The 58,635-nt window shown below is 54.2% G+C and overlaps 17 protein-coding genes across 17 annotated transcripts; 9 read left to right on the top strand and 8 right to left on the bottom strand.

Annotated features, from left to right (window-relative positions):
- Positions 1–9,374: 9,374 nt before the first annotated feature.
- On the bottom strand, positions 9,375–10,521 carry TRIREDRAFT_21176 (uncharacterized protein). The gene is made up of 3 exons (XM_006960913.1): positions 10,355–10,521; positions 10,161–10,297; positions 9,375–10,086 (listed from the first exon to the last, which is right to left on the bottom strand). Exons 1-3 carry the CDS (start codon positions 10,382–10,384, stop codon positions 9,585–9,587), a joined length of 669 nt encoding a protein of 222 aa, XP_006960975.1. The 5' UTR covers positions 10,385–10,521; the 3' UTR covers positions 9,375–9,584.
- An 849-nt stretch (positions 10,522–11,370) lies between these two features.
- Positions 11,371–12,329, top strand: TRIREDRAFT_54393 (uncharacterized protein; the record flags this gene model as incomplete). Its single annotated transcript, XM_006961534.1, has 2 exons — positions 11,371–11,566; positions 11,638–12,329. The coding sequence occupies 2 exons, from the start codon at positions 11,371–11,373 to the stop codon at positions 12,327–12,329; spliced, it is 888 nt and encodes a 295-aa protein (XP_006961596.1).
- A 6,521-nt stretch (positions 12,330–18,850) lies between these two features.
- Positions 18,851–20,167, top strand: TRIREDRAFT_102582 (uncharacterized protein; the record flags this gene model as incomplete). Its single annotated transcript, XM_006961533.1, has 1 exon — positions 18,851–20,167. One exon carries the CDS (start codon positions 18,851–18,853, stop codon positions 20,165–20,167), a length of 1,317 nt encoding a protein of 438 aa, XP_006961595.1.
- Positions 20,168–21,944: 1,777 nt separating this feature from the next.
- TRIREDRAFT_102581 (uncharacterized protein) lies at positions 21,945–23,524 on the top strand (the record flags this gene model as incomplete). The annotated part of the gene is made up of 6 exons (XM_006961532.1): positions 21,945–21,962; positions 22,094–22,141; positions 22,361–22,435; positions 22,506–22,811; positions 22,873–23,325; positions 23,399–23,524. The coding sequence occupies 6 exons, from the start codon at positions 21,945–21,947 to the stop codon at positions 23,522–23,524; spliced, it is 1,026 nt and encodes a 341-aa protein (XP_006961594.1).
- A 767-nt stretch (positions 23,525–24,291) lies between these two features.
- On the bottom strand, positions 24,292–26,108 carry TRIREDRAFT_21174 (uncharacterized protein; the record flags this gene model as incomplete). Its single annotated transcript, XM_006960912.1, has 2 exons — positions 25,975–26,108; positions 24,292–25,761 (listed from the first exon to the last, which is right to left on the bottom strand). The coding sequence occupies exons 1-2, from the start codon at positions 26,047–26,049 to the stop codon at positions 24,292–24,294; spliced, it is 1,545 nt and encodes a 514-aa protein (XP_006960974.1). The 5' UTR covers positions 26,050–26,108.
- A 574-nt stretch (positions 26,109–26,682) lies between these two features.
- On the top strand, positions 26,683–29,487 carry TRIREDRAFT_102579 (uncharacterized protein; the record flags this gene model as incomplete). Its single annotated transcript, XM_006961531.1, has 5 exons — positions 26,683–26,814; positions 27,248–27,414; positions 27,480–27,481; positions 27,625–29,225; positions 29,314–29,487. 5 exons carry the CDS (start codon positions 26,683–26,685, stop codon positions 29,485–29,487), a joined length of 2,076 nt encoding a protein of 691 aa, XP_006961593.1.
- Positions 29,488–30,154: 667 nt separating this feature from the next.
- On the bottom strand, positions 30,155–30,802 carry TRIREDRAFT_1777 (uncharacterized protein; the record flags this gene model as incomplete). Its single annotated transcript, XM_006960858.1, has 2 exons — positions 30,155–30,405; positions 30,541–30,802. The coding sequence occupies 2 exons, from the start codon at positions 30,800–30,802 to the stop codon at positions 30,155–30,157; spliced, it is 513 nt and encodes a 170-aa protein (XP_006960920.1).
- A 1,393-nt stretch (positions 30,803–32,195) lies between these two features.
- On the top strand, positions 32,196–33,516 carry TRIREDRAFT_43802 (golgi membrane protein rer1). The gene is made up of 4 exons (XM_006961003.1): positions 32,196–32,489; positions 32,552–32,669; positions 32,778–33,077; positions 33,138–33,516. The coding sequence occupies exons 1-4, from the start codon at positions 32,421–32,423 to the stop codon at positions 33,221–33,223; spliced, it is 573 nt and encodes a 190-aa protein (XP_006961065.1). The 5' UTR covers positions 32,196–32,420; the 3' UTR covers positions 33,224–33,516.
- A 558-nt stretch (positions 33,517–34,074) lies between these two features.
- TRIREDRAFT_53437 (RNA polymerase II-associated protein) lies at positions 34,075–35,657 on the top strand (the record flags this gene model as incomplete). The annotated part of the gene is made up of 2 exons (XM_006961530.1): positions 34,075–34,348; positions 34,438–35,657. 2 exons carry the CDS (start codon positions 34,075–34,077, stop codon positions 35,655–35,657), a joined length of 1,494 nt encoding a protein of 497 aa, XP_006961592.1.
- A 374-nt stretch (positions 35,658–36,031) lies between these two features.
- TRIREDRAFT_73722 (uncharacterized protein) lies at positions 36,032–37,801 on the bottom strand (the record flags this gene model as incomplete). Its single annotated transcript, XM_006961129.1, has 2 exons — positions 36,210–37,801; positions 36,032–36,098 (listed from the first exon to the last, which is right to left on the bottom strand). The coding sequence occupies exons 1-2, from the start codon at positions 37,745–37,747 to the stop codon at positions 36,032–36,034; spliced, it is 1,605 nt and encodes a 534-aa protein (XP_006961191.1). The 5' UTR covers positions 37,748–37,801.
- Positions 37,802–38,435: 634 nt separating this feature from the next.
- On the bottom strand, positions 38,436–39,720 carry rps22 (ribosomal protein S22, S8 family). The gene is made up of 4 exons (XM_006961128.1): positions 39,708–39,720; positions 39,190–39,379; positions 38,892–38,961; positions 38,436–38,828 (listed from the first exon to the last, which is right to left on the bottom strand). Exons 2-4 carry the CDS (start codon positions 39,320–39,322, stop codon positions 38,639–38,641), a joined length of 393 nt encoding a protein of 130 aa, XP_006961190.1. The 5' UTR covers positions 39,323–39,379; positions 39,708–39,720; the 3' UTR covers positions 38,436–38,638.
- Positions 39,721–39,980: 260 nt separating this feature from the next.
- Positions 39,981–40,971, top strand: rps12 (ribosomal protein S12). The gene is made up of 3 exons (XM_006960911.1): positions 39,981–40,050; positions 40,282–40,597; positions 40,677–40,971. Exons 1-3 carry the CDS (start codon positions 40,048–40,050, stop codon positions 40,799–40,801), a joined length of 444 nt encoding a protein of 147 aa, XP_006960973.1. The 5' UTR covers positions 39,981–40,047; the 3' UTR covers positions 40,802–40,971.
- A 97-nt stretch (positions 40,972–41,068) lies between these two features.
- Positions 41,069–41,657, bottom strand: TRIREDRAFT_102572 (uncharacterized protein; the record flags this gene model as incomplete). Its single annotated transcript, XM_006961127.1, has 3 exons — positions 41,069–41,235; positions 41,303–41,405; positions 41,538–41,657. The coding sequence occupies 3 exons, from the start codon at positions 41,655–41,657 to the stop codon at positions 41,069–41,071; spliced, it is 390 nt and encodes a 129-aa protein (XP_006961189.1).
- Positions 41,658–41,869: 212 nt separating this feature from the next.
- Positions 41,870–43,576, bottom strand: TRIREDRAFT_119624 (uncharacterized protein; the record flags this gene model as incomplete). The annotated part of the gene is made up of 3 exons (XM_006961126.1): positions 43,207–43,576; positions 42,638–43,154; positions 41,870–42,218 (listed from the first exon to the last, which is right to left on the bottom strand). Exons 1-3 carry the CDS (start codon positions 43,295–43,297, stop codon positions 41,870–41,872), a joined length of 957 nt encoding a protein of 318 aa, XP_006961188.1. The 5' UTR covers positions 43,298–43,576.
- Positions 43,577–44,187: 611 nt separating this feature from the next.
- TRIREDRAFT_119623 (uncharacterized protein) lies at positions 44,188–46,654 on the top strand (the record flags this gene model as incomplete). The annotated part of the gene is made up of 3 exons (XM_006961529.1): positions 44,188–44,303; positions 44,361–44,535; positions 44,613–46,654. 3 exons carry the CDS (start codon positions 44,188–44,190, stop codon positions 46,557–46,559), a joined length of 2,238 nt encoding a protein of 745 aa, XP_006961591.1. The 3' UTR covers positions 46,560–46,654.
- Positions 46,655–47,218: 564 nt separating this feature from the next.
- mkk1 (map kinase) lies at positions 47,219–48,825 on the bottom strand (the record flags this gene model as incomplete). Its single annotated transcript, XM_006960910.1, has 3 exons — positions 47,219–47,369; positions 47,440–48,101; positions 48,163–48,825. The coding sequence occupies 3 exons, from the start codon at positions 48,823–48,825 to the stop codon at positions 47,219–47,221; spliced, it is 1,476 nt and encodes a 491-aa protein (XP_006960972.1).
- A 3,366-nt stretch (positions 48,826–52,191) lies between these two features.
- Positions 52,192–53,874, top strand: TRIREDRAFT_53972 (uncharacterized protein; the record flags this gene model as incomplete). Its single annotated transcript, XM_006961528.1, has 1 exon — positions 52,192–53,874. The coding sequence occupies one exon, from the start codon at positions 52,192–52,194 to the stop codon at positions 53,872–53,874; it is 1,683 nt and encodes a 560-aa protein (XP_006961590.1).
- Between the last annotated feature and the right edge of the window lie 4,761 nt (positions 53,875–58,635).

The following is a 58,635-nucleotide window of genomic DNA, read 5'->3' as shown; positions in this document are numbered from 1 at the left end:
TTGTACAAGTACTAGGCCGGGCGGTCGTGCATGCAGGATCGGAGGAGGCCTGGAGGAGAAAAACTGAGGTGCTGGTTCGACAATGGCTGCAGGTCGGTGCTAGTGCAGAGTAAGAGCGAAGGCGGGTCAAGTTGTGAGCATGATGCGCCAGACCTGGAACCTCTGGACGACCGCCGATGGCTGCTATCGGGTGCTATCAAGTGCTACCAAGAGCTACCCAGGGGAGCTACTCCAGCACTAGGACTGATCAGGTACCGCCTGCGAAGCTTGGATGCAACGCCGCTCAACGGGCTAAACAGGATTGAACTGGGCGAGCGGGCGGGAAGGGATGGAAAAGAAAGAGAGAGTGGGAAAAAGAAAGCAAACGAAGGAAAAAGGGTAGGGTAACAGAAGAGGCAGAGACACGGAGAGGTGTGTGAGAGGGGAAAGAGAGAAGAAAGAGAGGGGGAAAAGCAAAAAGGAAGAGAAAAGTGAGCGGCAGAGAGAGAGAGGAAAACCGAACAAAGTGAGCAAAAAGAAAGGCCACGCTGAGAGCAGGCGAGATTGACGCGATTGGAGATGAGGCCTGCCAGTGAGAGGTTCCAGCTACCTAGGTAAGGTACTTGCAGGCCGTACCTGGAGGTACCGAGAAAAGGGGGGGCCTGACAATTTCCAAGCTGTCGTTTTCCCTCTCTTAGCTCAGAATCCAAGTCATGCTGGTTCTTCTGCCATCTTCATGCCAACCACGACCCCGGACCGCTGGGCTGGTGAGACCGGTTCCTGGCGTTGCAGAGGACCTGGGTCCGGACCCATACCAAGGTAATCAACCACGATGGCCTCCAATTGCTTGGTACGAGGTGGTACTGCTACCTGGCAAAGTATGGAGTATCCGGAGTGTTAGTAAGTAAGGTAAGGTAAGGTAACTGGAGGCATTACAGCCAGACAGGCATTGCCGCGGGATATTACGGTAACTGCCAGGCAGGTCGTAAGGTACCTAGTAGTAGGGACCTGGGGCACTGGATACCTGTAACCCCTGGGGCAGCTCAATTGACGGTGCTAGAGGCCTGTGGTACATAGCCTGCAGTGACTTCGAGTTGCTGTAAGTTGGCCATCTCAAGCATTGGCTTTGGTCAAGCTTGGTTCCTGTGGATGCTGCCCTCCAACAACCCCAACTCGACTTCAGTTGCATCCATCCTTCAACCAACTCGCCGTTACGACGGGAGTACCATTACTGACACCTTGCCTTGCCTCCCAGTGTCGCATCTGATCCCAGGCCAGCGGTTCTTCCGCAGGGGAAATTAGGTAGTGGCAGCAACAGCTGCCAAGTACATCATGTACCTGTGCCTTGGCTAGCGCTGCTGCAGGTGACGGCTCCAACGATAACATGCAGATAGAGGTACCTGCATGTACGAGCTGCAGAACCATGCGGCTTGCCCTGTCTGTTCTGTCTGCTGGCATCGGATTGGCTGATGAGTTCTTCTTGAGTGGGACCGGGAGCTCATCACAGGCCAACATGCCCAAAAGGTTCCTACATAAGGTACATCTGTGCCTGTGCGAATACCTCGTGCAGAATACCTGGTAGGTAAGGTACATACTAGTACCAGTGCCCTGTGCCTTCAATGTCCTCCAAGTCTCCAAGTCCAAGTTCAAGACGTTGATTGTTAGCATGCTTCACCAACGACAGCCGAGGACAAACATCGTCTTTTGCATCGGACATTAGCGCAGGCACAGGGTTCCTCTCTCTCCCGTTTCGTTTCCTTTCTTTTGTCTTCTCGAGCCCGCATCCTCAATTTTCATTACCTCGTCCCCTCTCGGCAGAAATTGAAGAGCATCGGGTCCTGCAGATCCCGGGCCAAGCCCGGTCCGCGCGAGATTAAACAGACATGCACCTCCGCACGACAGACAGCTCACAGAAGGGGAAGAAACAAAGAATAATCACCTTACTGTATTGCCAGATGTGGCCAGTCAAATCGAGAGCAACAGCCATGACTAGGTAGCAGCACGTTGGTGAGCACAGACTTGCGGCACAGACACGCTCGCCGAGAGATGCTGAATCGAACAGCACCACACTGCCTGCCTATTGGACTTCCCTGCGCTTGGGCACGATGCTACCGAGCCATAGGTAGGCTGGTGATGTAGGTAGGTACATAGGTAGCGCAATGTCCATGGGCAAAGAAAGGTGTGTATGGCCTGATGGCCTGCCTTGCTGTGCATGAACGGAGGCTGCAGAGAAGGGAAAGGAACGACGTCCATCCGATCCCAGACCAGAGACTTGCAGATGGCCCTGCCGCTCGCCTTGGCCGGCTCCTGCTCCGCCGCTGGGACCCTTGCTGGAGAATTCAATGCAAGCCCCTGTCGTCGTGTCCATAACCGGCCAAGGGGCCTGCGTGGTGGTGGAGAGCGCCGTTTGTCTCCCCAATCCTCATGGGCACAAACGCTGTCGGGTGGGCATCTCGTCAGGGCCTGCCCGAACCTGGCGCCAGTGCTTTCTGCTTGCTTTTGGTGTGGCTTTCTCCTCCTTGCATGAAGAAAGTGGCGCTGTGCTGCCGCCAACCAGCTTTCTTGACTCTCAGCCACGGAGGCTCTTTTTGCTTCTAGACGCGAGACGAGAAGGCTAGCCACAGCCAGATCACAGGCACTAAGACTGCAACGTATTCCTGCATCCTACAGTATAGATAGTTTGATGCACATAGTTGTACTACTAGCAGCTTTATTGATTGTTAGTAGTAGCGCCTCGGTATCCTGCAGATAGCAATATCCACGATAGCATCACCTGTGACAACTTTCCACATTGGTTTCGATAGGACGTGCCTCGAAGTACCAGGTGCCGATACGCTTACAAGTATCTACTGGAGGCTCTCTCCCAGTTGGAGTAGCAGCGCAGATGCGACGCTGCCAATGATACAACGCTGATGCATGTCGATGGATGCTATTGGCATCAGCTCATAGGTATGTTGGTACACAAGTGCAGAGAGGTGCCCGGGTGGGTTTTCCTTTCTTCTTCCCATTAGGTAGACAATACTCCCCTTCTCACAGCTGCCTTTGTTCTTCTGGAAATATTGATCAAAGAATTGAATCACGGTGATCGCTCAAGCCCGTCTGCTGTAAGTTTGCTTGGAATTGTCCATTCTTTGGCACTTCCGTCATCAAACGTCACGGGACTTTGGGCTGCCTCGTCCTTCGTACCTGCCCGACTTCTGTGGCTATCCGTCGACGTAACATCGCCATTTTTTCTCCTCTCGTCCGCTCTCCGCTTCCTACGCCTACCTAGAGGTAATAATACTCACCTTTCCATCCTTCGTTTGCCGCGCTCGCGAACATCGAAATCTGGTTGCCTTAATGCCGCCATTGCAGAGGAAAGGCGATCGCAGGCATCACTTGGCGCAAGACTCCGACTCCACGATGAACCCTCCCGAAGCCTTACGGAAGGCCTTCCGGCATAGCTTCAAACCTGCGTCTCAAACCACTCGACTAGCATGACATTAGCCTCGCGTGGCGGCCGGTGGATATGGCCTGCTTCGGTGGCCTATGGGAGGACGGGGGGGGTTGGGTGCTCGACGGGCAATTTGGCTGCGCATGCACTCGCCTTCATAGGATCCCTAGGCCAGTGATGATACTTCGTACCTGCATGGGCAGAGCAGAGCAGGATGCATTACAGGCCACTGACGCGGTCCGCGTTTGCAAAGCAACCAACGGTCTCGGGGCCGACAGCCTAGCCATGACATGGGTTGACACCACCACCCAAGGAGCACTTGTCATGACGACGTTGATCTCCGGCTCCCAAATAAGCAGCTGCCATGTTTTTGCTCCGAAGTGGTAGCAATGGCTTGCCCCATCACCACAGTCTCACCAAGGTAAGCAATCGCCAACTTCTGTCTTCTGTTGATGCGTGTAGGTATGGAACAAGTGCTTTGCAGTGAACAGATACGAGCATGTTGCCATGGGCAGTAATACAAGTATGTGGTACAGGTAAGCAGGAGACATCATCACACTCATCCGCGGGGGCAGACAGGGGTTTCTCTTTTAGCCAGCAGGTAAAAGATGCTCTACTTGGATTAACCTCCTTCCCGGCCCAGGTCTCGGGCAAAGTCCTGGAGTCGAGCCCATGGGTCCAGAAGCTCGGAGCTGCATCTCTCACATGTCCGATCGCTAACATATGCGCCTTCTTTTTCCCAGCCAGCGAGATGCAAAGGGACGTGTCTTACTCCCAATCGAGTATCTCGTAGTTGCCAAACACACAAAGTACGCAGTACAGTAGCCGGCCGATTCGCTAGCTTTGGCTCGACTTCAACGGGTCGGTTGAAGGGCATCGAGCATGACGAGTCATGACTGATAAGGGCGCTGTCATGAACTTGGCGTACGCGATTGCTGATGACCAGGTCTTTTTTCTTTGCGGATGCGATCAAGATGCGATCAGTACGTGATCCCTGAAGGGGCTCCAGTGAGAATCGAGGGCACACTTGGTAGCCGAGCCGAATACCAAAGGGTCCGGTCATCAAACCGGTATATGCAGCTTACATGCGCGCGGCGGGGAGTGGTCGCACATGTACGACGGATGCCATCATATCTCCTGATATAGCACAGGTTTCTTTGGTTCGCGGGGGTTCATCCCAAGTTGCGAGCCCATGATGATGGGCAGCCAGGGTTAGGCAATGTCCGCTCCGTCTCCATCCTCCACAATGCCCATGCATTCGACCTGCGCGAAGAGACAAAAGGAGCGTAGGCAATCTGCGACTCCATCCCACTGTTTCTCCCGCCGCCCTGGGCCTAATACCTTGCCTACCAATTTTATGAGATACTACTACGTGGTGACTGGAAAGCTGGGCAGCGCACAAGGTCGGGGCTTGTGTCTCAGTCATCCACTTGATCCCGGCCGAAACTGCAGCCATGGCAGTAGTGTTGGGCTTCGACATGCCACTTGCAAGCCATGGCCCAAGAGTCTAGAAACGTGATGAAGTCGAGAAGCGTTTGGGCGAAGCTGAACACGGCATAGCATCACAGGCGGCGCTCCATGGCGTCGTGGAGTCGCTGAGCTACATATGGCATAACCACGCAAAGGACAAGGACGCTACGCCACATGCATGTCCCCCCCGCCTTGAGAGTCCAGCCAGTGGCATCATATCGGGGCTTGGGGGCCGTGAGTTCCTTCGGATGTCTGCCACCAGCATCAGCAGCTTCGCAGGCGAAATAGTACGGATCGATTCACACGAAGAAGAGCGCAGGGTAGCCTAGGATGCTTCTGCGGCGCGTCCTCGCCGGCACAACGCATGTATCGTCTGCTCGAGTGTCAGCTTCGGTTCTGTCCTCCTACTGACTCTGCGGGGTACCAGCAGTATGGACTACTACTTTGCTCTCAGTCTAATATATTTCGAGACAAATCTCAGCCGCTATTGCTACGCTTCTGCGACTTGCTGCTTCTGGCAGACAAGGACAGCTCCAGCACAAACCGATAAACATCCGCCAAGGCAATACACAAGCAGTACGTGTACATACTGAGCAAGTTGCAGCTGCGGTGGAGAGGCTGTCAAGAGCCCAGGGATGGATCTGAATCACGGGGGCTGGCGTCATTCCCAAGCAACTTGATCAGTCAGTCCACGGCACTTGCCACATGGCTTTTTGTTTTGTGTCTTTTCTCCCCCTTCTCCTACCTCCTGTCCCCTGCTCCGTTTTCCTCTTCTTGAATCACCATGCGGCCGGCGGAACATGGGAGGAAACGAGCCGGAGTGAATGGGTCAACCGACCCTTGCCCGTTCGATGACACGCAATTCGCCAACGAGGTGAAGCAGGTCGCATTGGCCGTGGGACCAGGGGAACTGGGCATGGGGTCGCTTGTCGAGCTGCCTTTCTGCAAGGCACCTGTCTGCCGTTTACGACGTGCAGAGATTGACATTCCGGCATGCCTGCCTTGGAAGCTTGGAACATACGAGTACAATACATACAGTAATAGCCCCCCCGTGCATGTCTGGACCGAGATACATACTACCACCTCGTATGTGCCGACCCGAGCAGCAGGAAGCAAATCCGACAAGTCGGACGAGATGGCCCCTGTGTTTCATTGTCGTTGGCCGACTTCCACGGCACTCCAGCGACTGCCAGGATGCAACAGTGATATTACTCGTGATTACTACTACTTGGTAGTTTGGCTTCCATGGATGCCACGGTCTGGAGCTGCAAGGCAGTGCGATCTCAACCCCCCCCCCCGGCTTGATTGCCCTCACCAGCGAGCGTATTGATTCCCCTGGGAGGTCAAGAACTTGCCATCCCCCATTCCCTAGAATAGCCAGCGCTGTGTTTCACTTACGGGCAAAGCTGAGCAGCCCAATCACATCCATACAGTCTGATGTTTCATGCATGCGAAATGCCATGCAGCAAAGGCATCTCTTCACTCCACTGCTTGTCACCCCCCCCGTCTCTAGGGTAGTCACCATCACATGCGGCCTTGTTGCCATCTACGATATTACTCCTGGTATATCGGCTACGGGATGCTGGCTTTTGACGAGACGCATACGCCAAACGAGGCGGCAATGGCCCTGGAAGCAAGCGGCCTCGACTACCCTCTACAGAGAGTGCTCCGAGAGAGACGCTGCATACTGTACATGCCAACAAAACCCACCAACGCGCACCCAGCGACTGCCGCTGCTAACACTGTGGCATCGGCTTCAACGCCTTTAACGGCCGACGGCATATGGCTTGGGTGGATTTCGCAACTGCCGCACGGGGCAATACTACTAGGCAATACTACTATATTCTGCGTTGGTCTGCTGCCCTGTCCATCAAGCCCTCCCTCCATCCCCCACTTGATCTCATGGCAGCAGGACGATGTGTCACCTGGGCAGCGAACATGACTCGTCACGACAGGAGGCAAAGTTCGACTCAGCTGCTGTCGGCGTAGGACAAGGGAACCAAGACGTGGACTGGGGGTCCGTTTGGGCGAGCCCTTTCTCCCAGGACAAGGTTGTGCAGCAAGCCTCAAGCCGCGCCACACCCGCGTATCCCGTCCGGGCTCCAGCTTTTTTTCCGGGCCACTAGAAGCACATATGTACATAGTAGTAGTAGTCTGTTTTACTTTGGTTCAAGCCTCTCCCCCCCTTGGCTGATGAGCGAAGCAGGCCAAGAGACGAGGCTCGGTCATGGAGGATGAGGCCGAGACGCCTCAAGGACTGCATCCATCCGGCTGCTTGTCCCCGGTCTGCTCTGGGAACACAAATGTTTGCACTTTCTGAAGGAACAGCGAGGCACATACTACGCTCCTGAGCTGAAGCCACAGCCAGCCACTCTGCCGCAAAGACGCCTCATCATGATCATGATCCCCTGCATGGTCAGAGTTGATGACAGGTCACTACCTATCATAGGGACGACCATTTGCTGAGAGCCTTCATCTGTGTCACTGGAGCATGTCCGAGATGAAGATCGGACAACTCTAGCGCCCCACGACGGTACATAGAGATGGGCTTCTGGCAGTCAAGCGTCTCGCCGCGCAGCTTATTACATGCAACAGCCCTTTTGCTTGTGTGTGCACTGCTATTACGACTACCGCTTGACGTCGACCGGCTGCAAACGACTCCGAGCCGGTATTTGCCACAAGCCCTACTGGCGTTTCTCTCCGGAGTGCTAAATGTACGGCAAGGCTTCCCGACTGCCGATTCAGTAATACTAATATCACATATGACCAGACAGCAGAGTGTGTCAACGGCCATCAGTGGCAACATGTATGTATGTATAATGACAGAGCCGAGCCGGCCAATTGCCGCCCAAGCAATGAAACGATTTCTTTTTTTTTATTCTTTCTTCTTTTTGGGGCAAGCCAAGTGGTTGAGCTGACTGGTCACAAAACTTGGTTTGCCCCCCCCCCTCGTACCGGCACTGCCACCCGGATCCTCCTCCTCCACGATCCGAATTGTTGGTTCTCAACCTTGTTTGCCTATTGGCCTCTTTCGTCTTGTCTCTTGGCTTACATGCAGTACTCGTACTAGTACTATCTATGCCCTGCAAGTGCCGACATCGCGCCTGCGAGTAAGGTATGTATGTTACGCACCCCTAGGGGGTTTGGAGTTTGCGGGTTAAGCTGCGTGACGGCAGGACTTGCTGCCTGCGGATGCAGTCGTGGGCACAAGCCTGCCATGGGATTGCCGCTCTTGGTTATGTCAGGTCGAGAAATCGATTGAATGAAAGACCGGGAGTGATGTGAGTGATTGTATTGTAGGAGCTCGATGACTAGAAAAGGAGTCAAGAACGTTTCATCCACAAGGAACCGGCATGTTTCCCTCCAGGTTTCGCCATGCTGCCCCTATTTCTTCACAGTGATGTAACGAGTGCACAGCAGAACAGATGCCCCCTTCGTCAGCGGAAGGAAGACAAGGAACTTTTAGAGTAGGATCCAGGCAAGCCATTCATGCGAGTGGTATTACCCCAAATAGAATGGAGGACTCGAGAAGAAGTCCGCCGGGTTTGCGGTGCACATACAGAGAGTTCAATGTCACATATTGCCAACCCCTCCCTGTGAGGCTTTTGCCGGCATGTTTTTTTTCCATCTGCTCATCTGAGGGGTCATAATTGGCTAGGAGTGGGATGCGGGCTGCATCACAAGTGCCTGCGATGCTGCGGCAATCCTTTTCGTGTGACTGTGACCTTGATTCTCTGAAAAAGGAAGAAAAAAAAAGGATTTGGAGGAAAAGAGGAGAAGAAAAGGAATGAAGAGGGATTGGAAGAGGAGTGAGGGGGGTCATCGGGGTTAAGGAAGGGGAGGTTTCTTTTGTGATGTGGCAGCGAGGGGAATGGAAGAGTGAGCCGGGAGTTTGTTGTAGTTTTATTAGAGGAGGGTTTTGGTAGCCTTGTCTGTATGTGATGGCTTTGAAGACGTTGATTGGGGAGAGGAGGGGGGGGGGGGGGGGGGGGGGGGGGGCATCTGAGAGAATATGTCGTTTTGGGTTGTTTTTCTGTGGTTTTCTCCTTGTTGGGTATTTGCATGAGGCTTGAGGACGTATGCCATCATACAATATGGGCAGGTGGTTCGTTTGGAGCATGTAATACTCTGGGGAAACTGCAACAAGGGCCTCTATGAATGTTGAAAGATATTGTCTTTGTCAACATAGCTTGGAGGGTCCCCTCCAGATGCATGTATGGGCTGTTAGGAGACACTCTTACTGGAAGTAAACTTCTTGACTGCCTCTAATCCTCGTCTGCGAAAAGTAAGCGGATGAACAAGTTAAAGATGAGGAACGTGACTGAAGCAGAGTAGGTTGGAGCCAAAAGATGTTGTTGTAGGATTCTACCCGTCCTTGCGATGTAATTATACACACAAAAACTCCCTGGCCGTCTATAGGTAGCACTCTGTAGGACCGTCCGCTTGTTGGTTTGCTGAGCAGATCTCACTCTTGAGTTGACAGTTTCCCCCATGGTCCCATTCTTGAACCCCAGCCTCCCTTGCAACCATCTTCAGTCATCTACAAGTTCTCCCCATGATATCCCGTGTACCATACACTTCTCGACAAAGACTCTTCTTACATCTCTCGGCTAGAAGAAGATGAGATGCAAATATTAGATAAGACGATACGGGGTATCACCATATGCAGTTGATGTAGCTAGCGCCCACCACAGCCGAACCCTCACTTCCTCTTGAGAAACCCAGATCCCGACGTCACGGCAGCCCTATTCCGCTTCAAGAGCAACTCCTTGGACGCCTTCGAATGCTTCTTCACCTTGGGCGCCAGCCTCTGGTCCATCTTCTTCTCGACGCGGTACACCGTAGACTTGACCACCTCGTCCTTGGGCCCCGCGTCCAGACGCGTCAGCCTCTTCTCGACGCCAGACACCTTGCGCCTCTTGGGCCCTGCAGCAGCAGCAGCAGCAGCGCCGTCCTCGCCGTCTTCCTCGTCATCCTCGCTTGAGGAGTCTGTGAGGAATTCTGCGGGCAGGACGGCGGGGATGCTGGACCTGTCTGCGCGGTTCCGTGCTCTGCTGGTGGAGGGCTCGGCTGGCTTGGCTAAGGGCTGCTGCTTTCCTTCGCCCTGGGATGTAAGGTGTTCTTCTGCCTTTTTGCGCTCCTCGGCTTGTTTCTTGAGAAGCTCGGCCAGCTGCTGGCGCTTTCGCTTTTGTGCAGCGGCTTGTCTGTTGAACAATCAGCATATATGTAATTTGATAGCATCGAAAAGAAGGTTTTAAAAACCCAAGAACAAACGTACTCTTGGACTGCCTTTTGAGCGGCTTGAGTAGACTTCTTGATCTCTTCAGCCGCCTTGGCGGTAGATACTGCTTCGGGAGCCTCATCATCACTGTCCTCCTCCTCCTCTTCTTCTTCTTCTTCCTCCTCCTCTTCCACCTGGACCTGTTTTCCAGCAGTAGTTGACGCGGCTTCGTCCTCAACGGGCGCCTTCACTTCCTCCTCATCGTCGTCGCCAAAGACCATGAGAGTGCCCTTGGCCGGCTCGGACCTTGATTCCTCTGCGACCTCTTTGGGGGCGTTTGCCTTGGATCCCCTCTTCTTCTTCTTTGAGGGGCTCGGCTGTGTGTTTGGTTGCTCCTGTGTGGTATTTGGCTGGTCTTCTGGGGCAGTTTCCTGCAGGGCCTTTCTTCGCCTTGTTTGGACAACCATGTTTGCGGGTGAGATGTTGGCTTGTGTGTGAAAATTCTCCGGCTGGATTTTGTGTCTTGTCTGGTCCGACACGTTTGGTTATGGTTGACCGGGAAATTTTGTGGGAAAGCAGCGCCTCAATCCGTCCTCTGATTGAACAAACTTATGGACAGATGATTCAATTTTATTGACTTTCGCTTGGAGATGCTGTAGAAGATTGTCTTTTTTTTTTTGTTGCTCCGGTGCTGTCAGTTTCACCGCGCTGGTGCAAAAGGTTGGAGGTTCAGAAAAATTTCAATGGGTCTGGGGGGTGAGCGCGTCTGATTGGCTGTGCGCTTGAGCGAATACGTCGTATTAAACCGACTTCACACTTTGTCGTGCTTCATGACTGTTGCAATACTATTGATGCTTCATCTCATCTCATCTTCAAGATAATTGCTGCAATCTTGGTCTCTGCAGTGCAATTGGTATTCTGAGCGCATATTATACTTGATTATACTCATCTTGTCTCATTGAAATCTTTTGTTTGTTCCTCCAGCAACCGCAAAAGAACAGAACAGTCTGTTCCTGAGCTATTCATTCTCCTTACTCGCCTCAATATCACGACTCCCTTGATGCGCGCTGAATAAGAGTTACGATTCTTTTCTGCAGAAGCTTCTTGATACGTCCCCAGTATGTCAGCTTGTCGCTGCTGCAAGGCCATTGGGCCCCTCATCTCATCAGCACGCTCATTGAGACTCGCCTCTACAACCATTCCCATCCAGCGACATGTCGCGAACCCTAGCAGCCAGGGGCAGCTCCGCCATTATGCAATCCCAAGGATGAAACGAGTAGGACCGTCACCCCTCGAGGTGTACAAGCTATCAGAGATCCCGCTGTCGTCGTTCGAGGCCGCCATCAGCAGGAATGGAGACGCCTTTCAGCGGCAAACGCCTGCCGAGTATTACCGGTGCGCCGAAAAGTTCCACGAGGCCATCAGTCGAGGCACAGATCCATGGTCCGTCTCATTGACAGGCAGTACGCATCGTCTCCCATCTTCAATTCAGCTCTTCGACCTTTGCGTGTTTTACTGATTCCATGCCATTAAGAGGACGGCTTCCCCCTCGAGGTGATCCACGAGACGGCCTGCATCATGCGGCTCATCCGTGGCCCTCGCAGCGCAGACGCATTCGCAACCGCGCTCTGGGCATCCGCCTCGGAAGCCGGCTACCGGCCGTCCACGCTGTCCCTCGCACGGCACCTCGCCCGGTCAGGGGCCTACGGACGGGTCCCCCAGCTGCGGAGAGTCGAGGCCCGCTTCAAGCAGCTCGTCGCGACGGCCAGAGACGCCGACGCTCTTACGGTGGAGGGCGAGCTGCAGTATGAGCAGGGCCACTACGAGGCTGCCATCAGAGCGCTGCAGCGGGCGCTCCAGGTAGGAGGGGGGCCAGCAGCAGCAAGCTTCGAGTGGAAGCCCTACTGCGAGCTGTGCATGGGCAAGGCGCTCGCCAAGCTGGGCAGGCATGACGAGGCAAGGGCAACCTTGGAGGCCCTGTCCGAGGCTGGGCTCGTCGAGGCGGATGTTGAGCTCGGCAATTTGCTGCGCGTAAGCGACAGGGATGCCGCGGAGAGACATCTCTTTGCTGCGGCTTCCAAAGGCAGGGCTGACATGTTCAGCGTGCTGTCGGAAATTGCCCTGGACAAGGCTGCCGAGGCGGGACAGGACAAGGCGTCGAGGCAAGAGTCTCTGCGATGGGCCAAGGAGTGGTCAAAGTTGGGCGACCCGCGCACGGAATACTAGATGGGCGAGGTGTGGGCTTGCTCCTACTGCATTGACGTTTTGAGTATGATGAGATGATTCATGCCGTCGGTATTGAACCAAGCTGGGCTTGCGTGCCTGTGATTTGAGATGTGTTCTAAAGACCCAAGGTAGGGCGCACATTCACTTGAGCAAAAGGGGTCCATGTGTTTGGTCTCATGAGTATTACGACGGCCGAATCGAAGCGGGATCCGGCGTGCTGGTAATACAACCATGGCACGAAGCGACGGGAAGCTTGAAACGATCTAGGGAGCGTGCAGGGACTCTTTGTTTCTTTAGGGAAATAACAGCGGTATCCGTTTAGCCGAGGGGCCATGCGTACCACAAGGTTTACACTGAGAGCAATGGACGTCGCGGGCTGAGGTTGTGGTCTTGAGCTCTTTCGACAAATCTGAAGTGTTACTACTATGTATAAGATTGGGAGGATAGGGGGATTGGTTTGGGGGGGGAATGCTTGCGCACAGTTCCACATACGAGCTGCGAATGAATGCACAGACGGATGTTCGTGATCCGTGCAGAAGCTGCAGGAGAGCATATGATCATCTGGATGGGAGATGGAGAGTGCCTTGGCCGGCCATCAGGGTTCCATTCGTCTACATCAATGCCCCAAGGCTGTGCATATTGTGCAAGGTGAAGATCCATCAACTGAGAGGCAGTGTGTACATGTCATCACCAACGGAGGCAATGCCAAAGATGATGACGATGTTGCTGTAGACATTGCCGTTGAGAGCCTAGCAGCTCAGATTATGTACTCGAGTTTAGAACGGCTGCCTTTTGAAAACATTCGACGTCGGTACCCAGACAGCCAACTGTTGGCTTCAACTGATCGGTCCAGATCTCAGATCTACTGAAAAGGTCGAGCGAGATGCCAACAACTAGCTTCGTTGAGAGAGAAAAGTTGACAAGCTGCCAAGCTGCCATGACGATGAAGGTGTTCAGCGCATCGTGTCCCCTTCTAGAAGCTTGAACCAGGGCACGGACTTTGTAGCTGGCATGCATCCTGGTGAAAAAAAAAAAAAAACGACGCCGTACATGAATAAAAATGCACAGCGAAGCACAGCACTGGCACTGCTTCCATGCCACTAGGAGTACATGTAGTATGTCAAAAAGACGCGATGTGTGCGTATGGTTGAACTTGGTGGGAGCTTGGAGCAGCTGGGTTGGAACAAAGAAAACACTGACGGACCGGCTGAGAGCATTCCAGACGTGGTCTCACGTGGTTCGTCACGGCCCTCGTGGCGATTTGAGCCACCATCTTGGATCTTTGAACATGTTCAGCTCGATTCTCTGATTCTACATGCCAGTCGGGCGAGTCGAAGTTGGGATACGAAGTAGTATCACATTCGTGTGGTCCAACTCCATGACAATCACCTTTGAGAACCAACATCAAGACACGACACGACACAACTTAGAACCCTCAAACTCCTACTCGTTTTTTCTCCATATCTCGGTCCATGATTTCCACAATCCAGGCACCGCCAAGCAACGCCGACTGCCAACAAGCTTTCAATGGCTTCGCGGAACCCCCCCCTTGCCAACCTCTAGTATGTACATGCCAGCTGAACTGCCCCCAATCGCCCGCTACGATGCCTCATCCAACCTCATTGGCTCTGGAACGCTGATCAAGGCGGAATCGCGAGAAGCTTGTTTGGATATGCTGACGTCACGTCCATGCGCAAGATTGGCAATACATACGATACCATGATGATGATGATGCTGCTGCTGCAGATTTAAAAATAGACAGCTGATCACTTTTAGAGTTCCAAGTCTCCGCGTCGCGTCGTACGAAGATTGCGGAGGTGCAGAAGCGTGTGTAATTAACTACTACCTACCTACCTTGGGAACGACGCGGCTGTGATACACACGCGTAGGTACCTAGTAGTAGGTATGAAAGATGAGGTTTATGCGCAAATACTAGGTACAAGATACCTACGATGCTTCGTGTCCCCGTGATATAGCGCGTGTCATACAGAGGAGTACAGCATGGACGGAGGAAGTACATAGGTAGGGATCGTAATATTTGCTGACTCTCACAAGGCCATGTCGGAATCCTTTTGCTGCTGTCCTTCGGTGTTTTCTTCTGGTGGGGTTCTCTTCAGGTACCTGCAGATACGGAGTACTAACTCGTAAATACAGAGGGCACGGAGTAAGCTGAGCTTCAAGGGGGGAGTTTCTCGGCTTCCTCAGGCTTCAGCGGCTCCACTTGGGATGCAAGAGATTGACAAGCATCCAATGCAAAACAAAGACTGTTATCCCCCTTTGCCTGAAGAGGCAGTATTTTTGAAATCGCCGGTCCGACGCCTGGTGGGCGTTGCGATTTCCGCTGCGGGCCGCGCTTGGGGCTGGACGTTGGAGATTGATGCAGCATCCGCCCGAGGTAACGAGAAGGAGAGCATGTTGGTGTGATTGATTGAAGGCACTTGGAGAGCAGGCAACGATTATATTCTATGTATTCACATTCGATACTTGGACATGGAAACAACAGGCAGCAAGGTGGGAGCTCTTCTCACATGCAAAACACCAGCATCAGTGCATCGACAATACTACAAGCAGATTCCTATCCTGGAAGAGCGGCCAGGCGGAACCAAACGGCTCGGAAGGATCGCGTGCAGATGTGCCAATGCAGGTACGGTGTGTGTCTGCCATGATAGTACTCGTATTACCTCGGATACCGATTGACCAGTTTCTCTCTCTCTCTCTTTCTCTCCTCTTGCCTCTCCCTTTTCTTCAACGCAATCCACTTCACCGTCCAATGTCGCACATGCTTCCCCACGTGGTCGTGGAATTCCAGACGAGATTTGCCTACCCCCCAGAGACGAACGGTGGATGTTGGGCATACTATGTATGTGGTGAGACCCTATGTGTTCACAGTAGAGTGGGCGAGATTTGCGTCAAAAGGGGGCGATGCAAGCGAGCGAGAGATGCTCTCTCCACATGAAAGAGGCGATGCAGGGCGTTGGGGGCGCTGCAAGTCATTGAATGGTTGAATGGATAGATACCTACTGTATCACGAAGAAGGATATTAATGAAGATACATGTATCTACCTACCTATTGCCGCGGACTCGGCATCTTCCAGAGCGCAGCAGGCACATGCAATGATTACTGGAGCCATTATTCACGGTTACTAGGTACTTGATGCTTGGTAAGCGCCTTATTCCGTGTGTGCCTCAATTCTGAGGTACCCAACTACCAGTTGGTGACTGAAACCAGGGGAGAAACATTGAAGATGTTGAAACGGCAAAACGGCAGTCTTTTTTGTCTTTGGCTGGTCAGGGTTTGTTCTCACGCCCCCCTCCTTCCAACAACGTGGTTAAAAGGGGGCAGCTGGCAGCCGAGCAACGGTCTCTGGGTACCTGGCGAGCCAAAGACACGGGTTCAGAAATCTGAGATGAGATGAAGAAAATCGATGATGTGTAAGGTACCTTGTCTTACTGCAACGGATTTAGCAGGTGGATGTACCTAGGTACCTAACCGTCGGATACCTACGTGTACACAGGTTTGTAAGGAACCCCATCGCTGAAGCATGGGTGGGACAGAGGCACATGATTCATCCATCCATGGAGTCTGGGCGAGAAAAAGAAGGAGAAAAAAAAAAGAAATAAAACTGTTTCTGGGCTGTTAACAATGTCTGTGCTTTTCGACGGGTCAGTGAGTGAGTGAGTGAGTGAGTGAGTATTGCCTGGAGGGTAGCATTGAGCGAGTGGGTTTGCCCGAATGAGGTTGTAGGTTAATAGCACCATTCGCCAGCCAAAAGCATGTGAGATGCATGGGTAATAAAGGCACAGATGTGTGTACCTTAAGAAGCAAAAGAGACGAGAAGAGGTGCGAACAAAGTTCCGTGCTACTGCTTATTGCCCTGTTCGGGTTCTTATGGAATCACCGATCAGATGATGACGGATATACTTTGACCAGATAATATGAGTATCGTATGAGTGCCCCTGATAGAGTGATGCTTTTTTTCTTCGAGTTCGTCCTGTCTGTCATTGATGACCAACAAAGCCCTAACGATAGGTGTCTTAGGGCGGAGTCATCAAAGAAGCAGCCGGACAAGGGCAGAAAAACACCACGATCAAGTGGATATACCTATGTAGAACTCCAACCGAGACCTCGGCAGCAGAAAAAACAAACAGTGTGCGCAATTATGGAGATGCCTCGCTTTCTCATTCTTCTCTCTCTGCTTCTTCCACAGCCAATCCATTCATCGTCTCGTCACCACCCTTTTGCCGGTGCCTGTCAATCCCGTGCTGCTTACCAGACTTGTACAAGTACCTTAGTAGAAGCACCGTTTTAGCTCAGTTCTGCCCGATTTCAATGGATCCGTGACCCATTCTTCCAGGGGAGTTTCCACGACGCCGGGATCAGAACTTCACGTTTTTTTATTATGGGTACTTTACACGAAGTGTTGCTTGCTTGCTTGCTGGCTTCTAACATGGAAACGCACCGGCCATCGTTGTCGTCGTCCCAGCGCCGTGGGCCCCTCTTTTTCACCGCCCCCTGGTTCCTGACAAGACTGACTTGCGCGGCTTCGTTTTCCCAGAGAAAAAAAGGACTGGACGTCCCATGACTGGCTCATGCTGGGGCGGTTTCGTGCCCCTGGTCGTTTTGGCAGGATGGGCTTCTATTTTGCTTCTTTCTTGTTCTTTTCTTCACTGTATACAAACACATGACTGTACAACCTTGTATGCCTTCTTCGTGCACCTTACAGTTCATGTAATACGAATTATCCCTTTGATGTGCCGCGTATGATGGGAGTTGCCTCTTTACCTACACATGTAGGTTGACGAAAAACGGGCTTCAGCTGCCAAGGGGCATGTATTGATACATCATGTAAGATCAGACAGATTCAGCTTCACAGACTTTCAAACTCTTTCGGCACATGAATAAAGTTCCAGGCATCTTCTCCTTTGGGCATGCTCGTCCGAATTGGAGCTTTTGCTCCATATGAAGCAGCCATCTCGGCGAGCAACGAGAGAAAGAAAGCATATTCAGCTTCTATCAGCACCGTTTCATGCAATAGACTTTTGATCTAAAAAGGCACAAAGTCCATGTCATTCGTGGAACTTGACCAGCAAACCTTGCGGCTGAGATGAAAAAAAAAAAAAAAAAAAAAAAAAAAAAACAAATGTTTGCCCCCCTAAAGGGCAACAAGACTGTCATGATGTCTCCCGGCTGCTCCGCCTGTGTTGGTTCTGCCTGTGCCTGTGCCTGTGCTTGTTTATACAGTAAGTAATACATCCTTTGCAGAGGATAAACAAACAAGCTTGGGGCTGAAGGGCCAAGGTTTGCCCAGACCCCTGTCACGATGCAAGGTTGCCCTTCCCAAGATGCGCCGTCCCCTGTTCCCTGCATCCACCTGGCCGCGACGAAGGAAAAAAAAAAAAGGGAAAAAATAAAATAAAAAAAATCTCACTCTTTTTTTTTCTTCTGTATCCTTTTGGCCCTGCCGTGGGCTCCGTAACACTGTCCTCGTAGTGTACTTTTTCTTCTTCATCAGCCCGCTTTGTTCCAAACATGACAAAGTACCTTACCCTTGCTCCGTGCACACGCCCCGGATGCCCTTCCGCGCATGATGGAGCAGCGGAACAAAAAAGAAGAAGCCTTACAGTACGTATGCCAGGGATCCCTCCCCTCTCTCTCACTCACACACCTCACCTCACCTACTACTAGTACACGTATATACAAAGTCATAATAATACACACCCCCTCGAGCGCACTCGCTGTTATTCCCCGACAGCATGACACTTCTTCGTCCCAGACTTCTTTTTAGTGTAACTATCCCCCCTCCCCTCCCCATCTCGCCAGGCACTGCCTTTGGTCTTCTTCCTCTTTTCTTCTTCCTTTCTTTTTTTTCCTTTTCTTCATTCAGGTCACCAACCCTCCTGTTGTGCAGTCTCTCCTTATCCCCCCCCCTTGCCTCCCCTCTTATGCGGGATGCCTGTTTTCAAGCCACTGTAGCACAACGCTCCTCATTCTCCTTCTTCCTCCCATCGAATCAATGAAATCGTCACTTGGCTTCCTGCCGTCTTTCGTTTGCCGTGGCTGCTGTCACCCTCATCAATCATTACGACCGCTGCTGTCACATATCGGAAAAGATCGCGAGCCCCGGATTCCCACCATCCAAGTACCGGGCCTAGCAAGGAAAACACACTAGAGCACCGACACCCCTAACCACTACAAGCAGCATCACCTCACTCGCTCTTCACGAAGCGCATTGATCGCGATTCTTCTGTTGGCTGCCATCGAGAAGAGGAGAAAAAAAAAGTCTTTTTTTTTTATACCATAGCGTCTTGATTAAATTCCTCATCGAGGTCGTCGGTTGGACCGTGTCACTCTTAGGCGGCGGGCTAATCGATCTTTCTGTGGTTGGCTCGGGGTATCTCTGTGTTTCAGTTCCCTCCTCGATCGATAGGACTGGAATTCTTCCAAAAGCAATCCTTCTCTTCTTCTCTCGAATTCCCTCGTTTGGATCAAATCACGAAACTCTCATTCGGGAAGCAAAAATATGCCTCGGATATTTTCTCTGGCGCTGGGAGCGCTTGCTCTGGTCACGACGACGGCGACGCTGTGCACCCAAATCGCAGTCAGCGTCCGCATCTCCCACTCTTCCCCCGGCAGAGGATCCTCGACTGCCGCTGCAGTGTTCGAAGCTGCTCTTCTCATCCTCATCGGATGGCTCATCGCTGCCGATACTATCCCTTCGTTCCCGGGTCAGTCGAGATTGTGGAGGGGGGTCGTCTCCGGTCTCGAAGTCACGGCTTGTATAATTGCGACTGCGACCTCGCTCGCTGCTCTGGTGTACTTGGCGAGAGCGGACGGAGGCGAGAACAAGCACCTCCTCGTTGCGTCTTCCGTCACACTCGGACTGGCCGTTTCCACCCAGCTGGTATACTCCATATACCAGGTCCTACCCATCTCGTCTGATGCTGGTGGCGTCTCTTGGCCGGGCCGCAAGGACGAGGAGACCGGACGGTCACGCAAGATCAACCTCAAGGCCATCAGGTATAGCCAGACGATGCCCATTGTGGATGAGCCCAGCCCCATGGCAAAGCTCCACACTCGAAGCCGCCCGACTTCCGTCGACAACAAGTCAGTCGCCGAGACTGTTGCCTCGTCCGTCACGTACGTGGCCCAATCCATCCGGTCCGTCTCGAGCAGGCCAAAGACGACGCGCTCCTCAAGGGAAAAGGAGAGGAGCCGCTCCATGTCCGTCGACTCGACCGCCAACCGAAGCACCGTGGCTGATGATGCCTTTGACTCCTGGGACACGTCCGCGGTCGACGCTCACAACCGGGAGGCCGTGCTGGAGATTTCGACGCCGACGCAAAGCAAGCCTCGCGGGCTCGAGACGATCCCCGCCAGCCCCGTGCCCAGCCGCAGTCCCTCGCCAGCGTCCTTTGCCGACCTCGAGCCCCCGCGGATCCAAACCCGACGCCGGAGCCGAAGCTACAGCCCGGTATCCATCACGCGCGAGCTCCGCGACCTACCGACCCCAGGCAGCTCAGGCAGCGAGGCTCACATCCACCCCCTGTTCCGATCCGACTCCCCTGACCCGCACCCCTTTGCGACGCCTGGCACCATCGTCATGGCGGCTCCGGAGACGGCGCGGGTCCTCGTCCATCGACCGAGCAGCCTGTCGCTCAACCGTCTGAGGAGCGACAGCATGCCCAGCTCGCCCATGGGCTTTCCCAGGAACGACTTTGAATCCAGGTCGCTGAGGGGGAACCGGTCAGAGTTGGATCTCAGCAGCCAGCAGGGGTTTCCCTTTCCCGACAGGGGAATGGCCCCTCCTGCGCCTGAATGGCTGCGGAGGGAGCTGTGATAGGGATATTTTAACGACTTGACGTATTCGATTTTCTTCTTTCTCTTCTTCTTCTTCTTTTTGTGTCTTTGGCTTCTGACGAGAACCGCACGCTTTATATCAAATTCTCTCAGAGGGTGCCAGGAGAGCGGACCAAATGGGAAATACCTACTTATTGCAAGTTAGAAAGGGGACATGGGACGGACATGGCGATGATACCATTTGTTGTTGGATTGGGCCAAAGATTTTTAGATGAGCGTTGGCGTTGTATGACTTGTTACCTTTTGTTTCTTCCCCGCACATATATCGATCCAGGTATATACGTCACACCTCGAATCTTTATATTCGTTGGTTCGCAATATTTATTTAGCAAATGGAAGCAAGAAATTCACAGACCCTGAGGATCAAAGCTGAATAGAGTGAATAGCTACTACATTTACCTTGCCCTGACACAATGATCATACTAGAGTATGTCCGCGATTAAAGGGAACCTACCAAAGTACATGTAGACAGCGACTTTCGTCTGGCGCTTAGATGACAAATGAGGGGAGTGGCTAGCCAGCACCCCATGTTGAGGGTATCACCACTCATCTAGCTATCAGAAATAGTTGCCACTTTTTACTGCTATTGTAATAGGTAGGTAGTCATCATATATCATATAAAGAAATATTTATGCCATCACCCTAGAGCAGCCTATTACTCTGGTTAAATGCAGGTAGACTTGGAACGTTGAATAGGTAGGTAGGTACATACATGGAGCCAATGAAGTGCTGGCTACCTACCTAGCCACTCCCCAACTGAGGCTCAAATGGCGCTAGAAGACTGTCCATCTGCTGATCCGGGCATTCAAAGGCTGCAGGCAGTCGCCCAGTTTCCCCAATCGCAAGCAACTGCCAGCCTTGACGTATCGATGGCCTCTGATTGCGCTTATCGTGATATCACCAGGCAGCAGGCAGTCGCGGCGCATGTCGTCAGCGAGGCTGGGGCCGCATCTGCTGGGGAATTGCGATGTGCTTGTGAGACAGGAATTACCTACTGCGGTGTACCTTAGCTATTGAATGAGGCAGATACAGCGAGAAATGGTGGAATTGGGTAGATGCAAACAATTATTGCCCTCCATGTAATACCATGGATATTCAGCAGCAATCACCAGGTTGAGGCAAAGGTACTTGCTCATTAAGTCACTTGCGCAAACATCACCACCGTGCACATGCCAGACATGGACCGCCAAAAAACAATCTGCACGCAATGGCGGCGGTACCAGCGGCACCACCCAGGCCCAAGTACCGCAACCGAATCACATCACAGGGCTCTTTCAGGGCATCTGATCCCTGGCATCTCATTCGCCCGTGGACCCTCTTGCACCAGACCTCTTGCGCCTCTCGCAGTTGCCTTTTGCCGCTCTGCCACTTGTATCCAAACCCCACCTCTAGGCTGGAGGTAAGGTAAGTACTAAGGTACCTCTTCGCAAGTACCCTTTCTTCCCATTGCTGTGCAAAACCGCAGCCTGAATCACTTCCACCAGCCCGCGCCACTTCCTCCAATTCGAACCCTTCGCCTCGCCCTCCGCCATAGCTTCAATCTCGGCCTTCCATCACCAACTCTCGCCAGGGCATCGCGTCTGCTGCTGTTTCCGCTATAGAATCGGCTGTACTGCGGCGCACTTCTCCTACCGGCTCCCGCTGCTCGACTCTTTGCGCATCGACTCCCGCTTCGCAGCCGCCCGTCTGGCAACGACAACAGCTGGGCATCCCGCTCGACCTCTGAATCCCGGCCGCAACCAGCACAGCTGCCCATCATGAAGGTCACGTTCCGAGTACGTTGTGACGCTTGGCCCCGGAAGGATATGCGCAGAGATTTGTTACAGCTTTGCCATCCACCTGGAGTCTTTCTGTTCTCCTCGTCATCGGTGCTTTTGATGGCTGACGTATACCTCCCTTCCATCAGGACCTTAAGCAACAAAAGTTCGTCCTCGACGTTGAGCCTACGGACAAGGTACGACTGCCTGCCCTGTTGCCTCTCAGAAGGCCAACCCCCTATACGCTCTTTGGCTGCTAACAAGTGCCTGCTTGAACAGATCTCCGCCGTCAAGGAGAAAATCTCTGCCGAGAAGGGCTGGGATCCTAAGAGCCAGAAGCTGATCTACTCAGGTTTGACAAAGCTCGCCTTTGCTCCGTCGCACTGCACACCTGGTTCTGACTTGGCATAGGCAAGATCTTGAAAGATGACGATACCGTCCAGTCCTACAACATCGAGGAGAAGGGTTTCGTTGTGTGCATGGTGAACAAGGTACGTTCAACTATTAAAAGAACCTCGGCTGCGATGCTTCATCGTCTGATTCTAACCTTTTGCCACGTAGCCCAAGCCTGCTCCTGCTGCTGCTGCTGCCGCCGCACCGCCGCCCGCTACTCCTGCGCCGCCAGCGGCCGCCAGCACACCCGCCGCTCCCCCTGCGCCCGCCCAGTCTGCTACCCAAGCCGCCGCTCCTCCCGCAACCCCGACTCCTAACCGCTCGACGGGGACGCCCTCGGGCCTGGCTATGGGCTCTGAGCGGGCCGAGGCCATCGCAAACATGGAGGCCATGGGCTTTGAGAGGACCCAAATCGAGGCGGCCATGCGCGCTGCCTTTAACAACCCGGACCGAGCCGTCGAGTATCTTCTTACTGTAGGTAGCAGTACCCAGTATCTTTAGGATGGAACTATCACAGCTGACTGGGGACTTCAAGGGTATCCCGGAGAGCATCCAGCAGGAGCAGCAACAGCAGCGGGCTAACCCACCGCAGGCCGCCCCTGCAGCTGCTGCCCCTACCGGTGATGACGACGGAAGCGTTAATCTCTTTGACCTCGCTGCCCAGCGAAGAGGCGCTCCCGCCTCGGGCGGCTCACCGGCCGCGGCCACTGCTGCTGCTGCTGCCCAAGGTGACTTGGGTAACCTCGACTTCCTGCGCCACAATGCCCAGTTCCAGCAGCTTCGCCAGGTGGTCCAACAGCAGCCCCAGATGCTCGAGCCCATCCTGCAACAGCTTGGTGCTGGCAACCCCCAGCTTGCTCAGCTGATTGCGTCAAATCCGGACCAGTTCCTCCAGCTGCTTGGCGAGGATGCCGACGATGACGTCCCGTTGCCTCCCGGTGCCCAGGCCATTTCCGTCACAGAAGAGGAGCGCGATGCGATTGAGCGGGTTGGTGTTTTTCCTGCCTCAGACCCTTGATTGGGTCAGTCATGATGAGCTTAGCTAACTGTTTTTGTTCCAGTTATGTCGACTCGGCTTTGATCGTGACCAGGCCATCCAGGCCTACTTTGCATGCGACAAGAACGAAGAGCTCGCAGCCAACTTCCTTTTCGATCAGCCCGAGGACGACGAGCCACCGACGAACTAGGCGCAGAATCCGAGAGGATGAGTGATGTGGTCAGATATGATAATGAGTAGGAAAATACGTGGGAGGACGAATCGGACACTATCAGTACGACTTGACACAATGGGGCGTAGGAGAACTGGATGGCAAACCGCCACACTCATGTTGCTCATGGAAGAAACAAGTCTCGTCTACAGGTTAGCCGGCCAGACGAAGAAAGTGCCGGCTTGGAGGGCTTGGAGATGGATGGGGAACTGGGTAGTTCGAGACCGCTCTAAACAGGAACTGATGGAAGGTAATGGGATGGATCTTGGCAAAGAACGAAAATGTCCTCGAAGCCAAAAGACTCTTGTGTGTCTTGAGCCTCTTACTATTCGGTGGTCCTCTCAGCGCATAGTAAGACTGGTATAGGTTGGACCGGAACGCAGAAACAGGAAAACAAAAAAAGTAGTTTGTCTTGTTTGCTCCTTTGTCAATAAGAAACATGTAGTATGTGATTGATTCTGCATTTGACATGCTCGGAGAGAAGTAACATGAGAGCGAGAGAGAGAGAGAAAAAGTACCCATTAAGCAATCGCAAAGCCCGCCTGTCCTGAATAGATGAACCCTTCCGTCCCTGAAGAGTTTGCCCGAGCTTTCTCTGAGTGTCTCTGTTAACGCCGATTCTATGCTAACGGTCCAGAAGTGCAAAAGTAAGAAAAGAGATGAGCCATATCGGTGTTGCCCACGGAAGAAATTGACGCGGAAGAGGAAAAAGAAAAGGGGGGCAAATAAGAGAAGGAAAGTTTTGCCTAAGCCTCCCCAGCAAGAATCGGCTCGCCATTGAGCCCATACTGCACGGCCTGCTTGCCCTTCTTCTTGCCCTTCTTGCCCTTCTTGCCGTTGCCAGCGGCGTCCTCGTCGGCAAACAGCTCCTCGCGCTTCTTACGCATGACCTCGGCCTGCTCGTCGGCGATGCGCTTCTGCTCGGCCTCAAAGTCCTCCTGGATCTTGCGCTGCTCGGCCTCGATGCTCTCGACGGACTCGAACTCGATGCCGGTGAAGGCCTTGTACTCGTCAATGTCGATGCGCACCGTCTTCTCGCCGATGAGCGCCGCGTTGATGAGGTGCGGGCAGTGGCGCTCCTCGCGGTTGTACTTGAGCTTGACGTGCCGGCGCTGCTTGTTGGGGAACATCTTGGAGATCATCTCGAACTCGGTGCCGAACATGCGCAGGCCGCGGTAGAAGAGCTCCGTCTCCTCCTCGGTCCAGATGTTGGGGCCCTTGAGCTTGGACGTGTTCATGAAGGAGCTGCTGGTGATGAGGCGCGTGAAGTCGTTTTCTTCGACCGTTTCCATGTCGCCCCTTGTTGCGGCCGCGCGCGCGTGCCTGTCCATGACGAGCGAGCTCTGGTCGATGATGATCTGGCCGTCGACGATGCGGAACTGCGGCCCGGAGGCGGGCGCTGGCGTATTGGATGATGGCAGGGCCGTTCCTGCTGCTGCTGCTGTTGTAGTTGTTGGTGTAGCGCTTTTGCTCTTGACGGACGGGTCGTCTGGCGATGCTTCTGGGGCTTCGGATCCGTCGCGGCTGCCCTCGCCCATGAGCTTCTTCAGCTTGGACTTTATCCTGGATTGTCGCTCTCGCTCTCGCAGCTCGTCGTGGCGGCTGAATTTCTTGCCAATGTGCAAGTCCTTTGTCAGGTCGGTCATTTTGAGGTTCTGCAGATCGACGACCTGGCTTTCTGCGTCATCTGGTGTTACTGAGCGAGCTCTCCTCGCTCGTGTCCGCGGCGTTGCTGTCCCATCCTGGGTAGGCGACTTGCGCTTTTGCCTGGGCTTCGGGGCCGTCGATCCATCTTCGTTCGCTGGTGTTTTGCGCTGCCGCTTCTTCGGCGGCGCTTCAGCATCCGCGTCTGCTGATTCGGGCGCTTTCCTCCTACTCCTCGTCTTGGGGCCCGGGGGCGGTGCTGGTGTGGTGGCTTCAGTTGACTCTGCCGCCTCGGGGACATTCTCCTGGGTTTCTTGGGGAGCGCGTGGGGGGTCTCGCAGTTCCGGCGCAATGTTGTCATCTGCGATGACGGGAAGTGGCTCTCGGGGCTTGGGGGCGCTTGGCTGTTCCAAGGTTTGGGGACTTGTCGTTGTCGCGGCTTCTGCCTCTTTGCTTGGTTGTGTAGTTGAGGGTGGTGGAGCGCTTTGCTGTGTAGTTGAGAGCTCTGGAGCTCTTGGTTGCTGTTCGTTAGCCGGGATGGCTTGTTCTTGAGGTTTCAGGCCAGAGACATCCTGCGCGGGCGGTTCAGATGCGGCAATCGAGTCGGCTTTGGCAGTGCTGGACGGCTCTGGAGAGGCGACATTCTCAGGCTCGCTGGTGCCGGCGATATTGCTGGAGCCTTCCCTGGTCTCGGTCTCAACGCTCGGGCGCTCTACCGCTGCGATCGATGCTGCTGCCTCTGTCTCGGCGACATCTTTGTCGACCTGCACGTCGGTAGCGGGGACCGCGGGGCGAGGGCGAGCAGACGGGATCTTTGGCTTGAAGGCGAGGCCGCCCTTTTTCTTGAACATGGAGCTCATTGCTGGAAAATTCTCTGGATTTGCGGCGACAGAATCACGAGGCGCTCCGTTTGGGGGAGGTTCAGCGCTCAATCCATCTGACGGCGCAAGAACCTTGAAGTTGGTCCGGAGAAGTTGCGGCGCACAAGGACGGAAGCGTTGACGGGCGAGATGCTCCAAAAGCCGGCCAATGGAACTTTTTTTTCCTCCATGCACGAGAGACTGATTGCGCCTCGGATAAGGCCAGAAAAAGACACTGCAGAAGTGCAGGTGGGGTGCAGCCGCAGCGCCGCCGACGTTTTGCCGGGACATGCAGCCGATAAGCAGAAAACTCGGCCAGGCTAAGGACGGCGCTAGTCCGCATACAGGTGCGTGGACGTGCCTCTTCTGCTTTGCGGCAACTTCGAAATTTCAACCTCCTGGCGGCCTTTTTGACTCTTGCATCGCCCTTCCGCCCTCCCCCTCGCTGTCGCGCCGCCTCTGCACGAGCTTCTGCGCGCTTCCCGTCAGCCAGAGGATGTCGCTCGCCTAGCGCTGCGCTGCTTCATGATCCCTCAGCCGCACCATCGTCCTCGACACTCACTGGCGTGACGCGTTCTCATGCCTGTTGCAACGACCCCCTCTGCCTCACCTCGTCCATCCACGCTCGCCAAGATGGAGGACAGGAAACGACCCGCCATCAGCGGCGGTGAAGACCTGGCGCCTCCTCCCTCCAAGAGAGTTGCCATCAATGGCTCCAAGGCCAAAGACGAGAACGCGGAGATGAAGGAAGACTACTGGGTCGAGGTAGGTCGCATGCTTTTCCCCCCCTCCCCTCCCCTCCTCTCCACCCCCCGTTCCCGTCCAACCCGCGAGATTGCCTTGACGCGGATTGCATCCCGTCAACTGTCCCCGGGCCTTCCCTGCCCACCCTGCACACCAACCTGCTCGCCCTCGCCCTGTCAGCTGCCGCTCTCGTTGGGGGGTGTCGTTGCTGGATGATCGTGCTCACCAAGCCAGTGATGTTGCTCGTTACCCAGCGAGGGCAGTCAGTCGGCTTCTTTTGCTTTTTTTTGAGGAGGGAAAATCCACAAGATGAAGGGTACTCCGACACATCCGCTCTCTCTGCCTCAACATCACCTCACCGCGCGCTTCGTCTACCGTGACTCCACAACCCGTCATCACTACACACCGACTACCGCAATGCGTGGCGCTGACTAGCTGAAAAAAAAAAATCCAGGCATTTACGAAAGGAGCAATCTACCGGCAGATGCAAGAATACAGTCGCAAGGCTGCGACGGCCGAAGCGCGACTAGAAGAATTACACAAACGATCCGTCCATCACGACGACCATATCCGGATCGTCGACGCTTGGTGGCGACAGGTATGCACTTTTGCGACAATGTTGTTTGCTGCCTCCATTTGTTCCCGTCACGTCAAGCACGCAGCATCTAACCAATTCGCCATTGCAGATGTTAGAAGAACTCGAATTACTAGTGGAATCAGCAGTATCTACAACCGAGTCACGCGGTAGGTTTCCCTCGAATGGCAATGCGACGACTGTGATTGCAAACTCTAATATTCAAACCCAAGAGCTGCAATACTCCTATGTCTCAGGCATTGCCTTCAAGGATCTACAGCATTTCCAGAGCCATCTGCAGGAAATGGGAAAGTCAATCAAAACGAAGGCAGAGTCCCTGATCAACCGACTCGCTGCACAGAGAGAAAACATTGCGCCCAAGACAGCGGAGCTCGAAAGCCAAATCGCCAACCTCCTCGCCAAACAGAAGGAGTATCATCTGAATCTCGACAGGCTGAGCGCGGAGAAGGAACAGTTGTCGGAGCAGCTCAACGCCGCGACACTTAGGTATTTCAAAGCCGAGAAGAAGCTAGACCGTGCCAAGAGCGCGCAAGTCCAAAGGCTAGAGCAGCAGGCATTCGCCAATGCCACGCGCCCTGTCACGACGCCTACCGAGGGAGGATCAGAACCCAGCGAAGCCAACGGCAATGCACTCGAACTCACGATGAAGTATGAGGAGGCGGCGGCGACTGTATCGAAACAAAAGGAGCAGCTGGACTCGCTCTTTGCAGAATTGAAATCCTTGCAGGAGGAAAACACCACCCTCAAGTCTCGGCGAGAAACGCTTTCCGACGAAGACTACATCCGGACTGATGTCTTCAAGCAATTCAAGAGCCAAAATGAGGAGCTCATCAAGCGAGTCAACACGCTAGAAGCCTCGAGCAAGCAGCTGCGCGAAGAGGCCGAGAAGTTCCAAGCCGAGCGGACAGCATTCCGGGCTCAGCTCGAGGCCGATATGAACCAGGTGGCGCAGGATTACGAGGCAGATATTGCGGCACGAGACCAGGACCTGGCTCGCGTACGGTCTGCTCGAGACGAGATTCTGGCGGAAAACGTGCAGCGACGAGCAAATGCAGAGCAAGAGCGCATCGCCATGGAGCATATCAAGGAGCTGGTAGCGGCGAAGGAGGACAGAATATCTGCGCTGGAGTCGGAAGTTGCTCGTCTGAAGCCCGCTTCACCAACAGAAGGCGAAGAAGCGAGTGGTGGCTCAGACGCCGAGGCCCTATCAGAAGAGGAGCTACGGCAAAGATACAAGAAACTGAAGCAAGACTTTGACTCCATCAACCAGGAGCTGCCAGCGATGGAAAAGGCTTACAAGAAGATGAAGGACCTTGCTCAGAAGAAGGTTCTCGACTTTGTCGCTCTGGAGGAGAAGGTGGCTGTTCTCATTGCCGAAAAGAGCAAGGCAGACCAGAAGTACTTTGCCGCTCGGAAGGATGCCGATACTCGAAACGGCGAAATCAGGACCCTGCGGCACCAGAGCGTCAAATCCGCCGAGCTCATCGCCCAGTTGAAGGATTTCGAGTCCCAGACGCGGACCCTGCTAACCAACCTGGAGAAGCAATTGGCGGACCTGAAGCAAGCGAATGCGGTTCTGGTCACCGAAAACAAGAAGCTGGAAGCGAGCAGCCTGGAGGCTGCGAGGAGGTCCGAGTCCGTCGCGAAACAAGTGGCGGACCTGACCAACCTGGTCAAATCCAAGGACTCCTCCACAGCCATTATTCGGGAGCGAAACGCCATGCAGGAAGTCGAAGTCGAGAAGCTCAAGATCCGGATCGAGCACGTGCAGAAGGATCGGGATAGTTGGAAAAACAAGGCGTTGAGCAACTCATCAGAGGAAGAAGACATGCTTCGGGTACGTTTATGCTTTTTTCTCTTTGTGGCTACCCCTTTGAGCCACGCCCTTTGCCCTTCCGGAAGTACTAACAGTTTGTGTGTTGTAGACCATGGCTTTGTGCCCGGTGTGCCATGCCAACTTCAAGAACACAGCACTCAAGACGTGCGGCCATCTCTTCTGTAACAAGTGCGTGGATGACCGCATCAGCAATCGCATGCGGAAGTGTCCGAGCTGTTCCAGGGCATTCGACAAGATGGATGTCATGCAGGTTCACTTTTAAAGCTCGCTCGCTTTGCTCCCACCAAGGGGTGTGGTGCCATTCCAAGACTTGGGTTCATCTGTCACGCATGAATCTTTTCGCATTTGATTTTACGGAGAACTAATTAGAGGATTTTTCGACGTCATCACGAGGTCTATTCACTGTGTCGGTGGCGCATACGGTTGCTGTTTGGTAAGCGGTCGGGTCTACGGTCAGGGTTGTGTCTTTTTTTCTTCTTCCCCTTCTTTTTCACGATGTCTGCTGTTTTCCTTTTCACTCGCTTTATTGTCTGCCTGGTTTCTTTTACCACCTTTCATTATGTTCCGCCCCCCTCGGAAGGGTATAGGGGTCGGCGTGTTTGGACAATGTAGTATCAAATGTAGCACCAGTGTACGATATATGAGTATGAAAGGATACCGGTCAGGTAATGCTTCCTGTACATACAATATGAAGCAATTGATCATTCTTCCACAATCGAGAGGCGAGCCTCGTGATGCAAGACATGCCGTGACAGCCAAAATAGTCGGGCCAGTTCAATATTCAGTAGTCTTGAGGTATGTACTGGGCCCATTTCCTCACGAGCCCACCTGAACTTTAGAAAGGCTCTGAAGAATAGTAAAGCAAACGGTGTAATAGATTCATGCTACATCTTGCTCCAAATGAATAGAGAACCATATATCTCCGCCGCTCAAGACTCAACACCCAGCGCCTTGACACCCACAATCCTGCCGCCCTCGTCATCCCGCGAAATCACAAAGTACTCGGCCCGCGTCAGGTCCCTCGCGACTCTGTACACTCTGACGTCGTTTCCCTTTGTGGCCTCCCTCACGGCGTCGATGAGGTTGGCGTACTGCCCTTCCGAATCCCAGTCCACGGGATCCATGATGTCGATTTGAGCGTTTTCGGCATCCCAGTGGTGAATCAGCTTTGCGAATTCGACTATATCCGGGCGGCCCCCCCCCAGCCTACACGTTAGCAAACCTGCCCGCATAAATCCTTGTGTAGGAATTTTCTTTCTCCTTTCATGATTTGAAAGTGTGGAAGAGAGGGCGGGGATGGAATTGGAAAACTGACCTTCGTCGGGAAGTCCTCCCTCGCCCTTCCACCGCAACGACACCCCGCTAAAGGGCTCGTCCGCCTCACTGACGTAGAAGGCATCCCGAAGAGCCTCGGCAATGCTTTTTGGGATTTCGGCGCCGTCGTCCGTAGCCTTGAATGTTCGCTGCGCTGCTCCTCCTCCCTGCGATCTTTGCGCTGCTGCTGCTGTGGCTCTGCCCTCGTCGGCGTCTTGGTTCGCCTTGTTGAGGAAGGCCATGTAGTCTTCGTCGCTGGCCATTTTTCTGTGAATTGGTGGTGTGCTTGATAGGAATCGGGGTGTTGGCGCGGAGATGCGAGGGATGATAATGGCGGCGGCGGCGGCGGCGTTGGTTGTTGTTGTTGTTCGTGGGAGTGGGAGGTTGCTTATCGGAAGAGAGAGGCGTGTGATTTGGTGTGCTCGTTTTGCGGGTGGAGAGAGCGCGCTGAGTATGGATTTGTGAAGGGTTGGCATGGGGGAAAAAGAAGTCGGGGTTTTGGTGTAGTGAAGGTGGTTTTGAAGGGGGAGTTTGAGAGACGATGCTCTCGTGGGATTTGAAGCTCAAGGTCGGAGTCAGCTCGAGGCGGGGTGACGTCAATGCAGACAAACCTATTGCGCGCTATGGACTGATAGGTATGTATGTCGCGTACTACGAAGTGTCAAAGCTGCAAATCATGATTTTTTTAGTACCTAGTAGTAGTAAGATAAGGTATCTTTAAGGATGGAGAAACATCGAATGACTCGATTGTAGTTTTGAAGCTTCTATATCGGCTGTTTGCACACTTTCTTTACTTCTTTCGGTTACATAAGTACCTATCGTGATGCAAGAAGCTCGGAAGCGGAAAACTCTACCTCTACGCCTGTTCCCGGTTGAGTACATGGGACAAACAAATGGAACAAGAGAATTTCTTCAAAACAAGACACTATGGAGCTCTATAAATAAGAAATGCAGACAGCGAGAAAAAAAAAACAAAAGCATAAAAACTGCGTCATCCGGAACTCGAATCCGGGCCTCAACTTTTCAATCGTGAAATGGAAGAGTTGAATCCTAACCCCTAGACCAATGACGCCTCTGTGCGTTGGATAATCCGCCGGAAGCGGAGACCCACTGACGGAATTTGAGCGTTATACTTTGCTCTTATAGACCCTTTGTTTGGGCAGCCCAGCTCTTTCGCATGTGACTACTAGTACTACCTAGGTACCTAGTATTACCTTACCATGTATGGATAGGTACTAGGTAACTTGTCTACCAAGACATTCATTGTGGGCGTACAACTACAATGCCGAATTGAAGGGACATGGGTATGCTGTATCGCTGAATGAGACACTGCATTTGTACCTAGACAATCACCAGTCCCAGACTTACCTTACCTAGGTAGAAACGTCACCGTCTGAAAGTTAGCACGATACCTCTGTGGGTATCGGTCCTCTGCTCGCCTTTTGAGTATCTCCATAATAATACTAATTCCAAACCAGACTTCTGCAGGGACCGGCAAAACGTCGGCCTCGTCTCAAGTCGACAAGATTAGCGGCTGCCAGGGGCAAGCCTTACGTGGCTGAAATTCAATGCTGCCTGTGCTGTGCGTGTGCCTTCTCACAGCTGACTGCGCCCCACGCCAGATCATCCTGTTCGCCGCGATCAATCGACTGTCTTTTTTCTTTTGCTGGCCATCCAATCCAATCCTCCTGTGTCCCTTGTTTCTCCTCTTCACTGCTTGCTCACGCAATCTCGCTGCCCGGCTGTGCGAGTCTCCTCCGCCGATTCGCGACTTCTCAATCCCTTCCTCGACGTCTCCAGTCTGCTCTGGCCGAAAGCAATCCTCTTCTCCCCCCCGGTTCAAACTCCTTCGAGGCGACGACCAATCGACAGCCCTCCAATATGGATGCGCCAGAGCCTGAACAGACCCCTTTCGCGGCGGTCACAGCCCACACCACCAGGCTGCAGAGAGTGCGTTTGCGCGGCCTTTGGTTGAACTTGCGTTGTTGGCCTGTCCTGCTAACTGTGGCCAGCATTACCAAGCGATCCTGGACCAGTCAACTCCGTATGTTATGTACCGATGGATTGGCACCGGCGTGGCCCTGGTTGTCTTCTTCCTGCGCATCTTCTTCGCGCAAGGATGGTACATTGGTAAGTGCAGCGTGGCCCGAAAAAGCCATCAAGAAGTTTGATACGGACTAGAAATGGGGTTGCAACGCGAGATCCGAAGCTGACTCTTTTGTCTTTTCATCTGCGCAGTTGCCTACGCGCTCGGCATCTACCTCTTGAACCTGTTCCTGGCTTTCCTCCAGCCCAAGTTCGACCCCTCCAACGATGCGCTCGATAACGAGATGGAGGATGGCGCCGTCGGCACTCTGCCGACCAAGCAGGACGAGGAGTTCAAGCCCTTCATCAGGCGTCTTCCCGAGTTCAAGTTCTGGTACTGGGCCACGAGGGCCATTGGCATCTCGTTCGTCTGCACTTGGTTCTCCATCTTTGACGTGCCCGTCTTCTGGCCCGTCTTGGTCATGTACTGGCTCATTCTCTTTGTCCTCACGAGTAAGCGTCATTCCCAAAAGACCCTCCGTCTGCCCTCAATCTGCTAACGTAACCCTGCAGTGCGCCGACAGATCCAGCACATGATCAAGTACCGCTACGTGCCCTTTACCATTGGCAAGAAGTCCTACATCAAGGACCGATCGTAGACGGACTGGCCAACGACCAGGGTGGAGACAGAAAGGTGGTCTCTGCTCGACAAGACTTCGAATCGAAGGAAGCGGGAGGCTGTTTGCTGGGCTGGCGTGAGCCCCGAGCCACTGGGCACTTGCCTACGCGTGTCACGATGATTTGTACGGGCTTGGTGCAACAGAGACGTGTGCGGGACACAATGGGGCCTGGGGAAGAGATCTTTTACTCTTGCACACAAAAGCAAAGAAAAGCACAGGGCCTGTTAACTGAATCCTTAAAAGGCGTAGACGGATGGGTTAGACTCGGGATGACTGATACGAAACGCATGGGAACCAGGTCTTGGAGACGAGCTCTCGCAGGGAGCGAGTAGTTACCTATATTTATTTAATGAGATAGCTTTTTATACGCTTTACAAGACAGCAATATGTATTCTTTTCTCTTTATTTTTCTTGGTTGCTCCCTCAATTATTCCTGTTATTAATTGAACTTGCTTTATTTGAGTCTCTCTTTCTCTTGAAGTTGGGTGGGAATTTGCTGCTGCTGCTGCTGCTGCTGTTGCTGCTGATATTGGGCCTATCCGCTGCAGCCAGTCGCGTTGGTGGGGAGCCACTTGAGGCTGCCGCAGAATTGCAGCCTCGCCTTTTCTGAGCTGCGCGCGACTCTTTTTTCCCTCCCATCATCACCGACACTCCACCACGTCCCTCTCCAGATCGCCCCTCGAACCCGGCAATTGAGGGCATCGGCGTCGAATGCCCTTGAGGAGCAACTCGATTGAAGAGGAGTTTAACCCTGCTTGCAGCTGGCAGCCTCAGCCTCGTGTCGACAGATTGGCCAGCAAACGAGAAGTCGGGGGGAAAAGGGATCCACGATGTCGTCGTCCTCAGCAGCTCGCTCGGGCGAGCGCATGATTCACCAGGACTTCATTGCGCGCATCCGCTTCTCCAATGCTCTGCCCCCTCCGCCGAACCCCCCCAAGCTGCTCGACATCCCCAACACCGGCCTCGCGAGCGGACAGTACACGACGCCTGGCTTCGCCTCACGTCTGGCGCGAGAGCAGCCGCTGAACATTGAGGCTGATGCAGAGCTGGGCATGCCGCTGGATCTGGTGGGAATGCCGGGCGTGTTTGACGGAGACGAGCGATGTGAGTTTAACTTGACCCTTCCTGTTTGATGTCTTTCCTTTCGTGACGGGGCACCCCCAAGTTCTGACCTGGGAACGTGTCCTCGCCAGCAATCCAAGCATCATCACAGCCACCGCCCGTCCACCCGCACGATCGCGCCCTCCTCAGACCCATCGCAGCCCTCGGCAAGCCCAAGGTCGCCGAGGCAAACGTCTCCTTCCTCCGCCGAACGGAATACATCTCGTCCCTGATGCCGAAACGCCTCGAGGCGAACCACCCCAGAGCGCTGCTGGCTAAGAACCGGCGGCCGGCTAAGCGCCCCGAGCCCGCCGCCGACTCGCCGCAGGTCATCAAGCGCAAGATTGACAAGAGCTTCGAGATTGCCGAGCAGGACCTCAAGGACCCCAAGCGCGTCAAGCACCCGTCCAAGAAGCACCTCAAGCTGGTCGACGCCGCGCCCCTGCTGCCGGACCTGGACGCGTTCCCCGACTCGGGAGCCTACGTCACCATCAAGTTCCTCACGAACCCCGTCTCCAGCTCCAGCGAGTACGACACCCGCCTGCGCAGCGGCCTGTTCCGGCCGATAGACCGCACGGCCGCCGAGGAGGCCGCGCTCGAGGCCGCCATGGAGGCCTACACCCAGGACCCCGTCAACAACCCCAAGCCGGCCAACCTGATGAACTACGACTTCTACCTGGGCCAGACCCGCGCCGACGCCGACCGCTTCCGCCGCAAGTTCGACGTCGACGACCCCAGCCACGACGACGACGACCTGTACACGCACAAGGCGGACACGGGCGGCTACTTCCAGTTCAACAGGATCCGGGCGTACGAGACGGCCCAGGAGACGGAGCTCGACCACCCGACCAAGTACGAGGACGAAATCATCCTGGCCGTCAACGACGACACGACGTACCCCAAGCAAAAGGCCGTCTACTACTACCCCATTATGCAAAAGTCCACCATCCGGCCCCAGCGCACCAAGAACATTGCGCGCACAAACTATGGCCTGGCCGACGACGACGAGGCGCAGGTCGTCGACCAGCTGGACCTCACCGTCGAGGATCCCACCGAGGAGATGCGCGGCGCGATGAAGATGTACGCGGAGCACCCTCTCGGCTGGGACCAGGAGGAGGGCGCCGAGGAGCACGAGCACGAGCAGGAGCACGAGCACGAGCACGAGCACATCGAGCAGTCGATTGAGGACGCCGACGTCGATGCCGACGGGGAAGAGGCCGAGCGGAATGGAGCCTCGAGCCCGGGAGGACAGGAGCGGTCTCCTTCTGCGCATCGCGATGCTGAGGGTGACGAGGATGAGGATGAGGATTAGGAGCGTTTTGCTGGCGTGAATTGAGGAGAAGTTGGGAGTTGGGGACGTGTTTCGTTAAAAGTGGCATCTTTTCCTTTCCCTATCTTTGTGTGATTTTCCGAATCTTTGAGAGGGGATGAGTGAAGGTTGGGCCTTGCATCACAACGGTTCTCATCAGGTATATAGATGGACAGTAATGAAAAATGCGTGGCCCCTTTTACTAGTAATTCTACCGCGGACCAAGTTCGTTCACGAGTATATGTATACAATTGCCCCCCAAGTCTGTCCTGTTTGAGTTCGTGTATCCCCAAGATGATGTAGAGTGTAGAGACATGTAGTAAACTATGGTAGTATTACTCTTATACAAGGCCCAATGATGCTTTATTCTCCCATCATCATGCCCTCCCAGCTCGTATCTGAAATCCAAGATTCTCTCTGTTATCGTCGATGACCCGTGCATATCTGCAAAAGAAAGCCCAGTCAGTACCCATCACAAGAGCTTACCTTCACGCTACAACAGAAATCAAAGAAAAAAAGAAGAAGAAAAGGGGGGGGCAAGAGAGAGAAACTCACTCCAAGAGCAACCTGAAAAACCACACCTCCATATCCTCCTTCCTCACCGCCCGATTCGCCCACTCGCGGCTCTCCTCCGCAATCTTGCGCCCCTCGGCAGCCCCCTCGGGATCCTCGTCGACGAAGCGCACCGCCTCGAGCCAGTCGTCCCCCTGCAGGCTCAGCGGCACGTAGTGCACCCACGGCCTCAACCACTCGCCGTGCCATTCCCGGAACAGCGCGAGCTTGAAAGTCAGGCTGCGGCTCTGCAGAAAGGCGTAGAACCGGCCGGAGAAGGCGTTGCCGTCCATGTCGAGGAGGTACTTGTACCCCCAGGCGTCTTGCTGGTCGACCGGATCGACCACGTCAAAGAACTGCTTCTGGGCCTCGCAGTCTCCCGGATCGCACTGCCCGACGTGAGAAAAGTGAACGTCGACGAGCTTTTGGTAGTCGCCGCGGGGCACCTCTTTGGGCTCCCATTGGGGGCTCTCGGGGGTGCCGCTGTTGGCCATGATCTTGGCCTGCTCCTTGGAGTTGATCTTTTGAACAAAGTGCTGGCGGTGATGCCGCCTCCAACCGCCGTTGCGGCTGTAGCCTCCGGTCGTGGAACCTCGCCAGTAGAGCTTGCTCTCCTTGTCGTCCCAGGACATGTCGTTGCTTTCGTTGTACGCGACCTTCTTGTACCAGTACCACGGAGACGGGTAGACAATGTCCCCGTAGGACGATATCTTGGACTGGGAGAAGACGGGCAGCAGGTCGTGGGTGATCATGAACGTGTTTGGGCGGTCAAAGAAGCCATACGTCGAGCTGAGGGACGGCGTAAGGCAGATGTCGGACATGGCAGTGGCGTTGTACACGAAAGCGAGATCGCTGACGCCGTACCGGCTCAGATCGTCGGCGCGCTCGTCTTCGAGGATCCTTGCCTGGCTGTCTGGCGGACAGGACAGGCGGGAGTCTGCCCAGGTGGACTGGTGCCGGATGTTGCTGAAGCGCGTGAGCTTTGTCTCCTTGAACGTCTTGCCGTCGTTGAGGTCGGATGGCCTTGCTGAGAAGTCGTTGACGAGCTTCGTTTTGCCGCTCAACGCGGCCATGGTCTCGTCCTTGGCTTTGCTAACGAGGCGAGACAGGTCGTCATGCGGAACAACAACTCGAGGCTCGTCGTGGATGTTGAATGCCAGATCCATGTCCGGCAGGTACTGTAGAAACTTGTCCATCATGCCCTTTGTGGCATTCTTCTGCCACTCGAACCCATGCTCCATGTGCGTAATCTCATGATCGCGGATAGCAACACCCAACAGCCCGTTATCATATCCCAGCGCCTCCGTCACCCTTGCGCGGAGCGTCCGCGGCTGCAGCCCCCAGTAGGGAGTCATCATGTCGTGGATGGTGTCAAACTCGTCAATCAGCTGCACCTTGTTGCTCACGGCGAAGTCGTACCACTTGTCAAAGTGCGGAGGAGGCGGGATGCCGTATCGCCTGCGGTACTCTTTGACGGCCTCTTCCAGAGACGTGGACTGTCGTTTCCTGACCTCGGCGAAGTCGTGCTGGGCATCTCTCATGAGGTGGATGATTGGATGTGATGCTGCATCGGGGGCCTTTTTCGGCTTTGGGCCTCCTGTAACGACGGGTGAGTCCTGCCATGTTACTGGACCTGGTGAGGCTGAGATTTGTGCTGATGTCGTTGGTGAAGGTGGTGTTGATGCTGAGGCGGGTTGTTGCAGTGGTTGCTGATGCTCTTTCTCATGGTGCTGAGGCTCCGCAAGAGGATTTGCTGCTATCCTGAGGCCATCGTCAAGTTTTCCGATGAGAGAGTATGCGCAAAAGCACAAGACCAGAGCAGCCACAGCGATGAAAAGGGGACGCCGCCGCATCTCGAGATTGACCCAAGAATCCACTCGCTCAGTGAAGGTGAGACAATCGCATCGCTGGAATCAAGGCGGGAGAAGAAGGAGTAAAACTACCAATTCCAATTCCCCAACGAGAGCTCATAGAGCAACAGCCTAGCGACTCAGTTTCGCTAATAAGAATGATAATCAAGTCATGGCAGTTCTTGAACGGAGCTTGTCTCCTGATGAGGAGCAAAATGATTTGTTTTGTTTACTTTGCGCAGGTGGTGATGGCAACCCATTTGCAGGCACTTGTCCACCTTATTGGTGGAGACGTGCTAGCTTGACCAGAGATTACATAAGGACAGTATCGGGGTCTCAGCTGAGATGCCGTGCATACAGACTCAGGAATCACAAACAAGTTGAAACGGAAACGTAATTTTGGGCTTTCTCATCTGTGGTATATTGCCAGTGTACGCTAAGCTCAAAGGTGGAAAACCCCAGTATAAATCAGAAGATGCTGATCACTGTCACCGCGATCACCATTGGAACGCCGAGAATGCCCAAACCCGTCTTTTTTGTTTATTGATTCCTCTCTACCGCCAAATTTTGGTTTTTGTTTGTCTAGTAGAAGAAGCCAATGATCTTGCCGGCAACGTGCTTTCGTCGGGCCTCCTCGTGGTCCATGATACCAGCAGAGGTGGTGAGGATGACATAGCCGAACTGACGGGCAGGCAGCAGCTTGACGACCCACTTCTCGAGATCGGCCAGGCGGACGTTGTAGCGGGGGGAGATGACACCAGTCTTGTTGAGACTATTCACGGGCAAGTTAGACAACGAAGTTGCGCGGTGTTGCCACTCTCTAAGGGCGACTTACCGGCCGTTAAGCTGGACGACAATCTTGCCAGAGCGGTGGTCGTCGACCTCCTCGAACTCGCCAATGTAGCCTGCAAAGAGAACATCGTCAGTAATGTTGCGGAAGATCTCAGGCGACTTGTAACGTGATAAAAAGAGCGTGAAAAATCTGTAGAAAATCCACCGCAGGATAATATATCGGCAACTTATAGGGGCTGGACCGTGGTGCGGTATCGATCGTAGCCCTAGTTATCATGCCGAAGAGGAGGGCAAAAGAAAAGCAAACAAGACGAGGCATCGCAAATTCCGTCCAAACGTACCGTGGCGCTGCATGACCTGCAGGAACTTGACAATGACCTTGGAGCTAGGTCGGATCAGGACCTGACGCTTGCCGGCCTTCTCGGCATTGTTGATGGAGTTGAGGGCGTCGTGGAGAACGGAAGTGCGGACCATTTTGGCGGTATTTGGTGTCGAGAGGAGATTCTCAAGTCGGGTTTGGAAATGAGGTATCTGCCACACAAGCGACGTTAGACTCGGAGTGGCCCATGAGCATGGAGAGTGCCCTCAGCGATCCGTCGACGAGGGTTCAGCCCGCTCATTGCCGAAGGGGAAAGAGGAAAAGCAGCGTATCGCCAAACGCCGGCCATCGAAGAAGGACGTGTGCTCGCAGGGAACAGCAGCAGCGCGATGCAGCAGCATCACGGCGCGTTCTGATCCCATCGACATTGTTCGCTCATCATCCGGGCCGGCGTCGACGATTGCTGTCCCCGGCCACAATAAAAGGCGTCATCCTGCCATGTCGGTATCGCCGTCAGCGGTGACCAAAGGCCATACGTACCTCGTTGTTCCAAGAGTTTGGCTGAGGAGTAGGTAGGAAGGAAAAAAAAGATCGTAGGAGGAGCTGAGATCGATAAAGCGAAAACTCGGTTCCCGCCAGGCTCAGGCTCAGGCTCCGGCTGCTGCGGGTCCAGCCTCGTTGGTGCGTTGTGTGCCCTGGTGGCCCGTGCGCGCAAAAATGCCCTAACGCTTGCACACTCGGTTGCCTTGATTTCGGCAAATCCCCGTTATCCTCAATCTCTACTACCACCTGTTCCGCGCACGACGCAAAAACCCCCGTCACTAATTCTTCACACATCAATTCAATCTTCGAGGATCGCCCGACAAGAACAACAATCAAGATGGTGAGTTTATCGCCCAGCTCCTAGACTCCCGGGAATCGCCAATGTCGGAACGAAGCTCGCCTCTCGTCTGTTTTCTTTCTGCGCCTTGCGCTTGCGAAATGCGAATTGCACGGAGGAATTGAGCCCCTCGCCGAACATGCGAACTCGTCGATTCGCGAAACTTTTCCCCTCCATGAGCAAGCAGGAAATTGGGAGCGCAGCGCTAACAAAGGGATTTTTGCGAAACTGCAGTCGGACGTAGAAGAGAACAACGCCCCCGAGGTCGCCGAGGAGGTTGAAGTTTCCGGAGATGCCCCCAAGGGCCAGATGTCCGTCCTGGACGCCCTCAAGGGTGTTCTCAAGCTCGCCCTCATGCACGACGGTCTCGCCCGCGGTCTCCGTGAAGCCTCCAAGGCTCTGGACCGTCGCCAGGCCCACATGTGCGTCCTGAACGAGAACTGCGAGGAGGAGGCCTACAAGAAGCTGGTCATCGCCCTCTGCAATGAGCACAAGATCCCTCTCATCAAGGTTCCCGATGGCAAGCAGCTCGGCGAGTGGGCCGGTCTCTGTATGTGATGTCCCTGATCTGGGTCTTGAAGACCAAGAAGAAAGCAGAGGGGAATACGATTTACTTACACTTTTGCTAGGCGTCCTGGACCGTGAGGGTAACGCCCGCAAGGTCGTCAACTGCTCCTGCGTCGTGGTTAAGGACTGGGGTGAGGAGTCCCAGGAGCGCTCCATCATCCTGAACTACTTCCAGACTTCCCAGTAAGGGCATGGACGGCGTTGAAATAAAAAGGTTATAGAGGTGCGGTCTTGGTTTCTCTTCAGGACGCGTGGAAAAAACGACTTTCTTTAGGGTTGTACTCTAGGCCTAACAACACGGCCATCTTGCATGACGGGGAAATAAAAAAAGGAATTAAGAATCAAGTGACCTGCTGGCTTCTTTTCTGTGAACTTGTTCCCTGACATCCGGCCATTTGTCCATGTTCATTTCCGACCTTCGACCTATGCGTCGGCTTGTTAGGACCCTTCTTTTTCATGCTGATTTGACGTCTCTCAAACTCACCATTATGATGTGATAGCCAAACGATGTCTTGGCCTCTCCAATCTTGGGACTGCTCGTAGTGCTCGGCTCCAAGGAAAAGGCAACTTCTTCAAACGTAGGATCCAGGCTCCCCTTTGTCTTCCAACCAAGAGAACCACCTACATGAACAGACAAAACTGGTGAGCAAGTGACTTGGAGGAATTTCATAAGGGGTCAGAATGATACCTTGTCGTGCCTTGTCTTCCGAGTAAGTGCGTGCCACCTCGTCAAATTTGACGCCCTCGCTCAGCTTCGCCAGGGCCTCTTCCTTCTTTGAGTGTTTTTCACACTTTCTAGTGGTCAGCTCCTCGCCCTGTTCTCTGCAGATATTCGATAAACCAATAGCGTCACCACAGAGGATGACAAGGGAGTGAGGCTGGGGCGTCAACCCATCGCATATCATCTTCCTCTCATGACGTACCAGAATGTGCCGGACGTTGATAGACATGGCTCCCTTTGCCTTGCCTCCGCTTTCTTTACCCTCGGCACCTTTTCCCTTGCCGCCGCCCTTGTCGCCAGACTTTTTGTCGTTTTTGCCCATCCTGCAGGTTCTGAATTGCAATTTGGCGAATAGTTGTACGAGTGAAGTTTCGTCGAATTGGTAAGCCCCGCCTCTGAGAAAGCCCCTCCAAAAAGCATGAGTGAGATGGGCAGACCCCCAGCCTAGTATCTTGCATGTGCTTCTTCATGAAACCTCATCCTGTCGAAATGGTAATGTGAGGTTGCACCAGCAATGTAAGCGATACTGCATACTTATTGGAGGTCCGAGATAGTGGGGAGCATCTTGCTGGAGCCCCAAGTCACACATTCTGGAGCCGTATTCGCATTCCGGGCATTGGTCAAGGCAGCTCCAACTTCGAGGGCACGTCTCCATTGACGTCGGTCCATCCTCTCCTGCGCCTTCATCAATTTCCACTCCAAGAAGCTCTGCTCACCGCGATGTTGCCGGATCATCTCGCCTTCGTGTTTCTCAAACAGCAACCAGTCATCCATCTGCGAGGGAAGGGGGATTCTGGCCAGCTCCGTCATGCTGGGCTGTTTCGAGATTCTCTCCAACGTGACAACGATTCGATGCAGCCGAGTCTGCGAGATTTGCTTGAGGCTGTATCGTCTGACTATGTATCTGAAAGACTGTCAGTAGCAGTACTTTACCCGTGTCTCATAAAGCAAAAGAGAGGGAACGGCTATACAGTCCATCATATCGTATGCCCGCCTGTGGCGAAAGCGGGCTTCTGAGCCGGTGGCCTCGAAGGATACGAATCTGAGACCCGACGTGGGATATCAGGGAGATGTGCGTTTCCGAGAGCCTTGCTTCTCGCATGTAGCGAACGGTATCCGTAGACACCACCTCTTCGCGGCCCGTCAGTAATGGAAGTGCGGCAGCCCCGTATCTGCCTTTTGTGGGCGTTTCTTTGATGGCTCCCACAATGCCATCTCGATATGCACACGCCAGGTTCAGCCACTAGCTGTCACACCTGTCAGTATAAAACCGTAAGAGAACACATGTCTTATGCAACTCACTATCCTGGTTTGAACTGCAGGTTCCACTCAAGCCCCGATACCGTCTTACACTTCGCGGCCTTCCAGAGCTCCCAGCCATTGGCAGCTTTCTTGTTGAAGACCACATCTTTCAGTCTACTAGACTTTGACAAGTCTTCCTGCCGAGTCTGATCAATGTTGAAAAATTCTTCGCGGAATCTGGCCATCCATGATCTCTGTAGCCTTTCGGCTATCGCTATGTTGAGGCGAGGCCGGAGGCGAGACGACACTTGCTGATGGCCCAATGTCAAGATATCGGAAAGCAACTTATCCAGCCGAGCGTTTTGGATTGTCGCAAAGCTCACGGCCGGCAAGGCGGCACCCTCGTCCCTTAACAGCTTGCGAAAGACTCTCTTGACCGTTTCGGCCCAGGGGCCCAGCGAATGGTCTTCAAGGAGGTGAGAGCGGATCTCGTCGGAGAAGTCCAACAATTTGGGCTCGTTCAACCCGTTGCCCCCAAAGTCGAACATTTCAAGGGGCGTCAGCAAGCCATGCGGATCTGGAAGCGCTTAGCAAAGCAAATCGTCTAGATGTCTCCAGAGAAGGTATACCTGGCTGCTCAAGTAGCTCCCCCGAGAGTGAGCCTGACCGCGAGCCTTGGTCAGGCTTTGCAGAGTCGGCTGCAAACCGTACAGTTTGCATGATCCACTTCAGCTGATGAGACAACTATCTCAAGTTGCTGTCCCGCATTTACTGAAGCGGTCCCCGAGGCCGAGCCTTCAGTTTCCTACGCAAAGCGTCTGCCTTTACTGAAAGGAGGCAACAACGTGGAACCAATAACAGAGCGGATGCCTGGGATACGGTCGGGATCTGGAGATGTGGCCGTGCTCAGCCAGAAGGCAAAGATAGAACTAATGTCAAATAATATAGGATCTAAGGATGGGATATATGTGTATCACGGATGCAATATGAGACGTGGTTTGTGAGAACGGAGATTGATGTTATTCCAAGGGGATGATGTGAGATAGGTGACTAGGGCAAGTTTGCAGTCAAAGGAGCTCGACTGGCTTCGAAAGGTGCCCTTGAGGTTTTGATTCTTCCATCACGTGCGTGTGCATCATCTGGAAAGAATAACTGCTGTTTGAAGCATTGCTTTTGATGTGGCATGAAGTACATGTACATCGTGATGCATCAATCGAGATGGAAGGAGCGCTGCGCGCTTTTAGCAGATAAGGTACTTGTCTAATTTCAATCAAAGGAGTATATTAGGTAGGTACCTAAAGATCCTCTTATAAAGCCCATTATGGCTCATTCTAAAATGGCAATCAATTAGACATGAAATTAGTTTGCATCCTGAAAGCAATCAGATGCCCAAATTCGCATGTCACCAAGAAGAGTGCCAGCTGTTACCGCCTACCTATTTGGCCACCCAGCACTTCTCACCGCCTACCGTATGTACTCAGAGACTGCGCAACTGCCGGCATAATGCGCCCCACAAAGACTCAAAGAGCCCGTGTCTGATGAGAATTTCCATCATTGTGAAGCTTAGAATGAAACTGAGTCCACGCCTCTTTGCTGCCTCAACCGTGATCATGAGCGAGCAGGCGCATTACAATGTGCGCCAGAGTGCGTCTCACGCCAAGTCGATAGGAATCACGCAGCGCGCCACGCCTCTGCGGTTTCCGTGGGTGGGCGACCTGCGCGTGAGGTACGCGCTTCCTGATATGCTCCCAAAGGAGTGGACGAGTTGCTGATGCATCTATAGATTCTCAGACTTTCAAGTCAATGAGATTGGAAAAGACGGTGCCGTTGTGCATCTGCGCAAGATCGGGTTGGGTGGCCAGGAAAAGCAGGTGATTGATGACCGGAAGTTGACCCAAGATGCAGCTGGATCTGACCGACTTGATAGACAACAGACGCTGCGCCAGCCGAAGAGGTCGGTACGCCTAAGAAGCAGCATGAAGCAGCCGAAAACGCCGATGCCAACGATGCCGATGGCGCCAACGACACACCCCAGGAGAAGGAAATTATCGAGGTTCCAGCAGAAGACGTCACAGCTCTCAGCAACCTGGCTGGCGAAAAGTTTGCGCAAGAGCTCGTGGACCTGTTCCAAGAAAGCCAGGTAGAGGCTCCGGAGAAGAAGAAGTCGGTCACTTCTGAACCCGTCGACGACAAGTTCAAGCGCGGAGAGATTCACCAGGAGATTCGACGCATCTTCAACTCCAGGATAGAGACCAGCACAGACGATGCCGGCGCTATCGTTGCAAGCTATGCGGCGCCCACGCGGAGAGGCAAACGAGGCCGGGGCGGACGCAATCGGAACCGTAACAGGCAAGACGACCAGCCTATTGGCGAGTATCTTCACTTCACCCTCTTCAAGGATAACCGCGACACCATGGATGCCGTCAACCAGATTGCCCGCATCCTCAAGGTGAAGCCTCAGGTGATCAACTACGCGGGTACCAAGGACCGACGTGCTTCCACAGTCCAGCGCTGCTCCGTCCGATACACGCGGGACCGAAGTCTTGCAGGCATCAACGGGAAGCTCTGGGGCATAACGACGGGCGATTATGAGTACAAGTCGGAGCCCATCCACCTAGGAGAGCTGCTGGGCAACGAATTTGTCATAACGATCAAGAACTGCCAGATTGTCGGCGATGCCAGCACGAAACCGATATCCGAGCAGGTCGAGCTGATGCGTGAAAATGTCCAGTCCGCATTGGACCACATGACGGAGCATGGATGGATCAACTACTTTGGCCATCAGAGATTCGGCACTCATCAGATCGGAACGCACGAGATTGGAAAGCTCATCTTGGGCGACAACTACGAGGCAGCAATCAACGCCATCCTCGCCTACGACGAAGAAATCGCCCACAAGGCAGAGACAGAGGGCATCCCGGACGAGCCGGCCAAGAGGGACGAATACAACCGCCACCTCGCCTGCATGCTCTTCAAGACGGAAAAGGACGTAGACAAGGCCATCGAGATCATGCCCCGGCGGTTCTCGGCCGAAGTATGCGTCCTCCGTCATCTCAACAGGCAGGGCAAGCAGTCCCGAAGAGACTTTGTCGGCGCCCTCATCCACATCACCCGAGGCCTGCGCTCCATGTATCTCCACGCATTACAATCCTACGTGTGGAACCACGCGGCGAGCAGGCGATGGGAGCTCCACGGCGAAAAGGTCGTCAAGGGAGACCTCGTCATCGCCGAGACCGAGGCCACGCCGCAAATCAGCGGCCAGGACCAAGACGGCGACGACATTGTTAACCCCGTCGTTGAGGACGACGACGACGTGCCCCTGCGCGCCAGACCGCTCACCGAGGAAGAGGCGGCAAGCGGCAAGTACACGATCCACGACGTCGTCCTCCCCACGCCGGGCTACGACGTCATCTACCCGGATAACGAGATTGGCGACTTCTACGTCGACTTCATGGGCCGCGAGGAGAACGGCGGGCTGGACCCGCACAAGATGCGCCGCATGCGCCGCGAGTTCAGCCTGCCCGGGCGGTACCGCAAGCTGATGAACAAGTTCCTCGGCACGCCCGCCGTCGAGTTCAAGACGTATGTGAGCGACGAGGAGCAGATGCACCCGACGGATCTGGATCTCATCAGAGCTGCTCGTAAGGCGAGCGGTAACAACAATAGCAACAGCAACAGCAACAGCAACAAGCGTTCTCGCGAAGAGAGTGACGATGCGAGACCGAGCAAGGTGGCCAAGGTACAACAGGAAGACCAAGAGTCTGACGCCGTCACGCAAAACGAGGCAACAAACGAAGCTGCCGCCACCGGCAATGACAAAGCCGAAGAGTCTGCAGAGACTACAAGCGCACAGGAAACCATGGAGGTAGACCAGCCCCTCAAGATTGCAGCAGTCATCAAGTTCCAGCTCGGCAGAAGCGCCTATGCAACCGTCACGCTGCGAGAGCTCATGGGCGACCCCCCGGAGAGCAACACCGCCTGAGGGAAGAAGCATCACAATCTTATACTATTGCATGAGTACTAAGACATGCTGGTGGTCTGCTTTCAAACATTATAATGGTCTGTCGTAGCAATGATGATTGCGCTTTTTGGAATACATTGGCATATTTTTACATTTTTTTTGAGCTATTTCTCGATATATATATGGATAAATAGAGAAAAAATGATCCCAACTATATAACGCCGCGTTGATGAGTGTGAATACAATGACAAAAGGGGGGAACAAGAAAATAACCGCTATGTGCTCGCGCTTGATAGCCAAAGAATATGTCAAATGTCCCACGTTGACAACTTCAAGATGTAGCATGAACAGCTCCTCTCATGAACCGTTCTTTCTTCGCCTTTGGGCCCTTCTCTCTCTCTCTATCACTCTCTCTCTCTCGCTCTCTCTCTCTCTCTGGCCCGTTCGTTCGTTCGTTTGTTCGTCCTCCTCTTTCTGCAGAAATATGCTTCTATTGCAGATCCATCGCTGGTGGTTCAATGATTCAAATGCCCTCATCAGCATCGTCATAATGCATCGAAAACTCATCTCAGCACGTGTATCCTCGCACCGCACGACAAGGCCAGCCCGCTGGTCCAGCCGTAATGAGCAGCAATGCATTGTCATCGTTTTTTCAAGCTTTGCCAGGGTATGTGTCATGTTCATTGAGAAGTTTTGACTTGCTTCTCGTCCCAGCCCCATACAAAGGATAGGTACTTGACCATGTTGACTCTCTTTGATCGCATCTCGACCATCCATGGGTGTTCTAGCATTTTCCAGGGACTCGCTCTACGGTTAGGCTGCTTCTCCAGACTATGAGACACCGAAAATGATTAGCCACAAAGCCAAAGCCTCACAGAAAAAAAGTCCAAGCAAAACTTACCAGCACTCGATGAAATATTTAAAGTTGTCGCTCCAGTAGACGTCGTTGTCGGGCTCGTCCTTGAGCTTCGGCACTGGCTGCCTCACAATGTACGTGAGCAGGTCGATCAGGCCTGCACGAGGCTGCATCTCCGTGCCGTCCGCAGGGAAGGGGAATCGGTGCTGCGCGACTTCGAGCAACGTGACTCCCGTGGACCAAACGTCCGAGGTGATGGTGTAGGACTGGCCGGTGATACGCTCCGGAGCCATGTAGTAGCTGGTTCCAATAAAGGTGTTGGCTTCACCCTTGGTTCCGAAATCGCCCGAAACACCGAAGTCGCAGAGCTTCACTGAGCCGTCGCGGCACAGCAGGATGTTGGAGGGCTTGATGTCTCGGTGGATGATCCTTCGCGTGTGTAGGTAGGTAAGGCCACCAAGAACGCCTTCGGCGATCTTGCCCAGTACCTTTTCGCCAGTACGACCTCCTAGCCTCTTGACTTCCTTGTAGATGCTGTCGAGAGAGCCTCCTTCGCAAAACTCCATGGCAATGGAGATGGTGGCGGTAGAGGGGTCAACGAATGCTCCGTAGTAGCGGCAGATGTGGTCCGAGGCACATTCCTTGTTGAAACCCAGTTCTCGAACAATTTGCTTCTTGACATCAGGATCGGGATTGGTAGTGATGACCTAACGTGGGATCAGTGAGCCATCGGACATGGCGGTTGAATTTGATTTTTAGAGAGCATACCTTGAGGGCAAAGACGGTCTTGCCGCCTTTAAGCATGGCCTTGGTCACAGCACCTCCTGCACCCTCACCCAGGTTGCCCAGCTCAACGATTCGCTTCTCCAGGCTGGCAATTCTCCATCCCTCGTCGTCCAGATCCTCGACATCAGCAGTTCTTGCTTTCTCAATGCTGAGTCTGTCGAACCCCTCGAGGCCCTGCAGGCTTCCATCTCTCTCCATAGAGACACCGCCTTCGCTCCTCATGGAGCCAACGGCAGATACAGGATCCGGGGTTCCCTGGGCTCGAGTGACGGGGATGCCATACTGGGAGGCAAAGGAAAGGGCCGAAAACTGAGAGCCGGCGGACGTGGGGTTGCTTGCCCGCCCGTCCAGAGGGCCGAAGCTCCCAGACCTCGAATGCGCCGCGCTGCTCTCGCTGCCGCCGCCTGCAGACTGCCCGGGCTGTATCCCCTGTGGCCTCGCGGGCTGTTCAACTGGTGTGACCTGGCTGCCCATGGGCGTGGCGAGGTGCAGCGTCGGCAGAGGGGGTCTGGCGGGCGGCTGGATCGTCAGGTTGCCCACGGGCTTGGCGTTTGGTGAGGGCGGGATGGCCAGGCCCAATCTGGGCGCAGCGCGGCCGCGGCTCCCTGGGATGGCAGGACGCATGAGCGGTGCGGGCGAGTTCATGATCGGTACGGACATGGGAGTCGGGAGAGCGGCGGAGGAGGAAGACGAGGACGAGGAGGAGGCGGGATGCTGCAGCCACAGAGTTCAGTCAGTCGTGCTGTCCACGTCCGTCCAGGGGGGGTGAGGTTCAAGAGAGTGCATGCGACTCACGAGCTGGGCGGCGGGGTCGCTGCCCTGAGATTGTGAAGGAGCTGCGTCAGCCATGGTGGTGAGCAGTGCCGATCAAGGCAAATTATCGCGACGGCGTCCAAGCGAGCGAATTTGGCGGCTGGTGAGAGGCAAAGAGGCCGGCGGTTGGGACTTTTGCGAGGCTGGAGGTCGGAGCGGCACACGGAGACACGCGCAGGCCCTAGGTAGTATGTACGGAGCAGTACAAACAGCCGCTGCAGAAAAAACGAGAGCGAGAGAGAAGAAAAGCAGAGCAATCCGAACGATGGTCAGACAAGAGCTGTGCAAGAAGGACAGGGAGAGGGCGGGCAGAAGCTAAAATAGAGCGACGCTGATGCCAACATGAAACAGAAACGAAAAAAATGCAGAATATTGGCGGGCGATTTGCGATGCGTTGGCAAAGTGATTGTTCAAGTCGCAAGAGGCGAATGCTCGCATGCACAGTTCGATTGGTGCCAGCGTGGGTCGAAGGCGACGGGCGAGTGAGGGGACAGCCGCTCAAGAGGGGATAGCCGGCTGAAGTTGAGAGGTATGGATGTGCAAGTATGTATCGACCGTTGAACGTCCGCTGGAAGGCAAAACAAAAAGAAGGCAAAATTGAGGCACTGGATGGTTTGAGACAGAGGGCAGCAGTCAAAACGAAGGATTTGAAGACGATGATGGCTGAACAAGGTCGGTGCTGGTGCTGAGGTGAAGCTTATGGCCAGCTCGGGGTCTGAGCAGTACAAGTAATGCTCATGGAGTGGTTCAACTCTTAAGGTACCTACCGACTGTAGGGGGACCGACAACTTGCAGACTGGAGCCAGGACTGCCTTTGGTGAGTGTGTGGGTTACAGTTACAGCGGCTGCTGGGGTTTGGTAGGACATCGCAAGTACCCACAGGTACTGTCTAGAGCGGCAGATGCGCGCCAGCGGAGCCGTGTGGCATTGTGCAGGCCTGGCAGCGCTCTGCAGGGCATTGCGAGTGGCGGGTTGATGGGGGGCTGCATCCCTGCAGTGCAGCCAGCGGCAGAGGCGCTGTACCCGCATGTATGGACATGAGGATGGCTCGACATGTAGGTACATCCACGCGCTGTAATAGCACCCGTCGAGGCGCTGCAGAGGCGCACCACGGGGTCCCCTGTGGGGAGAGCTCCCAGGGCGCCGTAGGGCTCTGTGGCTGCAGGTCAAGTGCCAGACCAATCCCCCCAACCAGACGCGAAGACTCCCAGCTGCATGAGCTCTCGTGCTCGCCAGACTGGCGGCGCTAATGTCAACTGGTGTCTGTGGACATTTGAGGGAGGGTGGACTGCCCTGGGCCGTGATGGAACTGGGCTGGACTGGACTGCAGCCGGTTTCCGCGGCTGGTGCTGATGCTGGTGAAACCAAGGTTGGGACGTGGAGATGAGGCGGGAGCGCTGCTCCGGGCAAATCAGCACGCAGAGGCGAGCAAACAACATTGAACCAGAGGGGCACCAGGTGATGGGAGAGGTGATACAGATGCACCGAGAGCAGGCGTAAGCGGGCTTCTGGTGCGGAAGACGGCACGGCCGAGGCCCATCAGCACTTCGACAAGCCGTCCTTGGAGCCAGGGGCTGGGGCATCAGGGAGATTGGTGGCCGCCTCTTTGACCGTCGTCGATATTATTATGTATCGAGTCCCAGGTCGACTCACACACAAGCACAAACAACAGAAGCCATCCAATTTGATAATCAATAGTATGTACTTTAACTGCAATTCCAGGTTCTGAACAAAGCACTAGCCAGGGTCCATGGCTCGGCGCAGGCGCAGTATCGAGCCCTTCTCCAACCATGACCTCCATCTCGTCCTGCACGGGTAGTACCTAGGTAGTAGTGGCTGCTGCAATGCTCCCCCAGCTTACCCTACAACACCACTTTTGTGTGCTGGCGGCGCTCCAACTACGCGGTTCTCGACGCCCCTGGTCCATCCATGCGCCTGCAGAATCAATCGGGGGCGCCTTGTGGCTCCAATTAGCCGGAACTACAGGTAAGATTTGGTGAATACATGTAGTGCGCATGGCACAAAGGACCCTCGAACCAGAGGTGCATGTCCTCAAAAAACCGCCGTGTTATGCCCGCTGCTGACCATCTCCCCTCACCTGAGCCGTGCCAAAAAGATTAAAGGTCGGGTGGCAGCTGCAATGCTACCAGGATCACGTTCAACCATCAGCCCTGAGCTGGACATAAAAGTCCCGAACTGGTTCGACACGTGGAATGTAAGACCAGCGGCCACACCCTGCAGCAGCTGGAAGGAGTGGGCTGCCACCCCATTCACTCGATATCTGTCTTGGCCTGGCCCCAGAAAATCCCGTCAATGCGAGGCGTTTGCTTGTCTGACACACACTGCAGCAAGCGTCAGGCCAATAGGACCAATGCATGGGCTCTCGGTGCTAGAAGAGGAAGAAGAAGATGAAGAAGAAGATCCCAAGGCCGGGAATCTCCAGTTGGAGGGCAGACAAAAGTCCAGCCGCAGCCACTCGTGCAATACGGCCGCCGTATTGAACTTGAACAGGGACGGGCAGTGGAAGAGGCACAGCTCAAGCCTCGAACAGTGTCACCCATGATAATGTCATCGCTGCTGCTCGACTCGACTGATGATGCTGTTTCAAGGGCGGCGCAGCATGCAGATGCCCGTCATCGAGCCAATGAGCGTCGTGCGCTTCTTAGCCTGGCGTTTCTCCAAGCGCGCGTTTACAGCCTCGCCCGATGGTTGGTTCGCCCTCTTTTATTGCGTCTAGTATACATGCGTATACATGCGACGCGGCAGAGGTGACAGGGCCGGCCAAGGAGCAAAGAAGCGAGTGCTTCGGGTGTCGTAGAGGTGGGACTTGTCTGATCGGCCGTTGATAAAAATAGATGCATTCACAATGCTTCGATCGATCTTGAGAAGCTGCTGCTCGTATTGTCTTGACTCGGTAATACATACCACGAGTACATGTATGCACAGCCAAGCTCGGATCTTGCTCGTCGAAAATAGACGCGAAACGACCGCTTGATGCGCTTCTGCCGAATACAGCAGGCGGTGGGAGGCCAACCCCACCAAGCTGCCATGGCCCCACTCCTAATGGCCGACTCTCAACTTTTTTTTTTTCTTTTCCCAGGTGCGAGTACGGGCAGTTGGTGATAGTAGTCCCAGATTATCTTGTGTCGAGAATAGCTGTGAGAGCATCTGCAAACTGCACATCCTCGGCCTTTCAGTATGCCGTCTGCAGGTGCTACATACGAGGAGCGGTCTTCGGATCCGGAGCTCTCATCCAACGCGTCGGATTCCGGCGACGAGTCCGATTACCTCGACAGCGCCGCTGCCAGGAAACGGCGTCGCACTTCTCCCGAGCTTCAAGTTGGAGAAGACGAGAGCGATCAGGACGACGACGATGTTGATGATGATGACGAGGACGACGAAGAAGACAAAGATGGTGGCAGCAAGGTACCGAAATTGGTAGTGCCTGCCATAGCTGTGCCCTCTCGAATCAAGCGAAATGTCGAAAAGAGAGCAGACACACCTGTCAGCAAACCCTCAGGCACCTCGCAATCGCAACCATTACCGCAATCGCAGAATCCCATTCTGGCACCCACCGATCCAAATACCACCTTTGCTGCCCTCAACGTGCGGCCATGGCTTGTCCAGTCGCTCGGGAACATGGCCATCAGACGGCCAACCGGCATTCAAAAGGGCTGCATACCCGAGATATTGAAGGGGAGGGACTGCATAGGAGGCAGCAGAACAGGTTCGGGAAAGACGGTGGCCTTTGCCGTCCCCGTGCTTCAGAAGTGGGCAGAGGATCCAACCGCCATCTTTGCTGTCGTCCTGACGCCCACCCGAGAGCTTGCCCTGCAAATCTACGAGCAGTTCAAGGCGATTTCGTCTCCACAGAGCCTCAAGATCATCCTTGTCACCGGCGGCGCCGACATGCGATCGCAAGCCATTGCGCTCGCCCAACGACCACATGTCATCATTGCGACTCCGGGCCGTCTGGCAGACCACATTAGGACATCTGGAGAGGACACCATCTGCGGGCTTCGCAGAGTACGCTACGTGGTTCTCGACGAAGCAGATCGGCTCCTGCATGCCGGTGGGAAAGGCAGTATGCTGCCCGACGTCGAGGAATGCCTATCAGTCTTGCCGCCTGCCACTCAGAGACAGACGCTTCTCTTCACGGCAACCATCACGCCAGAGGTGCGAGCGCTCAAGGAGCTGCCGCAGCGGCCTGGAAAGCCTCCCGTCTTCGTCTGCGAGGTGGACACGCAGATGCTGGCCATCCCGGCAACCCTGAGCCAGAAGCACGTGCAGATTCCCGTCACCCACAAGGAGCACTATCTCCACGTGTTCCTGCTCACCGAGGCCAACGTCAACAAGACGGTCATCATCTTTTGCAACCGTACAACGACAGCCGAGTACCTCCACCACCTGCTGCGATTGCTGGACCACCGCGTCACCTCTCTGCACTCCAAGCTGCCCCAGAGACAGCGGACGGACAATCTCGCCCGCTTCCGAGCTTCGGCGGCTAGGATCTTGGTGGCGACGGACGTGGCAGCTCGAGGTCTTGATATTCAAGAAGTCAGCTTGGTCATCAACTACGACGTCCCTCGAGACCCGGACGACTACATCCACCGAGTGGGACGTACTGCCCGTGCGGGCCGCAAGGGTGAGGCCGTCACGCTGGTGGGCCAGCGAGACGTGGAGCTGGTCCTGGCTATTGAAGAGCGCGTGGGCAGGAAGATGGAGGCTTGGGAAGAGGAGGGCGTCAACCTGGAGACGAGAGTGATCCGAGATGCGCTCAAGGTGGTTAGCGAGAAGAAGCGAGAGGCGTTGCTGGAGATGGAGGAAGGGAGGGAGGTTGGTGGCAAGAGGAAGAAGACGAAGCAGAAGCTTCAGGCATAGTATCACCATTGGCGAAGTTCAGAGCACCATCAATTTCAGCGATTGTCTTCATGTCTCCAATCATTTGCTCCATGGACATGGCTCTCAACTGCCATGACTATTGCCGTGACCACTTCCATCCTCTTTCTTGCTTGGCGTCCAGTAAGCATCGCCCGCAACGCTCGCTTCCCTCCGACTATCGACCCGACCTGCTGGTCTGTAGCATCATGGTCTGGGACAACCGTCAATCAAGGGGAAACGATGTCAGCACGGGTCCCTGAAGCCGACGATGCGCCCTACGACCCCCCTCAAGCTCGTACGAGTTTTGCCCCCTTGCACAGAGCCAACGGGCATGGATCTCACCTGTCGACAGCCCGCAAAAAAAAAGGGTTCCGTCTCGCAAACGTCCCGCGGTAACTGATAAAGTATTGAGTATGCAGTAAGCAATCAGCGCGCCCACGTTTTTCTTCACGAGTTATAGTATTACGAAGGAGTTGGGACAAGGCTAAGCGAGCCGCGGGACCATCGAGGGTCCCGGTTCCATGCCGTCGGGTAAGCTGGCTTTCCCCAAAGAGGCAATATCGTAGGGGAAACGCGGGATGATGTTCAGGGGTAAGGGAGGAGGATGAGGAGGAGGAGGAGGAGGAGGGATACTCATAGGGTATGTCAGACGGATCTTGACAGGTGTGTGAAGGAGTAGCGAGCGGGCGGTCCATTGCGCTGGAAGCGGGAGCCAAAAATAAGGAAGCCGGGGGAAAGCAAGAGATCTTTTGTGAGGCGATTCCGGGGGATTGGTTTTTGATGACTGAGAGAGGGGGGAAAGAACTTTCGGACACAGAGTAACGCTGTTTTTGTTGATTTGTGATGTGTTTCATTGAATAATTCTCTGCTTACATGTACGCAGCATGGCACGAGACTTGGATTTGTGCAATTAGAGGAGATGGAGTATTTTGGCCCCCAATGACAATAAAGAAGGAAGTACTAGACAGACCATGGCTCAGGAGTGATTTGAGTGACTCCAATGCAGACTGAACTTGCTGATTGCTGAGATTAAAACCCGAGGCCGTGGCACGACGAAGCAACCCCTGGCGATGCACTGGAAGGGATCTGGGGAGACATGCAATGGGATTGTCTCTTCAGCAGACAGGGCTATCGGACGATGTTTACAGTACGAGCATCTACTAGCATCATGCTTACGCGTACGTACTCTTAAGAAGTCAAGGAATGGGGGTTAAGAAACAGGGAATACGGCGAGTTGGTGTGTAATGAGCTGTTGCATGTTCCAATGCCCTGTTCAGCTCTGAGGAACACAGTCTGGGGATGAGATGACCTCGGCGATCTCATTACCGACACTCTGGAATACGCGATCCCTGATAAAGAGGAGGAGGGGCCGTAGATTCTTGCCTTTGGCTCGCCCTTCCGTCCGTTTCATGAGCATATTGATGTGAGAACCGCAGTTGTGGAGTTTTGTATCAAGCTCGAGCTCTCCCGTGAGCATTGGCAGAGCTGCTTGGGACGTCCAGTCACGGAATTCAAAGAATCCAGAATCAAGTGAAGACCAAAGAACGTGTTCGTGAGAATGCCTCCCTTGACCAGTGACCTGCTCAGATAGCGAATCACGGCAGACGGCATCGGCTGCGTGTGGAACAACCCCAGATGATCAAAGTCACCAGCCCTGAACGCAGCAGGGCTGAGATCCCATGGTCCATCAGCATCGGCTCCCACGGCAACGCAATCAAGCACGAACTGCCCAACTGTCCACCCCCCCAGCAGGGCCGGCCCCTTTTCGTTCCAAGGGGTGTACGATCGACGGAGAGAACGGAGGGCCGAGGGACAATGACGATTGCCATGGATTCCCTTCCTAACTGATCACATGAACACGTCCATCTGAACTGTATGCACTTCTGTATGTTACGGATGAGCGGCGGCTGTCGGAGATGTTACATAGACCGGGAAACATCAGTATGTAACACCGTCAGAGAGGTTCCGTTTGAATGTCCATGGAGTTATGTTTGCCACCGTCATAGGCGTTATGATGATTAATTCTGGGCAAAGTGCCGAGGTGTGGATCGTATTATGTTGTCTTCATGCCTCCTGTTGTGTGAATCGGTTGATGAGGTCCACTGAGTTATTACAAACAAGTACCTATGGAGCTGTGTTTCCCCATGAATTCCGTTGCGCCTGATATACACGTACACACGCTCTGAGCCGTGATGCGATCCATGCGGGCCGTCCCCAGGCATTTGCGTGGGGACCGTTGACTCGAGCACCGCATGCGTGTATGTATACTCGGGCCGCTCTATGGAACTTGCTTACAAAACATGAACAGCAATTGCGGTAAAGAAAGCGAGAGAATTCGTCAATGACTCTTGACATTCTGTAGTAGACCTGTCTAAGCGATGTTCTCAACTCATCCTATGCCGCCTAATCAAGCTGTCTGGATATGCCTCAAGTCTCACTCAATGTCCGAACGTCGGCCTCGTCTGAAAAACTAAGTCCAATGGACCAATGTGACCGTTTCCACGGCATCGGGTTTAAGACAAAAACGCTCAACGCCCGCAGGGACAAAGAAGGCTCCAACACAAGGGGAGCCAGGGTTCAAGGGCACCGGAAACACCAAACGCCCATCGGCAAGCCCTGTCTTTTCACCGCAGAACCCTTTTCATGACAGCGAAGGGGGCGCCACGAAGAAGAAACGGATTCAAAGGGAGATACATCATGTAAGGTACACATCGGCAGAAAGACTGTTTCCCTGGTCCGCGGCGAACGGAGGCTACCGAATCGCCGGAGAGCGAAGTCACGGGGCTGTTTATGTTGGCATCTGGGGCGTGGCAAAGAGAAGAGACGATTGTGAGCAGCAAAAAGCGGAATGATCGGGAAACATGCATGGAAGGTCCAGAAGAAGGGGATAATAGCCGAGGGGAAGAGAAAAAAGGTTCCATGCATGGACACATGGAAGCATCAAAGAAGCATCGCCGCACAGCCTATCTTAACCACGGATATCTCCTTCGGCAAGGATAGAAGACAGAAGGACTCTGCGTTGCTGCATGTTCTTTGTAAGGCATTAGGCATTAGGCATTAGGCATATCGTTCCGGAGATGCAGGCATTTCGCCCGGGCGAGCAGAGAGGGTTTTGTCAGAGGGTGTGTGTGCGCGCCATCGAAGCGAGTGATTGGTTGATTGGCTAACCCAAGAAAACCTGTCGGCAATCGGGCGACCACATGAAGCTTTGACGTCCCTTCTGTGCGTCCTTCTTTAATAAAGCCCTTCTTCCATTGCTATCAAAAAAGCTGACTTCTAGACCCGATATGGGAAAGCGTGCAGCGGCCAGATGAAGGATGACGGCATCTGAAGTCGGGCGGGTGCGGTAATGTCCGTTCTCTCTTGAACTCTTGGAGGCTTTCGGCATCTCGGCGGACATACGGCGGCATCTACCGCTGTCGCTGGGCGGCAGGCAGGGTCCTGACAAACAACTGCTAAATCGTCTTGGCCTGCGGATTGCCGCAGTTCTGTGCCGCAAATGTATGATGACGTTGAGAAAGGGACCCTGGGTGACTTGGATTGATACGTATCTTGTCGCACCGAATATGACAACTTGGGAGTCTGTGTAAAAGCGACCGAAGACAGTTGCAATTGAGAAAAAAAGGTGCAAGGGAGGACAAGGATCCTCAGTTCCGCTCCCGATGCAGGAGTAAGTAGAACGAGGCTCGTGGTCAGTGAAACCAAGTACGTTGGTTGTTGCTTACATGTAATACTTTGTGTTTGGATACACAGCAGAACTCGAAGCAACAGACTTCTGCAACAATCATGAAAAAAAGTCTGGGGGTGTAAGGCTCAGCGGCGTCACGTTCCCGCAACCCGCTGCCGAATGCCTAGTACCTCAACGCAACAACAGAAATAGAAAGCACCTCGCGCGTGGCAGCAACGTGCAGAACCTCAAAAGCCACCAAGCCCTGTCGCCCTTTGCAAAACGCGAGCAAACAAAGGACTTGCTCCATGACGAACCACAGCCAGAGCTATGTACTACAACAAGCCTCAAAACGCCAAAAGCCCATCATGACGGAACTCTCCTTCTGTGGAGACTCCCGCTGCCATGTGCCGGCTGTGGAGCGCCCTTATCTAAGCAAGCCGAATCCGAGCGAGCGGACGGACAGCGGAGGACCCTGTCCTGTCACTTAAAGTTGGGCGCCATGCCTAAAGCGGCCAATTTGAAATCGGGCAAAATGGATCCCCCTTCGCTGCTGATACACCCCCCTCCCCCCCCCTTCCCTTCCCTTCCTTCAGGCCCTACGAGTATTAATCATCTTAATCATCCATCTCGCAAGCCCCGAAGCCCCGGTCCTTCTGGCTGGTATTTCGCGTTTTGCGAAAGGGACGAGCGATCTGGCGCAGCATTGAGTGCAGCCCGCTGGATCGTGGCTTAGTACTGTAATACTGCGCTGTGCCTGGGGGCTTTGAAACATGGATGATGATGACTGCAACTCCCCCCCCAACGGCAAGATTGCAGGGCCATCCTCTCACTCTGGATGGACGTAAGTACTGTATGTACACGTACACGAACGCGCGCTCCTTGCAAGGTCCGCCGATTGGGGTTCCTTTTCACGAGATGAACGGGTCGGTCTGTGCATTTGCTGAACCGTGCCATCTTGCAGCGATGGTACCTGGCAGATTAGTACCTAAGAACGTACAATGTGTGAAGCTGCAGGGCTGAGTGAAGGGGGGAAAAGAGGAGAGCGTGTCTCGGCGACTATGTGAATCAAAAGCAAGGGCAAGCTTCAGATT

Source organism: Trichoderma reesei (genome assembly GCF_000167675.1).
Source record: "Trichoderma reesei QM6a unplaced genomic scaffold TRIREscaffold_1, whole genome shotgun sequence".
NCBI classification, from domain to species: Eukaryota; Fungi; Ascomycota; class Sordariomycetes; order Hypocreales; family Hypocreaceae; genus Trichoderma; species Trichoderma reesei.
Note: the sequence above shows the minus strand (reverse complement) of the source record. Positions and strands in the feature narration are given on the sequence as shown.

What these genes read in the sequence shown, in the direction of transcription:
- TRIREDRAFT_21176 (XM_006960913.1), bottom strand. Translation starts at nt 10,384, where the DNA reads ATGGTCTTTGGCGACGACGATGAGGAGGAA. An exon ending in GCGACGACGATGAGGAGGAA is followed by an intron (nt 10,298 to 10,354) that starts GTGAAGGCGCCC and finishes AAACAGGTCCAG; the next exon opens with GTGGAAGAGGAGGAGGAAGA. An exon ending in GCTCAAAAGGCAGTCCAAGA is followed by an intron (nt 10,087 to 10,160) that starts GTACGTTTGTTC and finishes ATTGTTCAACAG; the next exon opens with ACAAGCCGCTGCACAAAAGC.
- TRIREDRAFT_43802 (XM_006961003.1), top strand. Translation starts at nt 32,421, where the DNA reads ATGGATGCGCCAGAGCCTGAACAGACCCCTTTCGCGGCGGTCACAGCC. An exon ending in ACACCACCAGGCTGCAGAGA is followed by an intron (nt 32,490 to 32,551) that starts GTGCGTTTGCGC and finishes AACTGTGGCCAG; the next exon opens with CATTACCAAGCGATCCTGGA. An exon ending in CATTCTCTTTGTCCTCACGA is followed by an intron (nt 33,078 to 33,137) that starts GTAAGCGTCATT and finishes GTAACCCTGCAG; the next exon opens with TGCGCCGACAGATCCAGCAC.
- rps22 (XM_006961128.1), bottom strand. Translation starts at nt 39,322, where the DNA reads ATGGTCCGCACTTCCGTTCTCCACGACGCCCTCAACTCCATCAACAAT. An exon ending in GCAGGTCATGCAGCGCCACG is followed by an intron (nt 38,962 to 39,189) that starts GTACGTTTGGAC and finishes TTCTCTTTGCAG; the next exon opens with GCTACATTGGCGAGTTCGAG. An exon ending in GTCGTCCAGCTTAACGGCCG is followed by an intron (nt 38,829 to 38,891) that starts GTAAGTCGCCCT and finishes GCCCGTGAATAG; the next exon opens with TCTCAACAAGACTGGTGTCA.
- rps12 (XM_006960911.1), top strand. An exon ending in CGGCGAGTGGGCCGGTCTCT is followed by an intron (nt 40,598 to 40,676) that starts GTATGTGATGTC and finishes CACTTTTGCTAG; the next exon opens with GCGTCCTGGACCGTGAGGGT.